Genomic DNA, 70,543 nt, shown 5'->3' with positions numbered 1-70,543 from the left:
GAATCTTACCCTGAGTGCTACTTAAGAAGTGATTAATGAGGTTAGATGTCCCAAGTGTTTGTCAGCCACTTGTGTTTCTTCTGTGATTGTCCACTGGCATCCTTAGCCCATCCTTCTATTGTGGCGTTTGTCTTTCCTTATGATTTGCAAGACCCCTTTGTGTGTTACGGAAACAGTCTTTCCCATGGTGTATGTTTTGCAAATATTTCCTTGTGTCTTTGTTTTTGGTGTGTCACTGTACGTATGCATGTTCTCGAGTTTCATGTGGTCAAATCTAATTGTTCTTTTATGGTTTCTGAGTTTCAGGTCTTAGGAGAACGTCCTCCACCCTTATCTGAGGAAAACAGTCTCTGTATTTTCTTCGAATATTGTTACAGATTTGGCCACCACATTCAGGTATCCAGTCCACCTGGAGTTCATTATGTGGCAGAAGGCAGGGACCTCTTCCAAACACGTGGCCAGTTTTTCTCAATGCCATTTGTTAAACGACCCGTCTTTCCCTGGTGACTTAAGCACCACCTTGATAACAGGAGGCATTTCTACACAGGTGTGTGTGATTCAGGCCTGCCACCCTTGGGGACACCCTCCCTGCTTTGGGTCTCACCCAGCTGCTTGACTCCAGCCAAATTTCAGCAGCTGATGAGGTGAGAGCCCGTCTTGCTCTTCTTTCAATTTTTAAAATTTTTTTTTAAATTATTTATTTATTTATTTTGGGCTGTGTTAGGTCTTTGTTGCTGCGTGTGGGCTTTCTCTAGCTGCAGTGAGCGGGGGCTACTCTTCGCTGTGGTGTGCAGGCTTCTCATTGCAGTGGCATCTCTTCTTGTGGAGCACGGGCTCTAGGCGCACGGGCTTCAGTAGTTGCAGCACACAAGCTCAGTAGTTGTGGTGCACGGGCTTAGTTGCTCCGCGGCATGGGGGATCCTCCGGGACCAGGGATCGAACCCGTGTCCCCTGCAATGGCAGGTGGATTCTCAACCACTGCGCCACCAGGGAAGCCCTGCTCTTCTTTTTAAAAGACTCTTGTCACTTCTCACAGCTTTTTCTTACCTATGAATTTTAGAACCCACTTGTCTAGTTCCAGAACAACACTCCCAGAGTTTTGACTGGACTTTTACTCATTTGGGTACGAAGTTGGGGAAGGAAGAGGTCTTCACTGTTGGAAGTCTTCCCACTCAGAAACTCCATGGATCTCACCGTTCGTTCGGTCCCTCCATACAAGTTCATCATTTTCTTCGTGTGGCTCTTGTATCTTCCTTGATATATTTATTGCTAAGTAATCTATAGTTTCTGTGGCGTCGTAAGTGGGATTGATCCCCTCCCCTTTTCATTTACGGTCATTTTTGGTGTGGTGAGCTGATGTTTTTCATTTTCTTTGTGACGTTCGTTCCAGAAGTACCTGCCCCCACTGGGCCCCCATTTCAGTAGGATGACGAGGGAAGGGGTTGCGGGGTCCACAGGGGCTCTCAGATGGTTGGCCTCCATGTTTCCAAACTCCTCAACCCCCTGTGCCACGGGCCTCTCTGAGACAGATGTCAAGACGGAGCGAGTCTAAGGAGAAGCCCTTCAAGACACTTCCAGATGCAGTGTTGGGGGAAACTCCCGAAGGTGAGGAAGTGGTGCCCCTGGGCGGAGGGGCTTGGAAGGAGTGGAGGGTGGGGTGGGTCCCAGAGAGAAGCTCCTGAAGGGTGATGCTCCAGAGCGGGATGGGCGAGAATGGCTGCAGGTGGGCCACAGACAGCCCCACGCCTGCCAGGTGGGCGAGTGCTGGGACTGAAGCCTGGAGACAAGGTGGGGGTGATTTGTGCAGCCGTGTGCCTTGGTGGGTACGTGAGGACCAGATGGGCTGAGGGGCATTGTAGCAGATGCATCTGCCACTCCTGACTGGACACAGCCCTGGGAAAGAAGACGTGGCCAAGACAGTTGGGTCTCTGCCACCTGGTAGAATGGATCTCAAGAGAGAAATCATTACAGAAAGATTAAAGTTATGCCCCTTGTTTGCCTGAGGTTGGGGCTGTGTTCACACACTCCAGTGTATCAGCAAGAGCCCCCCTGAGTCCGAGGGGCCTCAGACGGGACTCTGTTGGGAGGATGCGGGGAGCTGCTCCTGGCGGCAGAGCTGGCGGGCTGGGCATTGCCCCTCACCCCTATGGTGCTCTCTGGGGGTGTCGCCTGGATGCATCTCCCTGGCAGAACCAAGGTCATACAGCGACACCCTAGGGGCCTGGAGGCTGCAGAATGAGGTTTCTGAGTCCCAGCAAAGTGGGGTTCACAGTGCAGGGACTATCAACTTGGTGCAGAGGGTGTTGGGATGATTTGGGGCAGCCACGTACAGCACAGCAACTAGAGCAGGGGAGGCGACTCATTTTCCAATGCGTATGTCCCTAAGTTCTATTACCATCAGAATCCCTTAAATTTTCAAGGCATACTATCGGATTATCTGCAAGTGAAGATCATTTTGACTGTGCTTTCCCAATATTTTTATTGCTTATTTAATTTTGGTTTCTATTGCTTTAGGTGGGACCTGCAAAGCATGGTTGAATAACGACAGTGATCCAGGGCCTCTGTGTTAATGGAAGGTCTTTCCTGTTGTACCTTGAATTGAGGTTTGCTTTTGGATTTGAAAATCAGTCTTTATTCAGCTCAGATTCTTTTACTTATTTGTATTTCAGTTAGATTTTTTTATTAGGAATGGCTGATTAATTTAAAAGAAATACCCTTCACCATCTGTTGATGGAACCGCATGTTTCCTCATTTAATTAGTAGTTAATACGGTGGGTTCTCTCGTTGCATGTCCTGATGGTGCAGTAGGTCACGGCGTAGTGTTCTTTCAAACCACTGCCAGATTGAAGTCGCCAACATTTGCATCGTGTGACACTTGCATCAGATTCAGGATTGAGACTTTGTCACTGGTTTGCCTTTGAACCTCTTTGTCGGAGGTAAGCTCGGGATTTTGGCCGCCTCACAGAACAGACAGGCCATTTCCCACCACCCACGCTCTGCAGCAGTCTGCTACTGGGGGTCTGTGGGGTTCATCTTCTCCAGCGCCCCCTCGCTGGAGCTGGGGGGCCTCTGGCGCTGGCCCAGGGGAGTTGCAGGATGGCCGGTGCTCTGAGCCCCTCCCTCACTCCCTGCCTGCTGGGCCTGTCCCTCTCAGAGCATCTGTCCATCTCCTCCTCACTTGCACCTGATAGCGGTCTTATTATGCCCACTCCACACCTAGGAAGCAGACTTGGAAGAGGTTAAGATGCTGACATACCAAAATCTTCACTGGATCCACAGGAAATGCCTGGATTCAGGTGTCTCTTCTGGCACCTACTTGCTGTGTGATTTTGGCCAAGTTCTGCTTGCCCTCTGAGCCTGTTTCTGTGTCTGTGAGGTGGGGACACACCCAGCTCACAGGGGGGGTTGCACGCGGAGGAGGGGCTGAGCCTAGAAGCCAGGCCTCTGGCCCTTTTTGTTCCGGCTGGCAGAACGCCAGTGGTGGAAGTGTGGGGATGTGGGAGGATGAGCACCCCCCCTCAGTTCCCTCCTTACGGCTGGAGACTTCCCCGACCCCTCCCCTGTTCCGTCCAAGCCCCTTCCAGACTTCAGGGCTCTTAGGCAAGGCCCTCCTGGTACACCTTCCCTGACGGCATCTCCCCCACCCTCCCTCCTGGCCTGTTCTCCCAGTCCCCTGAGGATGCCCCTGATCCGGTTTCAATTTCGTCTCTCTCCCACCCCTCCTGCCCCCTGCCTGTGTCTCCTTCTCCTTCCTGGGGTCCCAGGGGACAGCTGGCAGTGCAGCCCTGCACACGGCACGTGTTGGTAAGTGTCGGCGAATAGCGTTGAGCTGGACAGAACCCCCAGCTCCCCCTGCTTCTTCATGCTCTACAGCAGACTTTTATGTGTGATGTTTCCAGGTACCTCTCACCTTCACCCCCCAGTGCAAAGGTCCAAAGGTCCTTGAGTTTTAGGTAGCTAGTGGGAGGAGAGTGGTAACTCCCCCTCCCCCCTCCCCCCAGGCAGGTAAGGAAGCAAGGTAGGTGCAGGAAACCCCTCTCCAACCTGTGAGCTTCCCAGACCGTGGCTCTGGGCACCAGTTCTGAAACCCCAGCAGAATTCCTTCAGGTGAGGGTTCCAATGCGGACGCCCAGACCCTGTGCACAGAAATCCCTATTTCAAGTGCCCCAGGAATGTGCACCATCCACACCCCCACGATAAGGAGCTGGCACCCACTGGAAGAGCTAAGAGGAGGAACTGAGCGTTTCATGTGCTTATTTATTCATTGCAGTACTTTTGGGGAGCCAGGTGCTGGGCTCTAGGCCTTGGGGAAAGAGCAGGGAGCAAGATAAGCGAGATGGCCCGGGGCCTGCCTCTGCGGAGGATGTCAGGGGCGTCCTGAGAGTGAGGCCCCAGGGCTTCCTTACCCTTCCTGGAGGGGCAGCATGGGGCAGGGAGGAGCGATGGGACCCCAGTCCTGGGATTAGGTGAGGGGCTCCTTCATAGCTAGTACATTCACGTCAGTAACACAGGTGAGAAATGTGCCCTCTCCCCCGCCTGCCTGCCCAGCGGTCCTCTGGGTCCATTCAAGGTGTCTTTATGCAAATACAGGGTCCTCTTCTCTTTGTGTTTTCACGCCTCTGATATGTCACCCCGAGGAGCCGTGCAGGTGTCTCTCGGGGAGAGGGAGCCCCCCGTTCCTTCTCACAATGCACTGCGTCCCGGACAGACCCCAGCTCCGTGCCGTGCCCTCGGCCTCCACTCACGCTCGTGGAGGCTGCCCCTCGTGTGCTCTTGTCCCAACGACATGATGCGTCACCAGCAGGCGTCTCTGGGGAACCAACCCCAGGGTTGGCCTTGCTGGGCCTTCGTCACTGACGGGTGTGGCCGTCCTTCCTGCCTGAGGGATAGTGCCAGCCCCAGTCCCACCAGCTGGACCTGTAGTCGAGGGCAGAGTTCATACTTCCAGGGTCTTCACTCATCCATTCTCTCTGCTGCTGGTTTACGCCTTTGTCCCCAAGACATACAAAGAGGACCAGTCACAGTGAAGTGATCCGAGTGAGGAGAGGGAGCCCCAGAGCTGGATCTGGATCTTTCTCGATTCACCACCAGCCGAGACCATCTTTGAGAGTTGGTAACTTTGCTGAATGAATGAGTAAAATAAAAAATGAGTGAATGAGGGATGAAGAGTGATAGTCGGATGAGTCAAGAATTGTGAACTGATGAGAAGAGGGCTTCTTGAATGTGCCTGTGGAGCGGCCGTGTGTGGCAGGGCGAGTGTCTCCTGGGGCTGCAGCCCCCAGACCCAGCCTCCCTACCAGTCCCGCTGCCCTGATCTCCCTGGGCTGAGAGGAAAACATGGGGGTCCCTGCTCCATCCCTCCAGAGCACGGGAGCCTCATCCCCTAACTTGGGACCCTGGGCTAGCATATGGCTCCAGCTAGGCAACAAGACAGACAGACTTCAAGATGGACAGAAGGACAGGCGTTTACCTTCCTGAGTTGACATGGGATCTTGATCCAGGGGAGGCCTCAAAGGGGAGGGCTGGTCCATCCGAGGGAACACAGCTGGGAAGAAGACTTAAAGATTAGCTAATCAGAAATCAAGTGATCCTCTGGTGACTGTCCCCCAGTGTTCCCTGCAGTAATCACCATGGTTACCATGCCTCCAAATCCCCCGAGTCTTTTTGCAGAGCCCTCCTGCTGAAGCCAAGCATTCCATTTCTACTTTGGGGAGGTTTGCCAGGGCCAAGGAGAGTCCTCAGACCTGCAAAGACATGCGCCAACATCAGGGAGCCTGCACACGGGGGAGAGGTCCAGCTTCCGCAGTTACCAGGGAGATGTGGATCTCAGACGCAGAGTTGTAGCCCTCAGGTTAGCAGAGGCTCAGTCTGACAACGTCCCTGAGGAAGCCCACGTTCACCGCCCGGGTCTCTTGCACCTCGCAGGTTGGAGACTCTCTAGAACAGCTGCCAGGAAAAACAGCCTGTCGTATTCTTGGAGTTGAATATTCTGCTTCCCATAACCAAGCCATCTCCTTCTGGCACATCACCCAGTGAAACATCTCGATCGTGTGTACCAGGAGTATGTGTATGGTCGCACTGTTCACAAGAGCAGAAATCCTGAAGCACCCCAGATGCCCACCAACAGGAAAGTGGGTTGATGAGGTGTGATGGGGTTTTATACAGCGGCTGCTACAAATGAGCGAGTGTCACAAAACGACATGCACCCACGTTAGCAACGTGAGTTCGAGTAGATAAGTCCCAGTAGATCACATAAAGCTGATATGCACACATACATTACTTTATACTGTTGTTTTATATAAATGTGATAGAAAATATTGCTTTATAGATAATAAAACTCTATATCATCTATCATTTATCCATCTTTATCATCATCATTATTTTCTATCTAACTATGTATCTATCCATCATCATCATTATCTATCTACCTATCATCTATCTATCTATCTATCTATCTATCTATCTATCTATCGATCTATCTATCTAATATCCATCTGGAGAGCATAAGAAGAGTCAACTCAAGATTCCAGAATCTGATGCTGCTGCCCTAGGATGGGGAGGTGGGGGCACATAGGGGGCCTTAGGGTATTGAGAAGGGTCCCACAGGGAGCAGTAAGTTATCATCAAAGTGTTAGTCTTCCAGTTGGTTGTTGAGTTCATGGAAGGTTGTTATATTATTAAGAAGAAAGGAACGAGGGCCGTGTAAGGGACCAACGATGAGTGGGTACCACAGACCAAAGACCATGAGTAAAATTCGATGTTATGCACCTGAAGTATCAGAAATACCCCCAAATGGGAGAAAACAGAGCATCCCCCTCAACACCTGTGTCTGTGCGCTGCACCTCACACTTTGAACACGTGAACCCGAGAACAGCTACAGGAAGGCTCTTCTGGCCTTGCCTGCTCTGGGCAGGAGGAGGGCAGGGTTTCAGGTGCCCTGGGCCTGCAGAGGTTCAGGGGTAGAGGCGGGGATGGGCGAAGGGACCCTGAACTGAGGCGGCAGGGACCACCGATACGAGGGCAGCTGGCCTCGGAGATGGGCTCTGGGGACATATATGCCCGCGTTCCCCCTGAGGTGATGCTTGCTTTAGGAGTTTCCAGGGGCTGCCGTAACAAAGCACCACAAATGAGGTGGCTTGAAGCAACAGAAATCCCCCCACAGTTCTGGAGGCCAGAATCTGAAATCAAGGTGTGCCAGGGCCGTGTTCCCTTTGAGGCTTTCAGGGAGGATCCTTCCTGCCTCTTCTAGCTTCTGGGGGGATCCTGGCTGTCCTTGGTTGGTGGCCACATCACTCTGATCTCTGCTTCATCTTCACATGGCCCTCCCTGTGTCTGTGCGCCCTTCCTCTGTCTCTTATAAAGACACTCTCATCAGATTTAGGATCTGCCCTAATCCAGTATGGGCCCACCTCAATCTTTACCTTAACTGCAAAGACCCTGTTTCCAACTTAGGTCACATTCTGAGGTTCCTTTTGGGGACCCCATGTGCCGGTTCTGAGCTGTGTCCTGTGCGCTCTGACTCAACCCTCGACTTCACATCTGGAATCAGGCTGCGTCTGCTCCTGCTAATCCAGGGGGCTGTGCACCTGCCTGTGGGGACCAGGAGGATGGGCAGCCAGGAGAGGGTGGCCCTCAGGAGTAGCCGAGGGCTCCCGGGAACTTCAGAAAGTTCAGATTTCTGTGGCTGTGAAGCACTTGGTGGTTGAAGGGAACGTGTCCTGGAGACATGCCTGGCGTTGAAGCCACAAAGCGAGTTTTACACTGTCCTGTGTTTCTGTGATGCGGACGGAGCGGCCTTTGTACAGTGAGTCCAGCGGGCTGCACCCGCAGGATGCTCCTTATTTGTGAAACTGACCTGTGACGAGTGTCCTGCTCTCCATCTTGTGCTCTCTGCCCTCCTACCGGGGTCCCATCAGAGAACTCAAACCAACGTTACTTATTGGTTGTAATAATTCTTGTTTTGTAAATTTAAAAGCCATCTCTATCACCCCTATAACTCCCAACCTCAAAGTTATCCTTAATCCCTTTCTTTCTCATACCTTACTTTCAGCTGTGCCCAATCCCAGATATTCCCTCTTTTTTTTTTTTTTTTTTTCATGGCACACGGGCCTCTCACTTTTGTGGCCTCTCCCGTTGCGGAGCACAGGCTCCGGACGCGCAGGCCCAGCGACCGTGGCTCACGGGCCCAGCCGCTCCGCGGCATGTGGGATCTTCCCGGACCGGGGCACGAACCCGTGTCCCCTGCATCGGCAGGCAGACTCTCAACCACTGCACCACCAGGGAAGCCCCCATCTTCTATTTTAACCACTTTTTCTCTGACCCATTTTTACTTCTTTTGTTGTCTCAAGTTATCAGGCTGTTTCTGTCTCCTTTTTTATATTTCCTGCACCAAACCTAGAATCAACCATTTCTCTGAGGAGTTCTGGCTTCTTTTAGTTTGAAGTGGTATTTCTGGACCACAGTCTGAGTTCTAGAGATGTTAAAACTTCATGATTTTACACTGATTCCTCCAATGCAAATTCAGGACTAAACAGTTTTCTTTTCTTATATTTTAAAATATTTCGTCCTCCACAGTGAGAATTCTGGGACACAGGGGAAAATAAAATTGTTTGAGATTTTTAGAATTAATATATTTCATAATTACTCATTAATTTTATCCCATATCACCACACAACAGGCTCAGAATAACAATACTGAAACCATCACCAGCAACTTAATTACTGGGAACATTTGAAATTCATTTTCGCAATCCCTTTACATTTTTTATGGTGTGCTATATCCACATTGTCCGAGCACATAATCATTAAGTATTTCACAAACTCCCTCTGACGATCACTTGGCTGCAGGTCTATGTGTGTTTTATGTTTAATCACCCACAGTCTTCACCTCACTGTCTCTGTAGTTGATCTGATTGTCTGTAGCTTTCTTCTGGTAGATTCCTCAGCAACGGCTCATGAAAACAAGATTCCCTGAGTTCTTCGAGGTTGCTGTATATAAAACCCTTGAACCACATGTTCTCTCCTTGAGTTTTCCAAGTACGTCCTTCCACCTTCCTGTGGCTCAAGGCACTGCCCTACTAATAATGTGTCACTCGCCTTGGAGAGAGGTGGGCAGGTGTCCCTGACTGTCTCCAAACCCCCTCCCCATCCTGGCTGGCCCTCCATCACCCCAGAATCTCTCCTTTGGCTTGAGAAAACCCCGCCTTACAAGATTGCTTACACCTTTGCTCTGCTGACAGTCCCTAAAAGCAACTACTTTAAAGAACTGGGACATAAATGGATGGGAAAAGAGAGGCCGAACTTGGATCCCCAGGATGCACCCTTCAGGGGCAAATGGGAGGAAAGGTAGATGAAGGGGGAGCAGACAAGACTCTGAAATGAGGGCATGGGGACCCCTCTGAGCCCACCAGGTGCTGTGTGTGTGTTTGTGTGTTGGTGATGGGGCGGAGAGCCTGGGGGGGGCAGTGTGGTGTGGCCTTCATCCTGCGGTCTGTGCCTGAGGTCCATGGCCTGCATCCATCTGCTCTAGAGGCAGCCTCTTCTCCCACCTTCCCAGCCCTGCTCAGAGCCTTACCCCTCGTCTATCTGTGGAAAGCACACTTCAGCCCGGGCCCCCAAACCCTGCTCAATCTTGAGAGTGGAGGGTCTCTTGGTGCAATAAGGAGAGGGGGCTCGAGAGCACCTGTGTCACACGTGGGACATGCCACTCCCTAAGGGTGATAAACGGCCTCACGTGTCCTATGATGCCTACATGACATGCAGGCTGAGCTTGTGCTGCACCTCCATGCACATGGCACCTGCAGGTCGGCAGTAGCTCTCAGCGGGCTGCTTCCCGGGCCTGCTCAGCCCTCAGCCTCCTGTGTCCTGCCCACCCTGCTCCGTGGCCTCACCTGGTTCCAGGCACCTGGGACAGCCGCAGGGTCAGAACACAGCCCTTCTCATGGGAGTGGGGGACACAGGCACCCAGCCCTCCTGCCCCTCCCTCCCTGGACCCCTGTTCTCCTCCCACTCAGTCTCCTCTGCCTGCTCACCCATCGGGGGTTTTGACACCACCTGACCCTCTCCCACTGCCTCCCTCTTGGACCAACCCACTCAGGATCTGGAATAGAGGGTGCAGTGGAGGGGCAAACACGGTGGAAGAGAGCTCCCTGGGAGCCAATGCCAGCGTCCAGGTGGGAGCAGGTGCTGACTGGGGCGGGGGGTGGCAGGGGTGACCTGGGGGAGGGTGTGAGAAGCACTTTGGAGCTGGACATGAAGATAAAAGGTTGGTATCTTGATTCAGGAAAAGTCTCAGCTGGGGACAGATGGTGTTACTGAGTGCTTACGACTAGACCAGAAAGAAGGGTTACATATGAAATGATCAAGAATTAGGATTTTAATTTTGGTATTTGTTCCTAATCTTTTCCTAGATTTTGATTATTCCAAATATCAATTCTCTTAGCTCCTTTGGCGTCTGGTGCTTGGTTTTCGTGGAGAGCACTTTGGGTACCGAGGGACCCCCGTTCGTGCCCACTGAGATTTACTTACAGCCGATGCTCATTATTCAGATTCCGTATTTGTGAGTTTGCCTACTGGCTAACATCTATTTGTAACCCGAATCAACACCCGTGGCACTTTCTCAGCTGTTTGAGGAGGCGAGCAGAGTGGCAAAAGATTTGAGTCACCAACACGCCTGTTCCCAGCTGAATCTGAACAAGCGGAGGCTCTGCCTTCCTGTTTCTTGGTTTATCTGATGGCAAGTTGTTTTGCACTTTTGTGCCTTTTGTTGGTCATCATATGCTGTTTAAAATGGCCCCCAGGGATGAGGCTGAAGTGCTATCTAGTGTCCTGAGCACGAGAAGCCTGGGACGTGCCTTACAGAGAAAGCACGTGTGTTAGACGGGCTTTGCTCAGGCATGATGAGTCCCAGTGCTGCTGGCCATGAGTCAGTGCTCATGAATCAATGTTATGTGTTAAATATGGTGTCTTTAAACAGGAACACACGTAAAACAAGGCTATAATAAATACCCAGAAGTGGAATTTCTGGATCATAGGGTAGCCCTATTTTTAATTTTTTGAGGAACCTCCATACTGTTTTCCATAGTGGCTGCACCAATTTACATTCCCTCTAACGGTGCACCAGAGTTCCCTTTTCTCCACATCCTTGTCAACACTTGTTATTTTCTGTCTTTTTGATGATGGGCATTCTGACAGGTGAGAGGTGATATCTCATTGTGTTTTTTTTTCTTAAGAACCCTTAAATTTTTTTTTATTTATTTGGCTGCACCAGGTCTTGGTTGTGGATCTTTTATTATTTTTAATATTTATTTATTTATTTGGTTGCACCAGGTCTCCGTTTCAGTTCCAGGCCTCCTTATTTGCAGCTCACCAGATCCTTAGTTGTGGCATGCACGTGGGATCTAGTTCCCTGACCAGGGATCGAACTCCGGGCCCCCTGCATTGGGAGTGTGGGATCTTTTTTAAAAATAAATTTATTTATTTATTTTTGGCTGCCTTGGGTCTCCGTTGCTGCGCGCGGGCTTTCTCTAGTTGCGGTGAGCGGGGGCTACTCTTCATTGCGGTGAGCGGGGGCTACTCTTCATTGCGGTGCGCAGCCTTCTCCTTGTGGTGGCTTCTCTTGTTGCGGAGCACTGGCTCTACATGCTCGGGCTTCAGTAGCTGTGGCACACGGGCTCGGTAGTTGTGGCTCCTGGGCTCTAGAGCACAGGCTCAGTACTCGTGGCACACAGGCTTAGTTGCTCCACGGCATGTGGGATCGTCCTGGACCAGGGCTCAAACCCATATCCCCTGCACTGGCCTATGGATTCTTAACTGCTGCACCACCAGGGGAGTCCCGAGAATGCGGAGTCTTAGCCACTGGACCACCAGGGACGTCCCTCTTATTATGGTTTGGATTTGCATTTCCCTGATGGTTAGTGATGTTGAGCATCCTTTCATGTATCTGTTAGCCAACTGCATGTCTCCTTTGGAAAAATATCTGCTCATGTCCTCTGCTCATTTTTAAATTGGATTATTTGATTTTTGCTTTTGAATTGTATGAGTTCTCTCTCTATTCTGGATATTAACCCCTAATCAAATGTGTGGTTTGTAGATATTTAGGTGTTGATCGGCTGCTGGAAAGGTAGCCCTGCGTTTCCCTGGGAGCAGTGGCTCTGGACTCGCCAACTCTGTGTTCTCGCTCACTTCATAGAACAGAACCACTGTGAATAATGAGAATCACCATGTTTGCGGCCCAGGAGGGTCCTTTGAAATATTTGCCTCAAATGATGAGCTAGAGAACCGGGGTGGAGAGCTCCGTTAGTCCTTGGGGCCTCCCCTGCCAGCCCCTGCACTGGGGCATCGGGCAGCTGAATGGTTGGTTTCTTCTTGATCGCTCAGTTTTCTTAATAGTTGCCCAGAGATGATCAAAACTTCCAGTGAGAAATGGCGTGTTTAGTTGGGAAGAGTCCCAGCTCCCGGCGCTGATGGTCAGTGTGTGCACAGGGTCCCTTCCAGTCCGGGCTCCGTGGGATGTGCTTGATTCCCCAAGGGTAGAGTGAACTCACTCCTGCATGCACAGGGGAGGGAGTGCTGCCAGGACTCAGGCCAGCCTGTCCTCCAGCTTCATTACACTTTTATCCTCAGCCCCAATGATTTTTTGAAGATTTTATGTGTGTCAATGGGAGCATTTAATTCTGTGTGATTTTCAAAGGCCATATACACTTCTTTTCCTGTCCAATCAGTTTTCAAAGGTAGTCAACCCGGGTTTCAAATCAGCCTCCCCAGGTATTTTCTCATCCTGGGGTCATTGTCAGTATCAGCCTGTTTTTTTTTTTCTCATTTAATTCTATTAATAAATTTATAAACACTTTGTTACACCATGCAACTGTGGCAGAGAGATGAAAATAACGTTTGTTACATGACTCTTAAAATGACAGCCTCATTTCCTTCCTTTGCAGCTGAAATGACCGTCACGTACGTTCCCCACGATCCCAGTAGCTTGGTGCTCACCTCATTCTGCACTCCTTCTGGCCTGTGGACGTAACCGTTTCCCAGGTGGCAGCACAGATATTTGCAGATTCGGGCTCCAGATGTCCTTACGTAACGCTGGCCATTGACACCTGCCCTCCCACAGGTGGGAATGTTCAGCCCGGCCGGTCCAGCGAGAGCCGAGTAGAGGTTCCTTTATACGTGGTTCTCAGGTCATCAGAGAACAGCAGTAGAGCTCACACTGACCAGTGACGTCCAGTAAATACTCCCACCCAACCCTGCCTGGCCACTGACCTTTAAAGCCACAAGATGCCACGGTGACAAGAATGCCAAGAGCCCTCCTGGGTGAGGGGAGGCGGCCCTCCCCTGTGTTGTTGGCAGTGTGACCTCTTGACTACATCATTCATTGGCTTTTGTTGGCCTTCCAAGCTAATTTCCAGCCGAGGCCAGTCTCCTGGAAGGGATCTCCCTCTGGTGTCTCTACTGGGGACAGCAAGTCCTTTTCTTCATGATGCTGAGCCTCCAGGAGCATTACTTCCACCTGACTCAGTACCCCCAAGACCAAATCCTAAAGTACCCTGAACTTATGGCAGTGTAGGGCCAGTCCTATCCAGGCCAGTGCACCTGTTCCCGTCACTGAGTATGGGTGGGGTTAGTTCACTTTGGGAAGACATACTTCCAAAAATGTGGTGTGAGGGCCTCCCTGGTGGCGCAGTGGTTGAGAGTCCGCCTGCCGATGCAGGGGATACGGGTTCGTGCCCCGGTCTGGGAGGATCCCATATGCCGCGGAGCGGCTGGGCCCGTGAGCCATGGCCGCTGGGCCTGCGCATCCGGAGCCTGTGCTCCGCAACGGGAGAGGCCACAAGAGTGAGAGGCCCGCATACCGCAAAAAGAAAAAAAAAAAAAAAAAAAAAATGTGGTGTGTCCCTGAGGGTAGACTCCCTAGGCACTTTACCCTGACTTCCGCTCAGCCTGGCTGTGTCGGAGCCTCCTATGAACCTGCCGGCTGGGCTTGCGGGAGGGGAGGGCGTCCATGCTCTCAGGCCATTTAGTCACCCACGCTCTGAGTCCCCTCCCATCCACACCTGTCATGTTTGGAGGAGCAAATCAAGCTCTGACACTCCAGGGAGGCAGCCACCTGCCCCCACCTCCCACAGGCAGGGGCTCAGCTGACTCCCAGCCACACAGAGAGTGAGGTTGTGCCGCTTGGCATTCCCCGGCCTCCGGCTTCATTGGTATTATTTCCTGCAGGTCGTCGGGAAGTAAGCAGATGGCAAATGCAGCTGCGGATGGTGCACTGAACAGCTACAGCCGGTGCCAGTTACCAGAGGACCAAGGGATGCTGTTTCACTTATGCGTTCAGATTGTCCAGGTGATGCTTTGAGGCAAGTGCATAAGTCAGCAGGAATCCCAGTCGGATTCCTGTCCTGGTGACCCAAGCAAGCACTCAGCTTGGTGCCGTGAAGGGTTTTGCAGACATGGTGCTCACCCCAAGATGCACAGGTGTAGGTGAGCCTGTTGAATCTCATGCGCCCTGCAGAAGGGGAAGTCAGGGAGATAGACACATGAGGACCACTCGGGGGAAGGAATGGGTCTCAAGGGGCAGAGCAGGTCTGCAGACCCCCAACAAGGGAAAGGGGGCCTCAGCCCCACAAGGAAAAGAGTTCTGCCACCAATCTGATGAGGAAGAAGAGCCCAGCTTGGCTGATACCTTGATTTCAGTCTGTGAGAACTGAGCAGAGATCCCAGCCAAATCCACCCAATCTCGGATGCAGGAGACCCCTGGGGCACAGGACCTCTGGGCCAAGGACTGTGAGGTGACCGAGCGGCTGAGCTGTGGCTGTTGGCAATGCAGTGATGGATGCCGTTCTGAAGTCCCCAGGGTCCAGCTCCAGGGCTCTCCCAGGTGGGCTCCGGAGGAGCATATCAGGCAACCCAGTCTTAGTTTTGATTTCGGCAAAGGCCCCCCCACCCCGCTCCGGTCCTCGACGCAGACCCTCTAATGCTGCCTGAGCGCTGTGTGGTTTGGTTGAGACAGCTGCCCGCCATGTCCCCTGAGAGTCCTGATGTCTGATTCGGCTTAGGGCCCTTTTCACATTCAGATTGTTTTCCCTGGTGACTTTGTGATCAGACGTCACAGGATTCCTGGATGAGGAATGTGATTTTTCCCAAAACTCAAGCAACCCTACAAGTCTTGTGTTTAGTAGCTGGGTTGGTGCCAGTGGGTCGCCTCTCTTGGTTAGCGTGCATCTTATCCCCACCATGCCTTGTGGCCCACGAGGAGTCAGGTTGCATAAGTTCCTGAGATGAGGAAACCGCCTTTATCACAGCACCCCTCACGTCCCATCAATGGCATTAAGTAGGTGTGTCTCCCTGTTCATCGTGAAGCCCGTCATGTGTGGTTGTGGGGGGTGGGGCAGCAGGCAGGGTAACCCCACCCCCATCCCCTGCCCGTCACCCACTGCAGCACCTTAGTAGTTAAACCACCTGGAAGTGTTGCTCACAAAAGTTTGTAGCCCTGTGGAGATTGGTTGTCAACCAAAATAATCACTTCCGTTCACCGGCGTCTAGAATTAGTGATGTACTCACCCCTCCCACTGTTAAAGCGCCAATAATGAGTCATCAGACTTCTGCTGTTACTTCTCCCCAAAGCATCCTCCTCTTTCGTGGAACACCTGTGGGATTCCATGGTTACCTGGCACGGTCGTCGACCACAGCATGGGTTTTTGAGTAATCAGTGGTCTTAATTGAGTTACTCTTCACCAGAGTATGGCATCTGTTTAATTGGTCACAAGAGAAAAGACTTTCCGTTGACTAGAAAACTGGTCGGCTTCTTTCTGATTATCCCAGTTCCTCTAAAGGTCTAGCTTTTTTTTTTTTTTTTTTTTTTTTTTTTTTTTTTTGCGGTATGCGGGCCTCTCCACTGTCGTGGCCTCTCCCGCCGCGGAGCACAGGCTCCGGACACGCAGGCCCAGCGGCCATGGCTCACGGGCCCAGCCGCTTCGCGGCATATGGGATCCTCCCAGACCGGGGCACGAACCCGCATCCCCTGCATCGGCAGGCGGACTCTCAACCTCTGCGCCACCAGGGAAGCCCTAAAGGTCTAGCTTTTAACAGCAGCCAGAGAATAAACTCTTCTTCCTAATGTCCCTCTGTCTGTCCCCTGGGGAGCTCCATGGGATCCAGGTCTATCTCCTCCATTTGCCATTGGTAGTACCTGTTCTCTGTAGCTGCCTCAAGACTTCCACTGTTCTGTATCAAGGATGAGTTTTCAGGAATCCTGGCTCCCAGTGCCTTGGTTTTCCCAATCTTTTTTCTTGTCATCATAAAAAAACCAATCCTGCTCACAGCACCAGCCAGAGGTAGCCCAGGAGTTGGATTGTCCAGTTCACAGTGAGGTGCAGGGCAGCACGAGGACCTAGCCATCCTCCCCGCGACGCCTCCCTCGCTGGGGTCCAGGTTGAGGAGTGCTTGGCGGTGTGTGAGGCCGACACCAACACTGGTGTTTCCATTGTGAAACATTGCCCTTCAAATGCCAATAACCTCAGGGGAGAATCTGACACTTCCCAGGGCCGTGCCCCACAGATCCAGATGTGTTTATCATAAGCGGAGGCAGGGCGAGCTAAGGATACTCCTTTGTCTGCTAGTAAGAACGCCAGGAGCTCTGAGCAGCAAGCCCACAAGGAAATTTGCCTGGTGGTTTCCTTTTCTTCTCTTTATATTTTTCTCCTTCTCCAAGGCATCCCCAGGGGAGGGAGGGAGGGTTGCAACCAGCTGTTAACCCTTCCTTTCCATGTATATACGAGTGTGTGTTACAATTATGCATAGCTGTGTGTGTGCATGTATGTGTGAATGTGTATGTGTGTATATATTTGTATGTATATGTGTGTGTATTTATGTGAGTGTGTATATGTGTATGAGTGTATGCTCGTGTGTAGGTGTGTGTATATGTGTGTATTCACGTGAGTGTGAGGATGTGTGTGTGTGTGTGTGTGTGTGTGTGTGTGTGTGTGTGTGTAGACTCACATGCCATGTTTCTGGATATGGGTCATGGTCAGAAAAGTTCCATGGCCAACTGGCTTAAAGGACTGAACGCCACCTGTTTCCTGAGTTACCCCTGATTCAATCCGGATCATGGGAGGGGCCGTACCATGACCCCACTGTTTCCTAGTGCCAGCCCGCAGCGTAGCCGTGCAAAGAACAGTGGGCACTGCTTCCCTGAATTGACTCCAGTATGATGTCAAGAGGTCTGTCCCACATGGAGTTACAAGGGAGCCCCTGGTTCCCCTTGTCTCCTCTGAGGGGACATAGATTGTGATTTGACATCTAGGGCACTAGCTCTGCTTGGGCTCCTGGACACAAGGAGGTGCACCTGTCCCGTTTCCTTCACATGGGATTCCAGCCTTGGTGCTGCCCGCCTCACGCCCTGCACTTTCCACAGGCGGTGGCTTGGCCTTCGTGACTGCCCCAGGCCCAGCTTTGCTTCTGGTCCTTCCCCTCTCCCTCCCATTCTTGGAGTCTCTGATCATCGGCTTCTGTGGTCCTTTACTCTTTGGCTATAAATGGGGGCAGTTGGGCTCCTCTGACCCTCCTCCTATTTTCTGGTCCCTGCACAGAGCAACGCCCACAAAGTCCACCCTTGCTCTGCCTTCTATTCCAACTCCACTGTACAAGCTGAGGTGTCTCACTCAGACTCCCTCCAGTGGTCTGGGGACAAAGTAAAGCGTACAGTTAAGTACATATGGACCTCGGGGTTCATGCGAGTTGGGCAGGGGTGAGTTGCTCAGATGCTGCAGGAGCATCACAAGTGCTCCATGACCACAGGCCACACCCTGAACATTTAACCAGATCTCGGGGCTCCAGGGCTGCCAGCCATCTCCTCTTGACTCATGAAGGACACAGTTTAGTATTTCAATTTCCCATCTAACAAAAAGACAGGATCGGTGGTCTTCCTCAGGCCATTTCTCCTCCTGCTTCCCCACCTCCACCCCTACTCTGCAAAATTAATGAATCTCACACCAAGAACAGGTGAGTATTTGCTATGGAATCTTGAATAGTACATTCAAGAACTTTAATTTCATTCTAAAGTTCCAAATTTCTCCTAAATGAATTGTTTATTATGATGGCCACACTCTCTGATCATCACCCATTTAATTTAAATGTTGATACAAATAGATAAATAAAAATTAACTTATACCAGTAAATTAAAATATTCTTCTGGTATATCTAAGGATGAAAAATGAAATCACAATGGAAATGGGGAATTTCCTGGTGGTCCAGTGGTTAAGACTCTGCACCTCCACTGCAGGGGGCATGGATTCGACCTGTGGTCGGGGAACTAAGACCCTGCATGCTGCATGTGGCGTGGCCAAAAAAAAAAAAAATCACAACGGAAATGTAAAACTATCTCTAACTGAATAATAAGGAAAAAACAACTTACCAAAATTATTGGGATGCATGAAATTGGGGATTTTTATCCTTAACTACTTATATTAGGAAATAAGAGAAGCTGAAAGTGTCCAATTTTGAACTTAAAAAATGAACAACAGATTAGATCCAAAAAAAGAGATAATAAAGGAAAAAGTGGAAATAAATGAAAAATAAAAAAGAGATGATAGGATGATCAAGCAAGCCAAAATTATTTCAAGACCAGCAGAAGAAATTCCTGACATGATTGAACACTGAAATTAAAAAGAGGTAAGGCATATATAGATAATATAAGAGAAAAAGAGAGCACATCCACAGACAAAGCACAGCTGATATGGCAATTTGAAAAACCAGATGAAACAGAAAAATTCATAGAAAAGAATACCTTGAAAAATGGACTCACAATTAGATAGCATGAACTGTGCTATAGCTGACATAAATTAAAGCAAAAATCTCCCTAAGGGAAACATTAGGCCCAGATGATTTTACAAGTGGGTTTAATAGCCCTTCAGATCCCCTCAACCTCATGCACTTTCCCGAGAATAGGAGGAGAGAATACTCCCCAGCTCATCCAAAAGGCACTGCAGTACAATGTGAAGGCCTGAAAATCATGGCAAGAACATTTCTGGCCCATTTACTCAAAAACCTAGAAACAAAACTACAAGCAAAATTTTAACAAATTAAATCCAAAAAAATGTAATAAAAAGATAATTCAAGATGACCAAGGTAGATTTAATCCAGGAATTCAAGGAAGGCTTGAAATTAGAAAATCTATAAATGAATTTTAACCACAGAAGCAGACTAAATGATAGAAGTCACCTGGTCATTCAATGAAAAAGGTTTTGGAAAAAACTTAACACAAATTCATGAAAAACTTCTTATAAATAGGACCAGAAGAGTATTACCCTAGCTTGGTAATGGCTATCTGTAAAAAATTGACCGCCAGTTGTAAACAGGGAAACATTATTAGCATTTTTGGTAACGTCATGAATGATACATAAATATTCACTCTCACCATTTCTATTCAATGATAGAATAAGATAGTGTAACAAAATAAGAAAATAAAAATAAAGGCATAAAGATTGGAAAGGAAGAAACTAAACTGTCATTATTTATAGATTATAGAAGGGGTTGGCAAACTACAGCCTGCAGGAAAAATCTGACCCACCATGTCAGATCTGGCCATGCCTGTTTGTCTCTGACTACATTCTCTCTGAGTGACCAAAACCAGGCAGATACCAAAGGGCAGTCAACACTTGGGACAGGGGAGCCACTGGTAAGTTTACTATTGTTATGGATTTTAGCCTGAGGACATCTTCCAGTCTGTGCCAGATGGGGAGACTAAAAATCAGGTGGAAAATCCACATTTTTGCTGACTTGAAGAACCAGAGGGCAAAGTGCATGACCACAACAGCAGCCGGAATATGAGGGAGCAAATCCAAAAAAGATTGATCTAGAGAAGGGGAGTCCAAAATTCCATGTAGAAAGTCTCCTCAGATCATTGGTTGACCTCTGAACCATGCATGGGCAGGGAAGACTCCAAGTAGCCCAGTTAAAAGTAATAGAATGGAACTGAAGCTTTAGTTGTCAGCCTCTGCAGAGGAGACAGTTGAGTTCAGCCAAGTTAATGGCCTGATTTTAAAAATTAATACCCTTCAGAGGAACATAACAAATTCAGACTTTCTATGCATATCATTCTCAATGTCCAGGAAGCAATCTAAAATTACTTACACATGATGAAACAGGGAAATATGACCCACACGCTGAAGAAGGGATAATGAATGGAGATCAAATCTGAGGTAACCCAGATTTTGTAATTACCACATAAAGGCTTTAGAGCAGACATTATAACTATGTACAAGGGTGTAAAGGAAAATATGCTTGTAATGAATGAAGGGATAGGAAACCTGAACAGAGAAATAGAAACTATAACAGGATTGAAAGAACTTAAAAGAGAAAAATATTTGAACTAAAATTTCACAAGCTGGGCTTACCAGAAGATCGGAAGTGATAGAAGAAAGAGTTAGTAACTTGAAGAGAAAACAATACATATTAACCTATATGAAGAATACACAGAAGAAGATAGACAGGAAAAAATGTACAAAGTCTCAAGGAACTGTGGAACAATATTTAAAAAGCTCACATAAATGTAACAGGAGTTCTTGAAAAAGAAGAAGAGAGAGAATTGTTTGAAGAAATAATGGTGAAAATTTTTCCGTATTTGATGTAAGGCGTAAAATTACAGATTTAAGAATCTCAACAAATCCCAAGTAGTATAAATATGAAAAAACTACATTTAGGCACAGCACAGTCAAACTGTTGACAACGAAAGATAAGAGAATTTTGAAAGCAGGCAGAGGAGAACACCCTTGACTAAGCAGAGAGACAACAATGCAATAATCAGTTGACTTCCCATCAAAAAAATTGAGGCTGGAAGACAGTGGAACAATATCTTTAAAGTACTGAGGTAAAAATTGATTTGCCCAGAATTCCATATCCATTGAAAGTATTCTTCAAGAAGGAAGGTGAAATAAATACTTTTTTTGATACAATAAAAGTATGAGAATTCATTGCCAGCATATCTGCACTGCAAGAAATGAAAAATTTAAACTATGAGCCTCTCGACAGAATAGTTTTATTGTTCTTTCATATAAGTACAGAAGGATATAAACTTTGCCCAAACTATCACCCTTCACTGCATCCCAAACATTTTGGGGAGTGGTATTTTCCTCATTCGTCTGTTCCGGGTATTAAAAAAATATATATTTCAGATGCTCTCTTTTTAAAGTCTGTGTTAATTTGAAATGTGTTCTTTAGATTTTTACTTGCGTTAAAATTGTATTTATCTTTTATTCATTTCTAACTTCATTTTCCCTAAGTTGGAGACTATGATCCTGAGATATGAGATAAAGAAGACTTTTGAGAAATGATAAAATCTGGACACTGAACAAAACCAAAGCACTGGAAGATCTTGTTCAAGTCTCAGTTCCAGCATCTGAGTGCCAGGGACAGGGGTGTTTAATTACTGCCACAGAGAGAGTGCCTGAGGGAGCCCGCTGGGCCATTCGTTTTATGGAACATGAACTTAATACAATGAACTGTCCTCTCTTATTTCAATGAATTGACAATAGCAAACTCTCCTACAACACGAGATATTGCACTCGGGGCAGCCCTAAATTCTAGACGATTTGGTCAGTTTCTCAGGGCATGAGAAGTGGGCAAGGAATATTTTTGATGCCCCAATTGTTTGCCATCTAATTCTAGTTCCACTCATACCCTTTGGTTGATTTTTACCTTTTCAGCAAGTGGCAGGGGAAAGTCAGAGATGGGCTGCGCATCGCAGGCTGTGGCGTCTACCTGGGGAGGAACTAGAATAGGCCCTCTTTCCAGACTGAGCTTTACACAGAGAACTAAGCAGGGCCAGGAGGGGACGAAGACATCACAGATCTGAGAACAAGAGACTTGGAGAGTCTTAGAAGGAGGGGGAAAAAGAAAGTTGACAGGGGGCCTTCCCTCGTGGCGCAGTGGTTAAGACTCTGGCTCCCAGTGCAGGGGCCGGGGTTTGATCCCTGGTTCGGGAACTAGATCCCACATGCATGCTGCAACTAAGAGTTTGCATGCCACAACTAAGGAGCCCACCTAAAAAAAAAGAAAAAGAAAGAAAGTTAACTGGTGTGTGACAATGAAACATGCTAACATGAATAGCCTAGAGATTTACATGCTTGCTGGGGGTGGTGCAAATAGGGATCTGAGCTTCCTGGCACTCGAAGTGAAAAAGAAAGATAAGCACGTATGTAGTCATATATACAGACAGACAGGAAAACACCCCATCCCCTGCCAACATGAACATAAACACAACGTTTATAGATGAAAAACCAAAATACACACATTCAATACCCTTTCATATATGTGTTTGTGCAGGACATTCATAAACAACGCTCATGTGATATTTTTATGTGCATGCGTGTTGTTTTCTGAAGTGGTTGCTACCTCTAAACCGGCTTCATGACCCACACAGCCTTTCTCAAACAGGGCTCCCTCCTGAGCCCCAGACCCCAGACAGTGCTTTCCGGCTATTTTCTTGGTTCTCGCAAGGACCGCACATGACTCACCATGAGGGTGCCTCAGGATGCAAGGGTCACCTTCTGGGAAGCGGACAGACCAAAGCTGATGGGGCTCAGGCACGCCTGGGGGACAAATGTGACCTGTAACCTTGCAGACGCCCCTGTAGCTCTGGGAACCAGCTCTTTTGTCTGTGAGAATCTTCCACCTGGTGTAAGCCAATTCTGGGCTCTGGCTGTGTCCTGCTGGGACTCAGCCATGGAGACTTGGCCAGTGCCCAGCTGTGGCCCTCGTGGTGGGGGAAGGGCTGCAGTGCCCAGGAGAGACCCCAGGTTCTCCTCTCAGCGTGTGTGGCAGGTGAGGAGGCAGGGAGTGCCCAGGGCCTTCTGTGGCCGAGAGGGGGAGGGGAGAGGTCTGGCCGCAGTGGATGGGGGAGGGGAGGGCCTCAGCACCTGCAGGAACGGGGACTGGAGGGTCACTCCCCTCCCCCACACTCGTCTGTGACTCATCTGAACCCAGAGCTTCACATGGGACACAGGAGGCCCCGGGAGGACAACCCGGACCGCGGGCACCAATAGATCTGGGGCCACCACACGAGGGTGACCGGGGGCTTCATCGGCTGGGAGGTAACCCGGGACACCCCGGGGCTGGGAGCAGCTGTGGTGTGAGGGAGTGGTCGCCACGCGCAGGACTCTCTGCTGGACCGAGAGGTGAATGTGAGAGTAGTTGGAGGAATGCGGGGCGGTGGCTCCATGGTCTCCGGTGCCTGGATCTCGAAAGGTTCTGACCTTACCAAGAATCAGACACTTGGCCTTACAGATCATGCTTACACACACAGACACACACAGACACACACACACACACGAGCAAATGCCTCACACAGCCCTTCCCTCACTGAAGAACCCATCAGGCCTTCCCTCCTGCCGCTGTTGGCCTCACCTCTATCTGCACACACCAGGGCCCACGGCAGGATGAGGAGGACCCCTCTCATGGTGCGGTCAGTCAGGCCTGGGTTGGGGGAGGCAGAGAAAGAGCCTGATCCACAGCCCTGCCCCCCAAACCTGGCCTGGGCACCTCTGATTCCCGCTCTCCTCCCCTCTCCCTCGGCCTCACACCCCGGCACACACCCTTGATTCCCGTTTGCATATGTCCTCCTAGCTTCTCCGGTCCTCTGTCCCGACGTGGGTCCTGATCCCGGGACCCTCACCTGACCCCCGTCTCCTGCACCTTCCAAGTCAGAATCAACCCTGCCTTTGGGAAGGCTTCCTGGAGTTCTTAAGTCGGCAGCCCCTGAGGCCCAGGAAGGGGGAGGAAGCTGAGTCACAGCTGGGTGTTGGGGGAGAAGGGGCTGGGGATCTGGTCTCCCCACCTGTGGGTCCACCCACCTGGGCCAGCCTCAGACTGAGCCGGCAGCTCTGATGCAACTTTTTTGGAGTAACAGACCCCGTGGAGCAGGGAGGGAGTTCCACACTGTGTAGGATATGGGGGAAAGACTTGTAGGGTCCACAGATGGCTGAGGGGGAGACCCAGAAATCCCTGAGCGCCTGGAAGAGGGCGGCCAAGGGATGGGGTGAGAAAGGACAGTTCATCGTATTAAGTTCATGTTCCATAAAACAAATGGCCCAACGGGCTCCCTCAGGCACTCTCTCTGTGGCAGTAATTAAACACCCCTGCCCCTGGCACTCAGATGTTGGAACTGAGACTTGAACAAGACCTTCCAGTACTTTGAATTTGTTTGAAGTGTCCAGATTTTATCATTTCTTAAAACTCTTTATGTCATATCTCAGGACTGTATTCTCTTAGATGCAATTAAGTTAGAAGTCAATAACAAAAAAGATAAATACAATCTTTTCACATGTAGAAATGAAGAAGAAACACATTTCAAATTAGCACAGTTTTTTTTTTTAATCTGTTTATTTATTTATTTATTGGCTGCGTCAGGTCTTAGCTGCGGCACCCGGGATCTTCACTGAGGCATGTGGGATTCATTGGGACGTGCCAATTTTCTGTCCTCTCGTTGAGGTGCACAAGCTTGAGGGCTTAGTTGCCCCGAGGCATGTGGGATCTTAGTTCCCCAATGAGGGACGAACCCATGTGCCCTGCATTGGAAGGTGGATTCTTTACCACTGGGCCACCAGGGAAGTTCCTAGCACAGTTTTTGAGAAGAGGATGTCTTAAATATTTTTTTAAAGACCCAGAATTGATGAATGAGGAAAATACTACTTCTCAAAATGTTTGGGATGCAGTGAAGGGTGATAGTTTGGGCAAAATTTATATCCTTCTCTACTTATATGAAAGAACAATAAAGACTAATATTCTGTGAAGAGGCTCATAGCTTAAACTTTTCATTTGGGAATAATTTCAGATTTATTAAAAAGTCGCAAACAACTTTGCAACTTTTTAAAGAATTATACAAAGTATAGAATTATACTAAGTATAGAATTATACTATACAACCCTTTACACAGATTTTCCAAATTTTAACATCACACATAACCATAGTACAACCATCAAAATGACAAAGTTAACGCTGATGCAAAACTATTATCTAGTCCACAGACCTTATGTGATTCTGCCCGGTGCCCCTCGCCCTTCTCCTGCCCACCGTCAACCCAACCTCAAGCCCCACCTGCTGGTCTTGTCTCCTGAGGTCCCTTTGATTTGGAACAGGCCTCCGTCTTGATTTCCTTCAGGACCTCGACACTTTTGAAGAGTGCTGGCCAACTGTTTTGTGGAAAGTCTGTTCACTTGGGCTTGTTTATTCATGATTAAATTCAGCTGAAGCATTTTAGCAAAAGTATCTTGGAAATGTGGTTGTGTCCTTCTCAATACATCGTATGAGGAGGGCATGGGATGCTGACTCACTGGTGATGTTGGCTTTGGTCCCTTGTAACCAAGGTGGTACCTGCCAGGTGTTTGCCCTGTAGTTACACACACTCACACTGCAAGTCACACACATGCTCCCTGACACACGCATTCACTCTCTCTCTCACACACAGAGCCTGCTCTGGTGCCTAAAACACCCCCCAGGACCCCCATAGTCATGGCCAGGCCTTTTGGGAAGGACCACCAGAGACCCCACCCCAGGGCCATGTCCCCACTGTGGACTCCTGACAGGAGCTCAAAGTTCAGGAGGGGCGTTGATGGCTGCAGCCTCCATCCCCTGCCAATCCTCTGGCTCAGGACCCTGTAGGCCCCCCTTTTCCAGATTGAGGACCCCCACAAACAATGATTACGGTGGCTTTTTGCCAGATGGTGATTATGTATTTCCATCATTCTCTCTACATTGATTAGTTGGAATTCTACTGCATTTTACTTTCTTCCTCCTGTCCACACTCTGGGATTTCCTATTTATTAAAAAGGTTCAGACTCCATTGAGAAGGAAATGTCAGTTTATTGTATTTAAAAACCAAGATCTGGACCAATGTATGCTTATTCCTACTAGGATGTTTCACGTAGATGATATATATTCACGCTAATACCTCTCCTGTCACCACTGTATTTCCTATTTCCTCCTGCTCCCCGTACTTTTTGTTTCTCCCACAGAGAGAATGCTGACTTGTGACAACATCAATGTATTAAGCAGTTCATTATGATAGGTCCAAGTGTGTATTTCTTTGGATTCTTCCTGTTTGGAATTCACTGGGCTTCTTGAGTCTATAGTTTTATGTCTTTCTTCAGAACTAGAAAATTAGTGGTCGTTATTTCTTCAAGTATTTTTCCTGTACTCCAGTCTTTGTCCTCTCCTTCTAGGGCAACAGTTACACAGATATTGGATTTTTTGGTATTTCCCCTAGGCTCCGTTCATTTAAAAAAAAATCTCTTATTTATGTTGTTCAGATTCTATGATGTATCCTCAAGTTGGATCTTTCTTTTTTCATCTCCATTCTGCTATTGAACCCAGTGGAAAGTATTTTATTTTTGTTATTGTATTTTTCAGTTCTACAATTCCCATTTTGTTATTCTTTATATGTTTTACTTCCTTGCTGAGACTTATCTTTCCATTTATCCCAAGACTGTTTGCCCTTAGTTCTTGGAGCATTTTTAAAATAAGTGCTTTAAAGACTCTGTGTGATAATTCCTAGTTGAGTTTTTCCCTGATCTTCTGTACAAAGAGTAATTTCGGATTATATCCTGAATATTTTGAATTTTGCCTTATGAGAGGCTGAATCTTATTTCCATCTTATGGAGAATGTTAATCTTTTTGTTTTAGCAGGCAATCTACCTGGTTGGGTTTATGCTTCAAGTGAAGATCAAGCTTACGTGGGTTGTGGCTTCTATGTCAGTTCAGTTTTCAAAGGCTTTGCAGTGGACACAGTGGCCAATCTGATATCTTGGTGGAGGTCAGTCCCATAGATCAGTTCTTATAGTTTATGTTTTTCAGGGCCAACTCTATGTATGCACAGCTCAGAATGAGCCTGGGTTTTCATAAACATCTTCATGGGATTTCTTTCCCAAGCTTTTCACTCCCTGCAGTCTCTCTGGCACTTTTAGTAACTTACAGTTCCTCTTTTCGGTCATCTAGTCAGAAAGCTGGAGCTTAGTTATTCCATAGTGCTGCACAGTTCCCTCCCCTATAACCACATCTGGGAAGACGTAGAGAGAAGAAGGTCAATGGGTTTTACCCCAACATCCTGGGATCACAGATCCTCTGACTGGAGGGGCCAGTTTCCTTCTCTCAGAACTTTAGGTACCTGCAGGCTCTGTTGGGAGCTACTGAAGTTGCTGCTTTTCCCACTCATTAAGTGAGACCAAGAGGGGTTCTAATGGACCTCTTCTGTCCATGTTCTGGTATTCACTTTCAGAATATGGGCTGTTTTGGGAATTCTCTGGTAGTCCAGTGGTTAGTACCCGGGTGATTTCACTGCCAGGGCCAGGTTCAACCCCTGGTCAGGGAACTAAGATCCTGCAAGCTGTGCAGTGTGGTTAAAAAAAAAAATGTGGGCTGTCTTGAGTCAAATCTAGAGAATACCAGAGGAAATGAAAAGGGGAAACTTACCACACATTTGGTGGCACTTCAAAGTTTTGTCTTATTCCCCAATCATTCTGCTACTATTTTCTGTTTGGAGTCCTCATATAGCTTCTCCTTGTATTTCATTCTGGGTTTATAGCTGCATTCAGTGAGAGAGGTGGCTGGGCAAAGGACAACGTCTAGCCATCTCACTCTGAGCCAGGACTGGCCCTGACGGTGTAGCCCCCTACACTCTGCACAGCACACTCTACAGCAGGGGCTGCACCATCTTCCCTGTTTCATTTGAATTTCCTTCACAAGTGAAGGCAAACATATTTTCTTATGTTTAAGTGGTATTTCGTATCATTTTTGTTAATTTTTTTCATGTATCACACATATTTGCTTTAGCCCTGTTCCCCCACCCTCAGTGTTTACAGAGTTATTTATATCCCCTGGGGAGTGTGTGTGTGGAAAATCTTTATATTTGTATAGAGTCAAATTAGTCTATCGTTTTTTTCTTGCATTTGGATTTTGAATTATACATAGGAAAATGTTTTCCACACCCAGGTTATAAAGATATTCACATGTGATTTCTCTGGGTATTTGTATAGTTTTGGTTGTTTACTATTTAGTTTATTCTCATGTATGATGTATGGGTGCATGTGTATAGCTCCAATTTTGACTTTTTCTAAGTAGTCATTTATTTGTTCACAAACCAATTATTTATTTATTTATTTATTTATTTTTACTGAGTAAAATTGCTTTACAATGTTCTGTTAGTTTCTGCTGTACAATGAAGTGAGTCAGCTATATGTATACCTATATCCCCTCCCTCTTGGACCTCCCTCCCACCCACCCCCCATCCCATCTAGCTCATCACAGAGCACCGAGCTGAGCTCCCTGTGCTATACAGCAGGTTCCCACTAGCTATCTATTTTACACATGGTAGTGTATTTATGTCAAACTTAATCTCCCAATTCGTCCCACCCTCCCCTTCCCCCACTGTGTCCACATGTCCATTCTCTACATCTACATCTCTATACCTGCCCTACAAATAGGTTCTTCTGTACCATTTTTCTAGATTCTACATATATGCATTAATACACGATAGTTGTTTTTCTCTTTCTGTCTTACTTCACTCTGTATGACAGTCTCTACGTCTATCCACATCTCTACAAATGACCCAGTTTCATTCCTTTTTATGGCTGAGTAATATTCCATTGTATATATGTACCACATCTTCTTTATCTATTCAACTATCATTGGGCATTTAGGTTGTTGCCATGTCCTGGTTATTGTAAATAGTGCTGCAATGAACATTAGGGTACATGTGTCCTTTTGAATTATGGTTTTCTCAGAGTATATGCCCCGTAGTGGGATTCCTGGGTCATATGGTAGTTCTATTTTTAGTTTTTTAAGGAACCTCCATACTGTTCCCCATAGTGGCTGTATCAATTTACATTCCCACCAACAGTGTAGGAGAGTCCCCTTTTCTCCACATCCTCTCCAGCATTTATTGTTTGTAGATTTTTTGATGATGGCCATTCTGACCGGTGTGAGGTGATACCTCATTTTGATTTGCATTTCTCTAATAAGTAGTCATGTTGAGCATCTTTTCATGTGCCTCTTGGCCATCCATGTGCCTTCTTTGGTGAAATGTCTGTTTAGGTTTCTGCCCACTTTTTTTTTTTTTTTTTTTTTTTTTTTTTTTTTTTTTTGCGGTATGTGGGCCTCTCACTGTTGTGGCCTCTCCCGTTGCGGAGCACAGGCTCCGGACGCACAGGCCCAGCGGCCATGGCTCACGGGCCCAGCCGCTCCGCGGCATGTGGGATCCTCCCGGACCGGGGCACGAACCCGTGTCCCCTGCATCGGCAGGCGGACTCTCAACCACTGCGCCACCAGGGAAGCCCTCTGCCCACTTTTTAATAGCATTGTTTCTTTTTTTGATGTTGAGCTCCATGAACTGTGTGTATATTTTGGAGATTAATCCTTTGCCTGTTGCTTCATTTGCAAATATTTTCTCCCATTCTGAGGGTTGTCTTTTCGTCTTGTTGATGGTTTCCTTTGCTGTGCAAATGCTTTTAAGTTTAATTAGGTTCCATTTGTTTATTTTTAGTTTAAGTTTAATTATGTTGCATTTGGTTATTTTATTTTTTAAGTTTGTTTTTATTTTCATTACTCTAGGAGGTGGGTCAAATAAGATCTTGCTGTGGTTTATGTCAAAGAGTGTTTTTCCTACGTTTTCTTCTAAGACTTTTATAGCATCCAGTATTACATTTAGGTCTTTAATCCATTTGGTTCATCTTTGCTCCAGTGATTTGAGATTCCTCCTTTATCATACCCTAAATTTCCACATGTTCTTCGGTATATTTCTGGTCTTTCTAGTCTACATCACTTAATTGTCCATTCACATGACAATAACATGCTGCTTATTTATTTATTTATTTATTTATTTATTTATTTATGGCTGCATTGGGTTTTCATTGCTGCGTGCGGGCTTTCTCTAGTTGCAGCAAGCAGGGGTTACTCTTGGTTGTCGTGCATGGGCTTCTCATTGCGGTGGCTTCTCTTGTTGCAGAGCACGGGCTCCAGGCATGTGGGCTTCAGTAATTGCAGCACATGGACTCAGTAGTTGTGGCATGCAGGCTCAGAGCACAGGCTCAGGAGTTGTGGCACACAGGCTTAATTGCTCCACGACATGTGGGATCTTCCCGGACCAGGGCTTGAACCTGTGTCCCCTGCATTGGCAGGTGGATTCTTAACCACTCTGCCACCAGGGAAGCCCCTAAACTTTTTTAAAATTATGTTTTAACCTGTGCTAGTACTTATTACTCCCACAACTTAATTTTTTCCTAACTGATCTTGAATGTTTTTGTTTACATGTCTTTCAACTTGCCCATTTCAAGAAAAAAAAGCCAGTTATTTTTATGGTAATCACATTAAATTAAAAATCTTATAAATTAGAGAGAACTGACATTTATTTATTTGTTTGTTTGTTTATTTAGGCTGTGCTGGGTCTTCGTTGCAGCATGCAGGCTTCTCTAGTTATGGTGTGAGGGCTTAGTTGCAGCATGTGGGATCTTAGTGCCCCGACCAGGGATCGAACCCAGGCCCCCTGCATTGGGAGTGCAGAGTCTTCCACTGGGCCACCAGGGAAGTCCTGGGAGAACTGCCATTCTAATGATATTTAGAGTCATCCAAGAACAAGGAGTGTCTTTACAATTGTTTGAGGCTACTGTTGCATCTCTTGGAAGTTGGTTGAATTTTCCTCCTTTAGATTTTGCATATTTTTAGTCAGATTTATATTTTTATTTTATTTTTCTAAATTTTATTTATTTATTTGGCTGCACTGGGTCTTTGTTGCTGTGCATGGGCTTTCTCTAGCTGTGGCGAGCAGGGGCTACTCTTCGCTGCCGTGTGCAGGCTTCTCACTGCGGTGGCTTCACTTGTTGTGGAGCACGGGCTCTAGGCGCCCAGGCTTCAGTAGTTGTGGCACGTGGGCTCAGTAGTTGTGGCTCACAGGCTCTAGAGCACAGGCTCAGTAGTTGTGGCACACAGGCTTATTTGCTCTGCGGCATGTGGGATCTTCCCGGACCAGGGCTCGAACCTGTGTTTCCTGCATTGGCAGGCGGATTCTTAACCACTGCGCCACCAGGGAAGCCCAGTCAGATTTATTTTTAAGCATTAGCTCTCTATTCCCCAATTGTAAATGAAAACTTGTCTTCCGCTATAGCCTCTAGGTGGCTATTGCTCATGTATAAAAAGGCTATTAATTTTTATTTTAGTTTCATATTCTACTACCTTATTGAATGATTTTATTGACTTTGCTAGTTTTATCATTGATCTTTTAGGGTCTTTGAAACATACTATTAAGTTAGTTACAAACAGAGATTGTACTTTCCCCAACTCTCATGCCTCTAATTGTTTTCTCGTTTACTTTTGCTTATGTCTCAAATACAATGTTAGAAAGTACTGATCCTTCTGCTCAGCACCATCATAAGACTGCATCCAGCACTTCCTCGTACAGATAAGTTCCTGACTTCAGGGCTGATACATACACACAATCATGTTATTGTATAATATGCTATTGAATTTGGTTTGTTAATATTTTATTTTATTTAAGATTGTTGCATTGATCCACAAAAATGCTATAATTTCCTTTTTAGTATCATCCTTTTAGTATCATCATCAGGTTTAGTTATCAGTATTATGCTTCCTTTGTAAAAGGAACTTGGAAATTTTACTTCTTGGGTCGATTTTGGTAATCTGTATTTTTCACTAGGAAATACTTCATTGCATCTAAATTTTCAAACCTATCCCACAGAGGTAGGCAATGACTCTCTTGTGATAGTTCAGTCAACTTTCCTAAAGTGTGATTTACACACAGTAAAAAGCACCCCTTTGAAGTGGACAGTTCGGTGAGTTTGACAAATGTAAACACTTATAGAACCACCAACACAGTCAAGACATAGAGCATTTACCTTAACCCTGGAATGCCCAGCTACCTCCTTGTGTGGTGTGCAAGACTGTTTTCATTGTTAACATGTCCCTTTGCTAGAATTTTGTGCGAATGGGTGATTAGCATTATGTGGCCCTTTCATCCATTTTTGTCATTTATTTGTATTTCCTGTTTATTCACATTTTCAATCTTGCCAATGTCACCTTCTTGTTAGTCTGTTGGCTTTGTAGATCTTCTCTATTTTATTTTGGTTTCCTATTTCACTAAATCACATTTTTGGCTTAATTTTGTTTTTTGTTTTTTTGGGGGGTTTAATTTGTTTTTCTTTCTCCAGCTTCTAGATTTAAACACATGGTTTATTGATGTTTCAGCCCCTCTTCTTTTGTGACATAAGGATCTAACCCATTTTCCTCACAGTGCCATTTTCTTTTTAAAATAAATGTTTGTCCTGATTTTATTACTGATCAGATCAAGGAATTAAAAAAATTCCTATTATAATTCCTTGTCCAACAGATGAACTAATCAAAATGTAATAATTTAGTTTAAAAATATTTGGGATTCAAAAGTTTATCTTCTTTGTTATAGGTGTTTAATTTAAATGCTTATGGACAGAGAACATTGTCTATGGGGTAATTTATTGTTCAATGATAAAAATCTGGACATTTGGAACAAAATGAGAGAACCAGACTGCTCCATTCAAGGTTGAGCAGACCTTGGGCGGGGGTACTTGTACCCTCGGGGGTGAGGGGGGAGGAGTGGGGAACAGAACCTGTGGGAGAACACAGGCCGTTCTGGACTCTGCTGCGTGTGGAGTTCACACACGACCTGACTCACGACTCTGTACCACAGACGTGGCAGACTTGGGTCTCTTTTTTAGGGCAAGGGGAGTGGAAGTAGCATCTGGTATGCCCTCACTGCTGGCTTTCCCTTCTAGGTCTTCACAATCCCAACACACGCTGCCATCGGGCTGTCCTGCGGTGCCTCCTGAGTGCCCCATCCTCACGTGGGCCGTCTGGGGAGACACCCAGGCTCCATCAGTGGAATCAGGACCCACAGCAGGACGAGGACAGGGAGCACCCTGCAGGCAGAACCAGTGAACAGAGGTCAAGGGATGGGGAAATTATGAACATTGACTCACCAAATCCATTTTATAGTTAAAAGAGTTAAGGTAGTACAAACTAGGAGAATCGGAAACTCAAATAATTTTGAGGGAGGTGGGGTAGAAGAAAGGCAAGGCAAGACGTGGCCAGGATGGAGACGGGATTGGATACATCTGAGCGTCAGCACGAAGCTGGAAGCCTGCTGGAGCGCAGGTTGTAGCCGGATCTGAGCTTCCCAGCAGAGACTGTGAAAAAGAACCTAGTCCCCAAAGAATCCACAGCAAAAATCCTGAAACTAATGACGGCTATAGCAGTGCCCGCACGTTGGCGGTCCTGAGGCCGGCTCAGACCAGCTTTGGGTTGCTCCGTGGCGGCCACGTGTTGCTCAGGGCCCTGGGGAAAGGGGGAGGGCCGTGGTGCCCAGGAAGGATGTGACCCGCCGTTGTCTTAGGTCAGAGGGACTTGGGGGAGCTGAATGGCTGAGGGCAGGCTCCATCTTCTTCTCACCTCCCGTGCTCAGCCCTCATGAAGCATCCATTCCCTGCTCAAGAATACCTTTCTCATTCGGTTGTCAACCATCTTCATCTTTCCTTCACTCTTTCTTTACTCATTTCTCCATTCATTCAGCAAAGTTTCTGATTTCTAGCCGAGAGGTTTCCCAGAAGGGCCTACAATCCTGGGTCCCCTGTCCAGAGGAGGGACCAGCTCCAAAGGTGGTCATCTTCATGGAGAGGGAAGCAGAGAGTGGCTGGTACAGCAGTCGTGGGGAGACAGGGTGTGGTGGCCCCTGACCCAGATCACATACACGTAGTTCCTAGGAGAATGCAGCTTGGAGAGAAGACCATGGCCCTACTGGGTGATTGTTTCCCCTCTGCACTGGCCTTGTGGACTGGCCTCGACTCAGGAAGTCAGAGATTCCTGATGCCTCAATGGGCCAGGAACCTTGTGTGGGGAGTTGGAAGCAGTAGACGGTGACCAGCCTGCTTGGCCAGCCTAGGGGTGTAAATTCAGCATGAAAATTCACAACTGCATTGAAGGGGCGTGAGGTCCCACTTTAAGCTGGGCGTTCTGGGGCTCTCATCCAGAGAGATCCTGGCCACTCCATCGGTCACCTTGGCACAGAGTGGAGCCTAGCCCAGGACTGGGAATGCATGAAGGCCGCAGAGCACGAGGGGCGGCCAGGCCCATCTTGGTCCACAGGGGAAATAACCAGGAGTTGGAGATTGGGGTCAGGTGTGCAATGGGGGAGGCAGGTGTAAGGCCCCAGAGCTGGGCAGACCCTGGGGGGCATGCAGATCCTGGGTGGGGGGTGTGCAGACCTTGGTGGGGGGAGGTGTGCAGACTCCGGGGTGGGGGGAGGTGTGCAGACTCCGGGGTGGGGTAAGCCTGAGGAACCAGGACTGGGGAACAGGTGTGTGGACCCAGCATCCTTCTGGGCTCTGGGGACCTGCTGCCTGGTGACGCTGCCCCCACCCACAGATTCTTGGCTGCTGTCCTCTATCTCCCCGTCCTCCAGGATGTCTCCCTGGACGTTCCCCTGGATGTCTCTATGAGCTTGTCATGAGTTCCACTTGTCCCAACCTGCTCCTCCCCTGTGCCCCTCTCCTGGGTGACCCTCCCCCAAGCCAGGTGTGGGGCCATCCTGGGCACCTCCAGGCCTTCCATCAGCCCCTACTCTATCCAGCCCCCCTGTGCACCAGACATGGATCCCAGCCACCCCACCGCCCAGCCGTCACCTCCCAGCATCTCTCCACCCCACTCTCCTAGGCAGGCACCACTGACCCCTGTCATGTGCCCCAGACTTCGACCCTCCACCCCACCATTGGCCAGCTGGCCCTCCCGAGGACCCGACCCTGAGCCTGTGACTCCTGCTTGCCCAGCGCTGGTCCTGTCCCCAGCTTGGTTGGCTGTAGCCCAGAGGGACAGTTTTGTCCACCATTCCAACCATGGACAGCACACAACCACAGAGTCTGCTGAGAGCAGGCCAGAGGGCTGTAGTCTGGGCCAATGGGTAGAGATGAGGAAGAAGCAAGAGGGGGTGTGGTCAAGCAACAACTTTATTGTCTCTGGAAGGAGTGAAGGTCATGGTCCCACTGCAGGACTCTGCCTGGGCCAGGGACAGAGGTGGCCAGAACAGCGGACGTGGAGGGGCCGAGACCACAGAGCCAGTCAGAGCCAGAGCCAGGGCTGAGCCACCCTCTGGCCTTGCCAGGCTCTTCTTGCCCGACACAGGGGCCTGGAGCTTCTGTTCAGGGCAGGGGCTGTTACCCCAAACTGAGAAATGCCCATTGCATGCCTCCATCCCTGACCCCCACGGAGTGCTGCTATAATCCCAGGCTGTGTGAGCGAAGGGCCCCTGCTGGGGACAGGAGAGGCGCCGGGCCCAGGGCAAGGTGACGGCACCGCCTACCATCTCAGGGGTGAATGTCCCACCCACGGTCTTGAGAGCCATGGGGGCAGGATAGAGGTGGGAGGACAGCGTGGGCTTTGGGGCCGAGGGGAAGGTGCTCACAGCAGGACCCAGAGGAGGCCAAGGCCCACCTGGAGCAGGAACCCCCTTGGGAGGGCCCAGGGCCCCTCCTGCAGGGCGGCTGCCCTGTTGCAGAGAGATCTGGAGCAGCACTGCCTGGTGATCTTGCCGAGCATCCCGGGGCCCGACGACCATTCAGACTTCATGTTGGTGTTGGGACACCTGGGAGCACAGCGCTTGCTGAGCAAAATTCCCACCCGTAATCCTGCAGAAAAGAAGAGCCAGTGCTCAGGAAGAGAGGAGGAGCCTGGGGAGGGGCGCTTTCCCGTGGGCAGGGAAGGCCAGAACCAAACCTCGGGTCAGAGAATTGTTGGTCCTGAAACATCTACAGATACCTTCTCCTGACCCTTTCACAGGCCAGGCCCTGCACAGCTGTGGGAGCACAGCTGCCCAGGGTCACCTTCAAGGTCACAGCAAAGACAGGGTTCAGGACTGCTGGCCCTGGTCGGGGCTCTTCCCTGAAACCACACGTGGCCTGGACACCCGGGTAGCCAGGGGCCTGGGCGTCCCGGGGAGACGGGGGAAGCACGGCAGAGAGAAAAGTGATGGCGACCAGAGGACCCGCTGCACCCGGCCTGGGCTCCCGTCCACCCCTCCCTCCTTCACGTAGAGACGCGCAGAGACCTCTGAACGCAGCACCGGAGGGAAGCAGGACACTCAAAACAACCCAAGCTATAGAAGACAAGATATCCTTGGGCGGAGTCCGCCTTCCTTGCGTCGTGCTGTGCTGTGTTGTGTTTGTTCTGCTGTATTTGTTGTGTGCATGGTATCTCACTACATTGAACTTTATTATATTGTATTATATGACAATTGTATGCATTGCGTTACATCATATCATAGGCTGCTCAGTGGCACTTGGTTTAGGAAAACCGAAAAGAAGGAAAGAGACCAGCCAGCCCCCTCCGGAAGCCCCCAGGGCTCAACCTTGAGCCGCTGCCTCCTTCCCCGCGCTCAGGACCGGGATCAGGCAAAGGTCGGCGCAGGCGAGGGGGCCCCTGAAGGGAGCCTTCCTCAACTCCCCACAGAGACCCCAAAGGATCCAGCGCAGAGTCCCCGACAGGCCCCTTCCGCACTGGCCAGGGACTCACTCAGGGTGATGATCACCGCGTGGGAGACGCAGACCCGGTCGGTGGAGGCGCACGCGGCGGGCTTGCAAAACTCCCGGCTCGTGGCTTTGAAGCACTGGTAGCAGCTCAGGTTCTCACCTGTGGGCAGCACCAGGCCGCGGTGGAGCGCGCTGCGCACCTGCCCGGCGGCGCAAAGGGCTTACGCTGCCTAGAGATGCGCCCGCCGCGCCCCGGAGCTCCCGGAGCACCCCGCAGCCCAGAGGGCTGCCCTTACCTGGCTCTGTGGCTCCGCCAGCACAGCCCAAAGACACCAGCAGAGCCCACAGGACTAGAACCGGCATCCCCATGACGCCAGACGGCTCAGCCTGCAGGGGGCGGGAGGGGGGCGGTGGAGCAGAGACGGAGGCTTTGTCCGGACCTCCCCCCCTCGCACCGCCCATCCCCTCGGTCTCTCCGCCCTGGACCCTCCTCATTCGAGGCCACTCAGACCCTGGTTCTTGCGGCGCCCCTCTCGCAGCCCGACGACTCCTCCTGAGCCTTCCCTCCCCTGCTTCAGGGAGCGGGGCCCTCTGAGGAGAGTCAGCTGAAGGAGGGCCGGCTGTGGAGGCCTGTCAGCCCCTGCTCACAGCTCAGGCTCTTGGGAGCGTCTCGTGGGGTCCGTGAGGATGGCCGCTTCCTGCTGGAGCAGAAGGCGGGTAGGGGGCGCGCGCGTCTCCCCTGTGGGTTCATCCCCTCCGCCAGCCTCCACTCCGCGCCAGCTCTGATGCATCCTTCTCTTCCTGTAACAGACCCCTGCGGAACAGGGCCCGGTTCACACCTTGGGGACACAGGACCACACTGAGTCCCTGCCTCAGAGGCTCAGGAGAGCTGAAACTTCCCGCAGGTGTGGTGGCAAGTGGTCTGGTGTTGGAGGTGGAGGAGAGAGATGGAGGGCTTCAAGGGGGAGGAGGGATCATTGGGGCTGGAGAACAGGAGGCCCGTAGGGCAATCAGAGATGAAGTGAAGGGCCGTCCAGAGGGGAAGCATCAAGAGCCAGGCCGGGAGCAGGAAGCAGGGAAACTAAGTGTCAAGGGCAAGTGCGGGAGGGAGGGGAAAGGGGAGAAAGGGGACGAGGGGAGGAGGGGGAGGAGGAGAGGAGGGGGAGGAGGGGGAGGGGAGGAGGGGGAGGGGAAGAACAGTGAAGGGAGGGGAGGAGGGGGAGAAGGGGGAGGGAGAGAAAGGAGAGGAGGAGGAGAAGGTGGGGGGGGGAAGGAGGGGAAGGATCGGCAGTCCGGAGAGCAGCAAGAAGGGGTCAGATAACAGGCTTGAATCTTTTCTTTCTTTCTCTCGTGACTCCCTGTGTGAGGCGGGGTCTGGGACCCCAGGAGAAGGGAGGGTGTCAGGAGCTCCCGAAACAAGGCTGCAGAGATGCTGTTCCCGCAGGTCCCCCAGCTCTGTCCCACCTCGTCAGCGCTCCACAGGGCTGGAGCCTGAGTCAGCCTGAGCGGCAGGCAGGGCCTTCAGCCAGGCGCGCCCTCAGCTCCTTTCCTCTCGCCAGGCGAGACGCGTGTCCTCAGCAACATCCTCAGCTCCGGCCAGGGCATCCTTCTCCCGCACCTGAGTCTCTTGGGCCCCTTGGCTGTCCCTGTGATGGGTCCACTGGGTCTATCAGGTAGTTTAGTTGTGCTTGGGCCCTATCAAGCTTCTTTTCCAAACTCTCCCCCTGCCTGGCGGAGACCTGGGCACAGAGTGTGGAGGGCATTTCTTCCTGTTATGGTGCGGACCAGACCCCACCTGCTTCCCACCCAGGTCACCTTCGCAGAGTCCCCTGCAAATTCTTCCCTTTGTCCTGTCCTTTCTTCTTGTTTTTCAGCCTAGTGAACTGAACCACTCTCCATCGGCCCCGGGGTTCCCAGGAACCTGTCCTCACCAGAACCAGTGTTAAAGAAAGAAAATTCCATGACACTTGTTAAAGCTCAGTAAGACTGAATAATCTTAGCGGGGCTCTCGAGACCGGCGCAGGGACCACTGTGAAGGGGTTGTGCGGGGAGAGACTGGGGGCAACTCCAAATACAGCAGAGGCCGTGGGGATTTACAGCCAGGGAGCAGGTGTGGTCAGTGCATGGAAAAACACTAAGCGGAGACCTCAGGGGTAGGGGGATTCTGGCTAAACAAACCTACCAGGATCTCCCTGAAGGCAGGGCAGGTGCTCAGTCCTCACCTGGGGGGTGGGAGGGGATGGAACCCCATCGGATACTGAGTTGGGGGAGGTTCTTATTAAAACTGGATTTTACAAGGAAGTGCCCAGATGGGCCCAGGAGAAGGTTTGGGAGCCTGACTAAAGTTTGGTCAAGCAAAGAATCTTTGTCACCAAACAACACGGCACAGATAAAGCAGCAGAGTCCACTGAGGGCAGGGGCGATGGTCCGGAGTGGGACTCCGTTCTCTCTGGAGGCATCATCACCCCAGCCACAACCTCACCTGGAGACCGGGCAGGTCTAAGGGCCCTGCGTGAGTCCAGGTGTGGGCAGGAAAGGCTACCCTCTTTTCTGACCCCCAGGGACCCCTGCCTCCCAAGGCTGCCCCCTAAAGGCAGCGCCCATGCCTAGGTGCCCGCACCTGCGTGTCAGGTGGCTTCACAGTTTTCCACGCCATGTCCTGCCAGCATCTTTCCCCAGGTTCTTTCTTTGTTTTTCCTTCCTGCCTTTATTTCCTTGACCACACCCATTTGAGCTCCTCTGAGGAGCAGGCAGGGTGTTGGCCCTGGATCTGGATTTGCAGTGGGTGACCCTGCCCCCAGGGGTCTCGCAGGAGGAGAGTGGGCCGAAGGATAGAAGGGGCGACTAGCAGGCAAAGGGGGACTGGACGGGCTGCCTCTGGCCCCCAAGCGACTGCTGCCGGCCACCTCCACTCGCAGCCACTGGGCCTCTGGAGGCCTCGGCATCCTCTGCAGGCCCAGCTTCCCGTGGCCACAGGGAGAGGATGTGCTGGCTATGAATGAGGGTGTGCAGCTGGTTGGGGTCATTTCCCCTCCAGTCCACCTAGTGGTCCAACCAGCAGGACTGTCCCCCACCCCCTCTTGCCTGGCACGTCCTAGGGACCATGCCTGGCCAGGTGCAGCTTCCGCCTTGGTGCTGGTGCACCCAAAGCCTCCCTTCATTGGGTGCCACTCCAGCCCTCCCTGCTGTCCAACCTCTGCCCGGGCATGGGCCCGGCTTGGAGGTGGGCACAGAACAGGTGGAACTGGAGATGCCTGGGGGGAGGATCTGGGCTTACGTTGTGCGTTTATTCATTTGTCATTTCATGCCGTAACGGAGTTGAACGTGAATCTGTGAAAAATTCGAAAACCCCAAATTGCATGGTGCTGTTGGATGTGGGTGTGATGAAGCAACCCGGGTGGGCATGGGGCAGCTGGCGGGAGGACTCTGTAGGAGAGAAGCCCTACCTGGAGCAGGGCCGAAGGCACGTGGTCCCGGCCACGGCGGGTCTCCCTGATGTCAGCCCCTGTGGGCAGGAATGGGCCCTCCTCAAAGGTGACCCTGTTTCTCTGGCACTGGACTAGGGGTGTCAGAGGGCACAGTGGACAGTGGTCGCTAAATGTCCAGATGCCTTCTTGGCCTCACTTCTGATCTCATTCAGGGTCCTGGGTGCTGGGAGAGGCTGGGAGGAGAGGCAGGGGGAGAGGCTGGGAGGAGAGGCAGGAGGAGAGGTGGGAGGAGGCTGAGAGGCAGACAGGGAGGGCCCTGGGGTCAGCCTGAGGGGGGCAGGAGGGGTGGGGATAGGGGGTGTTCTCCGAATCCTCTGTAGGATCATAAATTACCTTGGTCACTAGTCACCCCAGCTCCCCCAGCAGACAAAGCCTGCTGTTTTCACAAGGAGCTGTGGGCTGCGGACAGGCAGGGGGCCCTGATGGTCCTCTGGGCTTCCAGAAACAGATACGACTGGGGGCGAGGGGAACCCATGCCCCTCGGTGACCACAAGCCTGTGCCTGAAATCTGCAGCACAAAGACCAGGCCACCACGACCCAGACACTTACCCGAGCCTGGCGGTTGGTGGGTCCCTTCCATCCCTGTGAATCCCCGCTGTCATGGCGCTGACACAACGGCTGCAGTTAGGGTCATTCTGGGGATGGGGGTGTCTTGGGGAGGAAAGCAAGCCTTCCTGACTCCTGGGCTGTGACTGGCCCCCTGCGAGGACGGGGCCTTTGGGTAAAATCAGTTCTGCTCTTGATAATCATGTTTTTGTCACCCACGTGACTGCCCACTTGCCCACTGTACTCTGCCCTCCATCCCAGAGCAAGCAGGTGCACTGCCTGTCACCTCCTGATCCCCTGCCCCCAAGGATGGCCCCTGGAAATCCAGACCCCACCCCTGCCTGGGCCTGTGAGTGGACAGCCTGTCGTCCGGAAGTGCGGAAGCAGCAGGACAAAGCTGGCCTGCTAGGCGCTGCCACTGCCAGCCACTGCTGGACAGGCTGCAGAGCTGGGGGAGGCCGATCCTGAGGGGCTTCTTGCCCGGTCCAGTGGGTCTGCTGGGTCCCGGCTGCATTGACAGGCTCCCCCAGGCTCCCCAGGGGTGGCCCTGTGTGTCCCACTGACCCAGGCCATGCCATCCGGGCCCTACACGCCCTCGGGGTTCCCGAGCTCAGTTGCCTGATAACAGCACTGGGTTTGCAGCCCAGGCTACACAGCGTGGCCTCAGCCTGGGGCGCGAGGAGCCCCCAGGCCCCGTGTCACCTCCCGCCACAGGGCAACTGAGCGCAACTGTGCTCGGAGGCCTCCCTCCCTGGCTTGGAACCAGCTGAGACCCCCAGTTCCCCCGCTCCAGGCCCCATCATCCATCGCGCTGGGAGTGACCTTGATGGTGGCCTCGGTCCACCACGGCCTCAGACCCCTTACCTGGCTCTGGGCCCCACCCCTCAGACTCCCACCGGTTCGGGTCCAGACAGGAGCCTGTGCTTCTCACTCAGATCCTGAGAAATCGGGGTGCCGCTGAGGTGTGGGGCCCCTGCCAGCCTCGTGGGAGAAGTGCCCCCCACATCCAACTCAGGGAGCTGCCAGCAAGGATTCACGCCCTCTGGCTGTGCTCTTGGCCCACCTGCAGGCCAGCCCAGGGGCCCTCCGGATGCTTCCCCCTGCTCAGCCTTCAGCACTCTCCCACGCCTCGCCCTCCGCCCCAAACCCTGCTCTCTCCCCACCTCTGGGTCGGAAAAATGCAGGTGCCTCAGCAGTGAGATCAGGTAGGAGGTGAAAAGTGTTGTGTTGGCGTTTCCTTCTGCTTTGGCTCCTGTCACACTGTCGCAGGAAGTGATGAGCAGGAGCCCCAGTGCCTCCGTGGTGGCTCTTGTTTCATCCCCTCTTCTGACTCCGTCCACAGCTCCTGGAGCTCCTGGAGCCCCCGCTCTGCTGCTCTAACGGGGACGTCGGGGATGATGCTCAGGTCTCTGGGCGTGACCGTCCACCCACATCCTGCATCTCACAGCTCTTGAAATGTCCCGGGGCCCAGTGCCTAGGGTACGGTCCCGAGTTAAAGCTGTGGGCACCTTTCAGGAAGGGTGGGGTCACCAACTGTAATGTGTGTGTGGCAGAAGCTTTCTTCTGGGGTCCCAGGGTTCCAGGTCTGAAAACTGGTGGCAGGTCTCTGCTTGCTGCCCACTGATTTGCCCCAGGGGTTTTGCTCCCCCCAGCTGCCACCTCCACAGCCCCGTCGCAGGTTCCCCGGTACTGCAGGCTGACGTGGTGATTACCACACCACGGCCTGGTTGTGGACCCGTGCCATTTGGGGGCCAGCCCTGCCCGGTGGGCTCATGAGTGGAGCAGTCACGGTGGCAGGGGTGGGGGCTGCGCATGGGTCTGGGAGCACGGATGCCCTGCCAAGCCATATCTGGCTGCTGCTGCTGCTGAAGCCTCTGCATCTCAGCAGGAGGGATGGAGCCCTGGCTCCATCCCTCCTGAGACCAGCCAGCCTCTTGGGGGTAGCTGACCCTTTTGTGCCATTTCTACACTGCAGGGTGTGATTTTTCACCCTGCTGGGATTGTTACAGAGATCAGGAATGGGTTTGGTGTTTTTGCCCCAAGCGCCTCGATCAGCAACATTATCTGAGAACTCACAGGGTGATTTACTCCATGGAGCCTTGGATGAATCACCACAGACAGAGGGACATACTTTACCCCAACAGAGGTATATGTTTCCTAGGCCTGCTGTAACAAAGTTCCACAAATTCGGATGACTTAAAACAAAAGAAATTTATGATTTCACCGTTCTGGATGCTAGAGGTCCAATACTAAACAGCTGACAGGGCTGTGTTCTCTCTGAGGGCTCTAGGGAAGCTCGGTGGGGATTACATGGAATATATGGATCAGTTTGGGGAGAATAATAAACCCCCAGAGTACTGAGTCTTCCAATCCATTTGCAAACGGTAACTATTAGTACACACTGGGTAAAGTGTACACAGATCTCTCCATGACTTCTTAAAGCTCTATGTGAATCTACCTTATCTCAATTAAAAAATTTTTAATTACAGAAAAATGAAAAATCAATGTCCTTTATAGTATCATCAAAAATGTGTCATACTGGGACTTCCCTGGTGGTCCAGTGGTAGAGAATCTGCCTTCCAATGCAGGGGACACGGGTTCGATCCTGAATCCGGGAAGATCTCACATGCCGCGGAGCAACTAAGCCTGTGTGCTACAGCTACTGAGCCCGCATGCCACAACTAGAGAGAGAAAACCTGCATGCCGCAACTAGAGAGAAGCCCGAGCTCCACAACAAAGAGACTGAGTGCCGTAACTAAAGATCCCACATGCCTCAACGAAGATCCCATGTGCCACAACTAAGACCCAGCACAGCCAACATTAAATAAATAAATAAATATTTTAAAAAAATGTGCCAAAGGAATTAAAGAAGACTTGAATGTATGGAGAGATACAGCATGTTCATGGATTGGAAGACAATATTGTTTATAGTCTCCCCAAACTGACCTATATATTCCATGTAATCTCAATCAACCCACCAGCTGGCGTTTGTGAGAGGTTAGTAAGGTCACTCAAAACTTATATGAAAAAAAAAGTGAAAAAAAAAACTTATATGAAAATGCAAAGCAGTTAAAACGGCCAAAACAGTTTTTCAAAACTCATAACTATACTTAATATTCATAAATTTTACTTTTTACAAATTATACCTCAAAAAGCTGATTTAAAAGAAACTTTCTGCAAATGAAAATTCTAGATTTAGATGCTCTCACTGGTTAATTCTTCCGAACATTCAAAGAAAAGATAATATCAATCTTCCAAGCTTCTTTCAGAGGAAAGAAAGAAATGAACACTTCCTAATTAATTTTAAGAAGCTAGCATAGTGATGATTTTTTAACAAAAATGGATAAGGTATTACAAAAAATGGACATTCCAGAGCAATATCCCATGAAAATTAATGAAACATATCCTAAACATAATATTGGAAAATCACCAATGGCCCACAAAAAGGAAAACATATTATACAATCCAATATATACAGAAAATTATTTGTTAAATTCAACACAATTTGTGATTACAGCTCTCTCAGCAAACTAAGAATAGAGGGGATCTTTCTAATCTGATAAAGGTCACTATAAAACCGGCTCTAACTTGCATCATCTTTATGGTGAACTCTTGAACACTCCCCCCTTGTTAACACCCCTTCTACTCACTCTGTCCTGGATAGAGAAACAGGGGATCATCATTTTAGATGAGAAATCAGGGACTTCCTGGTGGTCCAGTGGTTAAGAATCCGCCTTCCAATGCAGGGTACGTGGATTCGATTTCTGGTCGGGGAACTAAGATCCCACCTGCCGCAGGGCAACTAAGCCCGCGTGTGCAACTACAGAGCACGCAAGCCACAACTAAAGAGAAGCCTGTGTGCCCCAATGAAAAGATCCTGCGTGCCGCAGCAAAGATCCCACGCAACTAAGACCCGATGCAGCCAAAAATATAAATAAATAAAGATTTTTTAAAAAGATGAGAAATCAACTTCTTATCATTTGGACATCATGTGATTTTGAGTTTCGAACATAATGTACAGAGCAAATATTGGAATTAATCCATGAATTTAGAAGGGTCATTGGCTATAAGGTAAAAACCAATTGTATTTCTATACATTTGCAATAATAAATTTGGAATCTTAAGTTTTAAAAATCCCACTGAATTCTGGCGCTAGGATCATTTCAGCTGCCTACATCCAACTCTATTTACTCTTTCTAGCAAGAAAAGGAATTCAGATCAACACAGCAAGGGAACAAGACCCCACGCTCCTCATGACCTCAGCTTGCATAGGAGATAGAGAGACCACAGATGTCATTTACTTTCATGTAGAAAAACGAACACAAACTTCTGGCAGAGCCGTCTTTGGACCTGGGGCACCTGCTGTGCAGCGTGGCTATCGCTGGAGGAAGCGGATGGAAACGGGAGAAAGAAACTAAGGGTCTGAGAGTGATGGGCTGGACAAAAGCCATCCTCAGAAAGAGAAGGTCCAGCTCCCCTCGTGGGGATGCTGGGAGCCAGACTGAGAGCTGCTGGCCAGCGGCCTGGCTACAGGTGATGGGCTTGAGAAGATAGATGCAGGGACGCAGGGGCAGTGGGAGATGCATCCGTTCTTGGGGAGCAGACCAGTAGGAGGGGCGAAACCCCTGCAGACTTGGTGGCCAATGGAAAGAAGGAAGGAAGAAGGGGAAATTAAGTGCGGCAGCAACCAGAGAGACTCCTGATGTCGGCAGTCACCCACCCCTCCCATCACCAGACCACGGACGCAAGAACAGCTGCACTTCATCGCGCAGCCGGAAGAGGGCGGCCTCGCGCCAGGAGGCCGCGTCCTACTGCGCGGTCATCTGTGGGAAGACACTGCAGGGAGAAGAATTAAAACGAGAATAAAACTTTTCTCTTGAAAAATGTCCCAGAAAACGAACCAGGAAGCAGAATAAATCTCTCATGCCTGAGTCAAAACATTTGAAAATATGAAGGAACACCTCGCATCAGAAGTTCAGAACCTCAAAACAACAGTAGGCAATAAAAAGAAGACATGAGATGAAAAACGATGAAAGTGAGGAAACAAATGGAGGAAAACGTAAAGACCAGCTTAGAAATAAAGTCTCACAAAGTTCCAAGGGAGCAGGCATTTGATATTGTTAAATCGGAAGCTGTATCAGAGGCACTGAAGCAGGAAGGCAGGCAAACAAGAGGACAAAGCGACCTAAACCCGAACTAAAAGGGCTCACCTGTTCCTGGAAAAACGACCTAGAATGGTGAGCGCTAAGACTACACTAGTAGAAAATGCAAACGACACAGGGCTTCCCTGCTGGCACAGGGGTTGAGAATCTGCCTGCCAATGCAGAGGACATGGTTTCGAGCCCTGGTCCGGGAAGATCCCACATGCCACGGAGCAACTAAGCCCGTGCGCCACAACTACTGAGCCTGTGCTCTAGGGCCCGCGAGCCACAGCTACCGAGCCCGCGTGCCACAACTACTGAAGCCCGCGTGCCTAGAGACCGTGCTCCGCAACAAGAGAAGCCACCGTAATGAGAAGCCCGCGCACCGCAACGAAGAGTAGCCCCCGCTTGTCGCAACTAGAGAAAGCCCGTGTGCAGCAACGAAGACCCAACGCAGCCAAAAATAAATAAATAAAATAAAAATGATATTAAAAAATGTAAAAGATACGGAAGTGCCCCTTAGTGCCTACAGCCCACAACATATATGTAGGTTAAAAAATAGTTTGGTATCAGACTTCTCAAGACGCTGTGAAGCAGAAATGATAAAAAAAAAAAAAAAACCACCCTCAAGTTTGGGGGCTTCCCTGGTGGTCCAGTGGTTAAGACTCCGCGCTCCCAATGCAGGGGACCCGGGTTCAATCCCTGGTCAGGGAACTAAGATCCCACATGCTGCAACTAAGACCCAGCACAGCCAAAAATAAATAAATAAATAAACAAAATAAAATGTAACTTCTTAAAAAAATAAATTTTATTTATTTATTTTTGGCTGTGTTGCGTCTTCATCGCTGCTCACGGGCTTTCTCTAATTGTGGCGAGTGGAGGCTACTCTTCATTGCAGTGCGCGGGCTTCTCATTGTCGTGGCTTTTCTTGTTGCGGAGCACGGGCTCCAGGCACATGGGCTTCAGTAGTTGCAGCACGCAGGCTCAGTAGTTGTGGCTCGCGGGCTCAGTAGTTGTGGCTTGCAGGCTCTAGAGCACAGGCTCAGTAGTTGCGGCACACGGGCTTAGTTGCTCCGCAGCATGTGGGATCTTCCAGGACCAGGGCTCGAACCCGTGTCCCCTGCATTGGCAGGAGGATTCTCAACCACTGTGCCAACAGGGAAGCCCTGTATCATGTATCTTTTTTAAAAAGTTATCATCTTACATTAGAAGAAAAATACCCATTATAAGAAAAGCATTCCCATCACTATTTGAAATTCAGTCAGAAGTATTCACTGATACAGTTAGAAAACAATAAACAATTACAGGCTTTAGAATGGAAAAAGAAGTAAAGCCAGGTCCATTTGTAGATGATACGGCAGTATACCTGGAAATCCTAGAGAATAAAGAATAAAAGTAACATATTTGGAAAACAATCAGTAATGAATCAGGATGCAAAGTAAGCATATAAAATTCAGTAGCCATCAGAGGGCGTCCGGGATTTGCGAGGTTGAAGTAGACTGGCGGTCACATGCTCCCACTGGACCAAGAAGAAAAAAACAGGCAGGTTGCAGGTGTCGTAAGTAAACGTGTTGGGGAGCTGAGAGGGACAAGGACCAAGTGGACTGGCTTCCAGAGGTGGAGAAGTCCCCCGAGCTGAGCCGACGCTGCCAGCCTGCCCTGTCTTTTCTTCCTGGGGATTTGCCAACCACCAGCGAGACTGTATCCACAAACCAGGGAGGAGGGGCGAGAACACTCAGCTCCGGGAAAGCGAAACCTACGAGAAACCGGAATGCGCGCTGAGTCCCGGATGCAGGCTGTGGTACCCAGGGCGGGACGTGTATAAGGAAGAGTGACATCCGCGGCAGCCCCACGGCTCTCAGGAGCCAAGTTCCCACCCGAGGAAAGAGGTCTGCTCCAAACACACATTTGACCTTGCTCTGAAGAGACTTGCCAGAGTCTAAAGCGGCCGCAGGAGTTGGGAGTGGGAGGCTTAAAAGCAGGGTGCAAAGACGTGAAGGGCATATGCCACGCTTTCCAGGACCAGGAGACACGCCTGCCCGAGTCTCCACCGGAAGCTTGGGAGGAGAGGGACAGGAGGGCGTATGAGTTTCCTAAAGCTGCGGTCCAGCCCAACCCAGCTCAACTTGTGATGGAGTTGACCTGGTGAATACCTCATGCACTTTGATCTGGTAAAAGAGGAAACGAGGGACCCGCTACTACAGAGGTATGCGTGGTCTCTGGCTCTTATTTATACAAGGCTCCAAGGTGACCAATAGCAATAGGGGAGAAGAGCCGTAGACACAGACCAATGGATGATCCAGATAACGGAGTTAGCAGAAAAGGACTTTAAAATAACGTGACAAGTATGTTCAATAATAGACTTTAAAAACAGAGTTTTGACAGAGAATAGGACTTTATGAAACAAATCAAATAAATATTCTCTGCATTGGCCAGGATTCACCAGAGAAGCAGAACCAATAGAATGTGTATAGAAGCAAAAAGAGATTTATTTTAAGGAAGTGGCTGCAGGGCCAAACTCTTCAGGATGGGGTGTGCTGGGCGTGGGGGGAGAAGCCTTCCTGTACCCTTCTGGCTGGTCTAAGGGTGAAATGGACACGAAACAGGTTAACAGGAGAGAATCAGGCAGAAGTTTAACAACAGGTCTACATGGGAGAGACCCAGGAGAGCTGAGTAACTCACCAAAGGGGCCACAGCCCTCACCTTAAACACCATCCTCAGCTAAAGACAAAACAAGTTGTTGAAGGTGGGGAGAGTCAGTTATGGCAGGTGACCAGGATTGTGACGCAGATTTAAGTCATTGCCTTCTGCAATGATAAGAGTTTCTAGAGATTTGGTCATCCCAAATGGAGATTTCCCTTATAAACGTAAATGTTTCTTACAAAAGGTCAACTCCTACTTGGTTGTCAGGACCCTTCCCATGTCTGCTCTTTCTCAGAAAGTAACCAGCTGAAAACAATGAATGTGACAAAGAGACATATTTTAGGGTGGCAAATTCTGTTCCCTTACAGCCAGAAGGCCCGAGAGCTGATGCTGCAGTTAAAGTCCAAAGACTGTTTGCTGCAGAATTCCCTCTTGCTTGGAGGAGGTCAGTCTTTTGTTCTATTCAGGCCTTCAGCTGATTAGGTGAGACCCACCCATATTATGGAGAGCAATCTGCGTCACTCAAATGTCACCAATTTAAATGACAATCTCATCCAAAAACATCCTCACAGAAACATCCAGAATAGTGTTTGACCACATATTGGAGTACTGTGGCCCAGCCGAGTTAACACATACGATTAACCATCACATTCTGGAATTAAAAAATAAAATATCTGAAATTAAGAACTCGTTTGGATGAATTAGGAGCAGAAGACGATATGACCGTAGGTGGAGACAGGACAATATAAAACAGCCCAGGGGAAGCTTAGAGAGAATGAAAACAATAGAAAAAAATTAATCAGCATATCATAAGGACCTGTGAGACTCAGTCAAGTGGTCTAACTTTACATGAAATTGGAGTACCACAGGGAAGAAAGAGGGAATAAATAAATACTTGAAGAGATAACATTGTTCAAAATCCATGAAAGATAATTCACAGATCCATGGATCACAGAAAACTCTAAGCAGGATAAATGCAAAGAATGTCATCCCAGCTAGTGACACTGCAATCAAAATGCTGAAAACCAAAAAACAACACTCTTAGCAGCCAGGGGAAAGAGACACAGTACCTACAAAGCAACAACAATTAAGAGCTAAAGCTGACTTTTCACAAAAAAGCCAGAAGAAAATGAAATTGTATCTTGAAAGTGATGAACGACAAAGTCTGGCAACCCTGAATTCTATGCCAACCAAAAATATTATTCAGAGATATAGAAAACAAAAGAGTTTGATTTATACACAAGGTGCGATAATTCATTGCCAGTAGACTCGAACCACAAGAAATAAAAAAGGAAGCTCTTCAAGGTAAAGCGAAATGATTACAAATGGGAACGTGGAACTCCAGGAAGAAGGGCAAGGAAGCAGGAGTGATAACTCCGTGTAACTGAGCGGGACCCTCTGGGGTCTTCCTGGGACAGACCCTCCCCCACATCCTCTGCTGTAGGTCCTCTCTGAAGTACCCAGATAACAGTATCTGATGCACGTTTCCTGAGTTGTTTTATGGATGCTAAAACCACCGCCAAATGGAAGAAATAAACTACTTGATGATCATGAGGCCCCGGACCTACAAGCATCTCAGCATTGATCATGGTAACCGCCCTCTTACCTCACCATCAGCCGATCAGAGAATTGTACCTGAGCTGACCACAGACCCTGAGGCGTACCTGGAGGCCCAATGTGAGGTCTTGGGGAGAGAGTGCTAGCACTAGCCTGGGGTTCTGTTTTTATGGGGTCGAGGGTGGAGGTCTGGGGTTTGCTGGGCTCACTCTTTATTAGTGACTTTAAAACAGAAGAGTGGGGGCTTCCCTGGTGGCGCAGTGGTGGAGAGTCCGCCTGCCAATGCAGGGGACGCAGGTTCGTGCCCCGGTCCGGGAAGATCCCACATGCCGCGGAGCGGCTAGGCCCGTGAGCCATGGCCGCTGAGCCTGCGCGTCCGGAGCCTGTGCTCCGCCACGGGAGAGGCCACAACGGTGAGAGGCCCGCGTACTGCAAAAAAAACAAAAACAAAAAAAGCAAACAAAAAACCCCCCAGAAGAGTGGGGATTTAAAGCATGGGTAGAGGAGAAACTAGAGCGCAGGATGGTGAGTTATAGAAACCAACTAAGAGCTCTAGAACAAAGGAGCCTGGGGGTGGGCGTGTCTGGCTCGAACCTAGTCCTGTGGCTGGCAGTGTGTTTATTCCAGAGAGTCATTTGGGAGTGGATGCCTGGCGAGCAAAGCTGAGGTCAGGCCCTTGCATTAGAAGAAGAGAAACCGGGACTTCCCTGGTGGTGCAGTGGTTAAGAATCCACCTGCCAATGCAGGGGACACGGCTTCGAGCCCTGGGCGGGGAAGATCCCACATGCTGCAGAGCAACTAAGCCCATGCGCCACAACTACTGAGCCTGTGCTCCGGAGCCCACGAGCCACAACTACTGAAGCCCGCGTGCCTAGAGCCCGTGCTCCGCCACAAGGGAAGCCACCGTGATGAGAAGCCCGCGCACCTCAACGAAGAGTAGCCCCCGCTCGCCGCAACTAGAGAAAGCCCGCACGCAGCAATGAAGACCCAACGCGGCCAGAAATAAATAAATAAAATAAAACAAATTTATAAAAAAAAAAAGAAAAAGAGAAACCAAGTGTCAGGGCTGCACTACATTCACCCAACTATGTTAGTTCTCATGTTAAATGTAAATGGACTTAACATTCCAAAGTAAAAGCAAAATTTTTTAGACTGGATACAAAATAACACTAAACTGGTTACAACTCTGACTTTAAAAATCAGGACACAGAATAGCTGAAAAGAAAAAGAGTGGGAAAAACATCATGCTGACAGTAATCCAAAGAAATCTTGTTTCACCCTATTAATGCCATATAAAGTAAACTTTAAGGCAAGAAATATTACTAAAAGATATTTCATAATGATAAAAAGTCAATATAACACAAAGATATGTCAATCCTACCTCTGTATACAACTAGTAACAGCTTCAAAATGTTTAAGCAAGATATGGCAGAAGTGAAAGTTGAGGCAAATTTACAGTGACACAAATATTTTACCATAAATCCTTTAAGTAACCGATAGTGTTGCAGGAAGGGGGCCCCCTCCCAGGGCCCAAGAGCGGGCTCTTGTCTAACATTCAGAAATGAACTGTCCGAGGAGACACACGTGCTGACAGAGCAAGAGGCTTTATTGGGAAGGGGCGCCAGGCGGACGGCTCTGCTACGTGGCTCGCAGTCTCGGGTTTTATGGTGATGGGCTTAATTTCTGGGTTGTCTCTGGCCAATTATCCTACTTGTGCCCACATTTGGTCTGACTCAGGGTCCTTCCTGGTGGTGCATGCATCTCTGAGTTAAGATGGATTCCAGTCGGAGGGTTTCTGGGAGGTTGGCAGGACGTTTTATGGGCTGGCGTCTCCTCCCTCCTTTTGGCCCCTCCCAAATTCTCCTGGTGAGTTTTCTGCGGCAGTATCGGGTTCCTTACTGGAACCTCCTTTCGTGTGACAGCTCATGCAAGTGGCTATTATCATGCCTGGGCGATGCGGGCAGTTTTGGTCAATGGTTCCCTAACAATAGAACAAGCAGACAAGAACGTCACTTAGAATACATAAATTTGCACAAGATTGCAAAAAATTAACAAAATGGACATATATGGAACATCATACCAAACAAGTGAATCCATATTTAAGTGCATGTAGAACACTTACCAAATATGTCATATGCTCAATCGTGCAGTTAATCTAGGAAAACAAAATATATGACAGTTGGAGAGGAAGAAATCCAAACAAGAATAGCTAGTATGACAAGTACTGAAAATACCAAGAGCTGTGCAGGATGTGGACAGCTGGAGAGCTTACACTTTACTGGCCTCAGTATAAACTGGCACAATCTGCTAAGGCTCCTATGGATGGAAAATGTTGCTGCCATGTGAACAGCCAAAGGACGTTGCAGCCATCAACCACCACCGCCCCCCCGGAAGGTGAGCCTGAGGGAACGCAGGATGGAGACGAGGAGGATGCCCACTGCCAAGCCCTCAGCTGCCGCAGCTGCCCCACTTGTGCAACCCGAGGGGACTCATGATGGGAAAGAACGGGATACTGGCCCTAGAAGCTGAGATGCAGATCAAAGGAATGATTTCAACGAGCACAGCCTCTTACAACTTCCCATTCACAGAAAAGCGCTTCATTCCTTAACCTGAGATGTCTGGTTTTCTTTAATGAACAATAATCTTTTGGGAATTCCCTGGTGGTCCAGTGGTTAGGAGCCTGACTTCCACTGTAGGGGGCATGGGTTTGATCCCTGGTCAGGGAAGTAAGATCCTGCATGCTGTGTGGTGTGGCCAAAAATAAATAAATAAATAAAATCGGCCCTTAAAACAAAACGAACAAACAAAAAACTCCGATAGTCTTTTGATGCTCCAACTACCTGGTCTTTGTTGCAAAACTTCTGTATATCCTCACTCCTCCCTGACCTCTTCGGAGCAGAAACTCAGAGCTATTCTGAGAGGCTGCCTCCCAGGCTTGAAGTCCTCAGAAAGGCTGCCAAATAAAACATGATTCTCAACTTTTAGGTTGTGCTTTTTTTTTTTTTTTTCAGTAGACATTAAACATACACATACCCTGTGACCCAGCATTTCCACTCCCAGGTACATACTCAAGAGAAAAAAGTTCACCAAGATAAATGCCCACAAATGTTTAGAGCTGTATTATTCATGAGCATCAGACCTGTCGACAACCTCAACGCCCACTAAGGGCAGAATAAATACATGAATGCTGGCATGGGCTCACAATAGAATGCTACATGGAAATGAAAAAGAATCCTCTACTGCTACACTCAGCAACATAGGAATCTCACAAACAGAGTGATGAGCTTAAAAAACAGCAGAGTTCATTTCCTGGCAGCTCCACACCAGCAGAGAGCCTGTGCTGCTGGGGGGACTTCAGAGGACTCGTGAGGCCACCGAAGACAGCTCCCTTCTGAGTCACGGAAAGTCAGTTGATCAGGAACTTTAACTGTATCTGTACAGTCCCTTCCCTTTGCACTTTCTATGGTGAATACAAGTTACAGGTCTCACTCACACTCACAGAAAGATTTCAGAGAGGAGACACAGAGGTCAAGAAAGTAAAGTGAGGATTTATGAAGCAACAGCGCGCTCTCAATGCGAGGCCGGGCAGACTCACGTGAGGAGCTGTGCTGAGTTTTTTTGGCAAGCTGGTCATGTGGGGTGTAGAAGTGAAGGGGCGGGATATTCATTGGGGAGGGAGGGCTTTGGGGTCGTACTCCCCGATTTTCTTCCCAGCTCCACCTTCCCAAGAGGCGGAGGCATTTTTCCTATATTTAGCCTTGATCGTTAAGTGTCATGGCTTCCGTGCCCGATGCATATTTCTTATCTGTGAGGCTAATTTTATTGTAATCAGAGTATAATGAGCAAAAGGTTACTTTTGGACTCTGGAGATTGCAGCCTCTTCTCATCTTTTTTTGTCTGTCTCCAGGGCACTTGTCACCCCAAAATGTGTGGTTTCCTGTCAGTCCAGAGGTTCCTGCTTTTCTCTGTCCAAGGGCCACCGTAGTTTACAAGATGTATGGTTTCCTGCCATCTGGCCCGTGCCCCACTTCCTCTGCTCGTATCTAGCTACCTGCCTGCTGTAACACCCACTTAATGTAATGACCCACTACTCGCTTTGTACATGTAGATCTGGATTGTGTAAACTGTCAATAATACACCATCTGGCGTATAACCCTTTGTCTCAGAAACATGTAACCTTGCTTTGACCTTTAGCGAGTGGAAGAGTCCTCAGGGTTATCTGAAAGACTGTCTCCCGGCTTATAATCCTCAGGTTGGCGCCACTAAAATTCTCTTTTCTTAGAATGACTATTGACGAATTTTTTGTGGACAGGAGGATCCTCAGGGGTGGAGGCAGGGCTGGGGGCTTGCCCTCACATTGTGGCCCGGGTCATCCCTGTCCTTCCCTGGCCTGTCTACCCTCCTGGGGACCACAGCGTCCTTCCCACAGGGACCACAGCTCTCACCAGGGCCCGGGGGGAGGGGGCGGAGGGCTGGGGCCTGAGGACGAGTAGACCACTGAGGAAACCGAGTCACAAATCTGAGACACCACTGGAGGGAAAGTGAGGCCACCTTCCCAGGGCAGCTCGGGCACCAGCAAGTGAGGGGACCTGGGAGGTCTGTTCCCCAGCAGGGGGCTCAGCAAGGAGAGCCTCGGAGTGCAGAACGCTGCGGTCCCTTGGGGACAGGCCCGGAGCTGGGAGCTCCTCCAGCCCCTTCTCTGACAGGCGCTCTTGGTGATCCTGGGGGAAGGGACGCAAATTACAAGGACCTGCAGGAAAGGCCGGGGTCCCTGGGAGCCCGGGGTTGTGGGGTCTGACCCTCACCGTCTCCAGACCCCAGGCTATGAGGGAGTCAGGCCCAGTACAGCAGAAGCTGTGGGGAACGGGGAGGGGGACGGGGACGGAGCGGCGGGTGAACCGGTGTCTGTGACACCCTCAGGATGGCAAGACTCTGCTCACTCCTCTGGGCAGAACCGGCCAGGGGCACCCATGCGCGGCGAAGAGCTGCCTCCCTGCCCCCAGCGCCACCCCAGGCATTAATGTGACAAGGGAGCCAGACGCCCCTGGGTTCAGTAGGGTGAGAGCCACTGGAGCCCACCATTCCAGCCTCTGAGCCCCTCTCCTGCCCACCCCCAGCCCAGGCCTGGGGTGCTATCAGTGTCCCAAGTCCTGACCCTGGGATCTAGTGTGTGGGTGGGGGGGGGTGGACGGGGCATCTTGTGACAGCTGGGCCTGGGGGGCAGAGCTCAGGGACATCTCCTGGCTAATCCCAGACTCAGGTGAGCCGGGAGCAGGTGCCTCATCCTCTGGCTGCCTGTGTCTCCATAGGCTTCTCCAGTTCCCTGGGGGGGTCCTCAGGCTGGGGGAGCTGTCAACAGGGGGGCTGTCAGCAGAGGAGCTGAGGGTTGGGGGAGGGGCAAAGGGCGTGGTCCTGGGGGAGGGACGGGGGCTGGGGACCCTCAGCCTGGCGTCCCCTCTAGCCCTCAGGAGGAGGCCAGCTATTAGAAGAGGTGGACTTTCCTTCAATATTACAATGAAGCCTGGCGGGCTGTTCCAGGACAGTCTTCCTCGGCAAAAGCGGGATGGACGGACTGCCTGAAGGCTGGGTAGCTTAGTGTGACCTGTAGGAAGACGACCTCCGCAAGGGGTGGGGCTGGGGGGCGTGGTGGGGAGGCTCCGCCCAGCCTGGGCCCACCCCCTAGGGCCCGCGGAGAGCCCCGGCCTGCTCTGACCCGGAGGCTAAACGGAAGGGCTGAGGGCTGAGGGCAGACGCCCCCTCGAGCGGCCTCGGCGCTCCCGTCGGCCGCGTGCCGCTCGCGGCCGCCAGGGGACGGCGCCTCGCCCGCTAACTCAGAGTCTCCAGGTCCCAGCAGCTCGGGCGCCTGGAGCACCCCTCCTCCTGCGCTTTCCACCCCGACCTTAAACGCTTTCCTTCCCAGGACTGCATCGTGTCACTCAGATTTCTCCAGGGAGTCGTCCTCCCAGAATGCACCCTCTGCTGAGGTTATTAACCTTCCATTCAAGGGGTCCCAGAAAGCACCCGTGGGTGGGGCTCAGAGAGGGGAGTTCCAGCTGTGCTGTAGCTCCGTCGCCAGCCCTGGGGATGGTCTGGTGCCCCACCCCTCCCCACCCACCCCCCCCGCCAACGGCACCAGACCGAGGGGAGCCAGGCAGGGGACCAGAGGAACTCTGAAAGCTCCGGCAGGGCAAACCCAGGCCGGGCCATGAGGTAGACTTTGCGAGGGGCCCCTGCCAGCAGGTTGGGTCCTGGGTCACAGGAGGGCAGGAGCGGGGCAATGAAGGTGATGCTAAGGACTGGGGAGGAGGGGGCGCTGGGCCCTCCCGGGCCTGGGCCATGGGCATCATAGGAGTATTGTGGGAGAGGGCAGACCCTGGGCAGGACCCCCCTCGTCCCGGAGGCCAGCTGGGTCAGGCGGCAGACCGAGCAGCCTGGGAAGGGCAGGCGAGGGGGCAGGGGCAGGACCGGACGGAGCTGAATTTGCCTACAGAGAAATGGCAGGCATCACTCCAGCCCCTGGGCACTGAGACTAGAGAGCCCAGACTCCCGGCCAGAGTGTGCCCGGGCCAGACAGTGCTGCGCCTGGCACCTCCCTGCAGCCCGGGCAGATGCCAGGGGGAGCGAGAGCCCGAGAAAAGCTTTCCTTTCCCCTCCCCTCTGCCGCTTCGTTCCCCTTCCTGCCCTCTCCTGGGGTTTCCCCTCCCTCCCCACCCCCTGACCTCCCTCAGGCTGTAGGAAATGGAAACTCGGAGCTCTGGGCTCCTCCCCCGCTCAGCCCCACCCAGCCTCCCTCTGCTCTAGCACAGCCTGTGCCTTCCAGCCTCCCCCCACCCCAGGCAGGGAGGCGTAGCCGGAACCAGGAGGACCATCAGCCACCCCCTGGAGGCCCAGCTGCCTCTGAACCCAGCCCTCAAGGGACTTTGCCCTGCAACCCAGAGCAGAGGAAATGCTGGGCACCCCCAGGGTCATAGACCCAGGAGGACAAGTGGCTTCAACCCTCTGAGCCTTGGTTTTCACTTCTGAAACCTGGAGGTAACCACATCCATCTCTCATTGTAGTTGTGGGAAGAGTGTAACAGATCAATATCACCTGCAAAATAGTCAGTACACAGAGATGGAAGCTGAGGTTAGCATTAGCAGGAACAGAGCCTTTGTTACATACCTGTCCTGCCACTGCCCCCCCCCCGCCCCCTGGCTCCCAGTGTTCCCAGAGTCAAATCCAAACTCCCGACTGTGATGGCCAAGTCCACCTGTGCCTCTTCCTCTGGCCTGGCCCCGCTGAAACGACAGAACGCGTTTTGGGACTCAGTAGAGCATAGGTTCTTCAGTGCAGAAAGAATTCAGCGGGAAGCAGTGACAGGTAAGGAAAGGTTTATTAGTATAGGGCACTTGTGAGAGATGCAAGTGGGCAGGCAAGGCAGCGCCGTGATGAAAGCTGGGTGGGCTCCATTTTTATAATGTAGAAAAGGTGAGGGGAAGAAGACCACCTTCTTCCTCATTCTTGAGTAGACGTCAAACTTCCATCATCAGCTCCTCCTCCACATCAGGCAGGGAAGTTTTCTTGTCCCTACATGGTCAAGCCAGGACTGTCATGGCGCTACGGAAATGGGCAAAAAGGTGGTAACATATACTAAAACGCGGTCAATCATCTCAGGTTTCAGTAGAACGTCACCTTTCCCTATATTTTTGTTTTTAGTGTGCACAGAGGAGCATGTTCTAGGAATCATTACCTTACGGACCTCACTGGGCAGGATGTGAGTCCTGCTCCACCATTGTTTTGGGGCACGTCTTGTGCTTCTGTTGCATGATTTTGTTGCTAGGCAAGCCTGCTTAATTTCGATGCTAAGCAAGCCTGCTTTCTTGCGTGATCATTAACTTACAGGGGTCTCCCATACTTTTTTCTTTACTTATGATCCCTTAGTGGGAGTAACTATTTAATCGCCTACTTTGTCCCTGCACTCTGTCCCTATCACCACCACTGCCCCACCCTGCTGGTCTCAGTCCTTTTAGCAAAGTCGCTTGTGATTTGTGTTGAGTGAGCACCACAGTGGATGTATTCTGTGTGGAGACTGTGAACAATAACCAGAGCAAACAAAATGCACCATGTGAAAGCAGTCATTACCTGAAAACTGGGTTCACCTCTTGGTAGGTGTGGAGCCAAAAGCCACAACCATGCCAAAAGAGCAGAAGGAAGCATGTATTACGGGCAGCAAGTAAGGAGAACACCAGGGATCTTACCCAAAGCAGAGCCTCCCCAACAGCGACATTGGGGAAGTTTTTTTTTTGTTTTTTTTTTTAAGATGTTGGGGGTAGGAGTTTATTAATTTATTTATTTTTGCTGTGTTGGGTCTTCGTTTCTGTGTGAGGGCTTTCTCTAGTTGTGGCAAGCAGGGGCCACTCTTCATCGCGGTGCACGGGCCTCTCACTATCACGGCCTCTCTTGTTGAGGAGCACAGGCTCCAGACGCGCAGGCTCAGTAGTTGTGGCTCGTGGGCTCTAGAGCGCAGGCTCAGTAGTTATGGCTCACGGGCCTAGTTGCTCCGCGGCATGTGGGATCTTCCCAGACCAGGGCTCGAACCCGTGTCCCCTGCATTAGCAGGCAGACTCTCAACCACTGCGCCACCAGGGAAGCCCCCACTGGGGAAGTTTTAAGCTAAGGGTACGTGCATATTCATGAAGGGGTTTGAGCAGAGGATTATTCAGTATAGAATTGGGGCAAAGGTTGACAGAGTCCAGGCTTGGGTTGACTGAAGTCAGAAGGGACACCATCATCCTCCACCCACCACCTGGGTGGGGGCCTTAGTTCCTTACAGAACTCAAAGATATATGATGTGGAACTAGTACTCTGCTTCATCACTGCACTATTGTTTGACTGCTTTTCCTCTGTTCCTGTATTCTTTTGTTCCCTTAAGATCACTGATCACCGAGACCTGTTCAAGGGCAAGCACTGCGGCCAGGCTTAGATCACAAAATGGCTTAGGCCAAAATGGCTTCTCTTATGTCAAGAAAGCCATTCCTGGTTCTCTTTCTCTGGGGACCCCCTAACCTATCTGCTTACACAGTTTCAGTTTTTTGTGGGGACTTTACTGAGGACTCTAGCCTGGGAGACAGCCTCTCAGTAGCTCCGGAGAGGTAGGGGAGCCAGGATATATATGAATTTTTTGACTGGGAAATACAGGTGGTCAAGCATACATCTTGGTAAAAATTACTACTAATCACAAAAGACAGACATCTCAAGTTAATGATTTTAGTGCTTTCTATGTATGGGAAGATGCAAGAATCGGGGGTCACTGAAATTCTCCCTTAGATCCACATCTTAACTAGGGGCCCACATCCGAAACACAGCATGCTCCCTGTTTCTCCCTATCATGACTTCGCCTCAGGGCGCACTGCTGGTGGGCAACTGCAGTGGGTTGTAATTTAATCCTCGTGGAACTGGAATGGTGGGCAGCATTTTTGTTGTTTTTTGTTTTTTGGCTGCACCGCACAGCAGACTAGGGATTGAACCCATGCCCCCTGCAGTGGAAGTGCAGATTCCTAACCACTGGACCGCCAGGGAAGTCCCTGCAACATTCTGTTTAGAGGACTCTGAACTTCAGAGGTAACCAGCATTCCTGGGGGACATTCTGATTTCATCCCCTTGAATTCTTTTTCTTGCTTTGGTTTTTAATGCTGGTCTGATCCACTCAAGTGAATCTCAACATTTCTACCACCCCGTGAGTCTCAACCAGACTGCTGTGATGTGCTTCTGGACCCTTCCACAAGATGTTGGCTGGGCCTGGGTCTCCTTCCCCTTGTCGTCCTGATTGCCTGGGGCAGACCGCTCCTCCCGTCCCTCCCTTGAGCTCTATCACCGCATCGGCGCTCAACCCCAAGTGCTGGCTGGCATCCCCCTTGGTGGCAATGACGCCGAGGATGCTGCATTCATGTGTGTCACAGGGCCCATTCTGTGCAGAGCTGTTCACCTGCTCCTGTGACCCGGGCCCGGGATATGGGCCACAACCCGAGCCCTTGCAGGGACAACTGTCCCGCCCTGCTGCACAGCGATGCTTGGACCCCGGACCCAGGCACCTCAGAGCTTCTGGCCAGCCTGGACCCAGGCACCTCAGAGCTTCTGGCCAGCCTGGACCCAGGCACCTCAGAGCTTCTGGCCAGCCTGGACCCAGGCACCTCAGAGCTTCTGGCCAGCCTGGACCCAGCCCTGCTCTGCGCCCTCCCACCACCCAGGAGACACGACAGCGTCCTGAAGGATAAGCTGTCACTCTCTGCAAGGCGCCCAGCTGCAGCCCTTGGTTCATTGCTCCTCGGCCACCAGCCCAATCAAAGAATCCCCTTGGCTTAGAACTCAGACACTCCCCCAGTGCAGACGCTGGGAACCCCTGGCTTAGCCACAGACCACAGTCGGGCTTGCCGGGGGAGTAGGCGTGTAGCAGCGAGGGCTGCCGGCTCGGGTAGCAGCACCCCTGCCCTCCAGCCAGGGTCCAGGCCTTCTCCAGGGGAGTCCCCCCCCAACTCCTCCCATAGGCCCTTGGGATGGACATCTCACTCACCCACTTACTGAGCTCCTGCCCCGTTCCTCACCACGCTTCGTGTCCTCCTCAGCCTGACTGGCCCAGGCACCCCGTACCCAAGTCCTGCAACCCCGGCTGGGGGGTCCCCTCCCCTCCCCTCCCGCCCAACCCCATCCCTCCCTCTTTAGGGTCCTGCCTTCCACCCAGAAGCAGGCTGGCCTCTGCTAGTTTCTCTGTCCAGTCCAGTCCTGTCCGGAGGATAAACTTCCCAACCTGCCCGGCAGAGGGCAGTAGCTGTGGTCTCCGGCGACCCCGTTCCCCACTGCCTCCCAGTGGGCCTCAGGGCGGGGCCCGGGCGCAGGGGACCCTCAGACCCTCTATTCCTGCGGCTCTGCCTCTCTGCTGTCCCGTCCCCCTCAGTAGGACCCTGATAGGAGGGGCAGTCTCAGGCTGTGGGCCACACCTAGAGCGGGAAAGGGTGGGAACATCTGTGTTTATTTGAGGCACCAAAGCAGCAGGAGGGATCCAGTGTGGCGGGGGAGGGAGGGGGCCCCCCGAGAGCAGCTGGATTTCGGGCTGGGAGCAGATTCCTGGGTCAGCAGCCTAGACCTGGGGACAGTGGAAGGCCTGTTTTCCTAGAGGCTGCCCTCGAAGTGAGTGAAATGAGGTGTGCAGAGATGCCAGGGGAAAGGGTTCCGTGCTGGCGCTGGGGCTGGGCTCCTGAGGCTTTACTCCCATCCTCCCCCCACACAGGCCGAGACCTGGCTACACACTCACCCGTGCCCGGCAGGGCGCACGGACCAGCGCCTGTCCACACAGCACATCTTCCACACCTGCGGGCCGACAGGGCCTGGACAGGGGCAGGCCTGGGATCAGGTGCCCCTCCCAGCATGTCCCTGGGACGTGGTTCCGACTCTGGGGCCCTCAGGCTCCGTTCCCAGGTTCCCCCTGGAAGGCTGACCGGGAAGGAAGGGTAGCCGGCAGGTGTGTGGGTGCAGGGGGCAGGCCTGCCTGTGGGGCCCCAGGGCCTAGAGGGTGGGCGCTGCGGGGGGAGGAGGCTAGGGGAGGAGGCTTCGAGATCCTCTCGGGTCTGGGAGGAGCTGGGCTTTCCTTCCTTCCTGAGCTTTGGGAGTCTGGGCCGGGCACAGGGTCCCAGGGTCCCAGGGGTCAGGGGCCAAATCGCAGCAGAGCCGACAGCAGGCTGAGCAGGAGCCCGAGGCCCAGCACAGCGGCGCTGGCCCGCAGCCCGCCGTCAGCCGCACTGATGTTGCACAGGAAGCTCTGGCAGCAGTAGGTGCCCACGGACGCCACGCCGAGATTGACGCTCGGGATGGGGCAGATCGCGGAGCAGCCCTTGTTCAGGCTGTAGCCCAAGTCCACCACGTTCCCTGCGCAGGAAAACGAGGCGGTGAGTGGAGGGGCAGAGAGGACAGGGCTGGGGCGGGGCCGCCTGGCCGCCCTGCGTCTGCACTCACCGATGCCAGCGGATGCAGAGATGGTCACACAGTAGTTGTCGGTGTCGGAGCAGACGGTGGGCTTCAGGCAGTACCAGTTGCTGTTCTTATTCACGCAAGAGAAGCACACCAGGGAGTGGGCTGCAGAAGGAGGGACGCCTGTCTCGTGCCCAGGAGTCTTCCTGTGTCCCCTCCCAGCCCGGACCCAGAGGCATGCGGACACCCCATCTCGTGCAGGCATTGACTGAGCAACTATGGTATCCTGGGCCCGGGCTGGAGACCCAGAAGACAATGACACCAGACCCTGGTTCTGGAGGAGCTCCAGTGATGCCCCAAGTGTCCAGGCAGGGCTGAGGCTGCCAGTGGGGGCGGGGGTAGGAGGGACCGCTTCGCCGTGGGAGAGAAGCCTGTTAGGTGGCACAGAGTAGGTGACATGGGCACCGCTCGGGAGAGGAAGGGGAGAGGGAGTCCAGGAGGAGGGCACAGCCCGCTCAGAGGCCTGGGGCCCCAGGGCACCTCACCTCGCTCCACACCCAGGAGGGCAGCCAGCAGCACCGGCAGGAAGACCTTCATTCTGGAGGGGACTGGCGTCCCGGCTGGGGTCTCACGAAGCCAAAGAAGTCAGCCCTGTGCTAAAGAGACAGCTCGCTGGAGGGCGGGGCTCACCACCCCTTGTGCCCCTGGGGCAGGGGCGGTGCCTTGCTCTTCCCAATGGGGTCAGGGACACTGGCCCTGGGGGCAGCCTGGTGTCCCCACTTCGTAGATGGGGGGAGCTGCCAGCTTCCAGCAGCAGGGCCAGAGCAGAAAGACCCTCTGTGCTCTGGTCTTTCTGCTCCACTCCCAACCTGCCCCTCACTCAGTGCAGACTCCTAGCTGAGACCCTTCCCCAAGTCTGTGGCACTTGCTGCTTGGGGGGAGGGAACTCATTAAGGTTCTCAGAATCACCCAGAAAGGGAGGTCAAGGGAGTGGCCCCTGCCCACAGTCCGGGGTGTGTGGATGAGATAGGCTGGGACCTGGGATCCTCTATCAGAGTGCTTGCACCTGGACAAATGTCCCCTAGAGCAACAAGATACAAAGAAACTATAAGTGACTAAAAATAACTGCCCATGCACCCTGGAGCGACAGGGTACAAGAAGCCACAAACTACGTTTTTGAGGTGCTGGGAGCAAAAGCAGGGTACTGCACATCATTCCTGCCCGGTACCCCCAAGGAGGGGACAGGTCACCTAAGCTATGCCTCCTGCCTGACCCGCAGATCCGCCCCCGCTGTCACCCCACTTAAGGACTCAAGTAGCTCCTCTCGGGAACTGTTCCTCGTTTTTGCTTCCTTGTACTGCAGCTTGAGCCCCAGTAAAGCCTTGCCTGGAATTCCCGTCTGGCCTCTTAGCAATTTCTCGAGTCCAGGGGCCCTGGGGGGAGGGGGGGATGGCGACCAGTAATATTAGCTGACCTGCGTCCAGAACTTTCCAGGGGCCAGCTCTGTGCCTGACATGGGGACCTAGAGCTGGGCTGGGGGCATGAGGCATATCTAGCTGAGTATCCACCTGGGCAGGGGGAGGGGCGAGGGGCTCTCCCATTCTGTGTTATTTAACGCTGAAGACGATGACTCCATACGTATCTGCTACTCCCCCCCCCCTTCGTGGCTGGGGAGGCTCAGGGAGACCCAGCAGTGTGCGACCAGTCACCCCAGCGGGAACAGGCACAGGCTCTGGCAGGTGGCTGTGAGTCCCTGGGGGCTGTCCTGCACCAGGACCCTCCCTTGGGCAGAGGTCCTTGGCAGTGGATGGAGAAAGCACTTTGAATACGACCAGCTGGGGTTCTGGTTCTCTGTTTTGCGGGAGGCGCAGTGTGGGAGGAGCAGTCTGGTACCTTCTGCTGGGGACAGCCGTGGGCGGGCGGGGGAAGGGCTAGTCCCCAGGCACCGGGAGGAAGGAGAATGCCAGGGAGAGAACCGATTTGGGGAGGGGCTGGCGGAGACCCTGAGAATGGGCTTCAGGGCTGGGCAGGGGCTGACGTCTTGGGGCTGGCAGCAGGAGCTGCAGAGGTCCAAGAACAGCGCCAAGCCCAACGGGGGCCTCTTCCGGGATCCCGGCATTTAGGGAGGAAGGAGCCTCGGTTTCCTCCTCCACAAAGTGAAGTTCCGGCGGGAGGAGCTCTGAGCTGTCCTGAAGGAAGCTCTGGGGCGCACCTCCGCGGTCGCGGCCAGCATCCCCACCCTGCTGCCAGGCACCCCACCAAGTGCGCCCTGCTGGGCTGAGTCCAGGCACTGGATACTAATGTGTCCACATTAGCAGGGCCAGGCGGAAGGGAGCCCGGGGGGGGAGCCCGTGGGTTTGCGCGCAGGGCCATTCGGGACCCAGACTGTGCACTCTTCCCCCAGGCTCACAGGGCTGATCTCCGGGAGAGCCTGGCACTCAGTGACGCTGGGCCAGCAAGAGAGGTAGGAGCACGTCCTGGACCCGAGGGATGGAAGGGGCTGGGCTCCTAGGCACCTCATATACTTGCGTAACCTATGCCAAACAAGGTGCTTCTTCACCTCTTCCCAAGGCAGGCTCCCGTCCCCATGGTGACCCACCAGGGCAGTTAACTCTCTCCTTCCTGCCAGCGTGCCAAGATCCCAGCCCCTTCAAGTCAGGAAGGCTGGCCCCTCCCCAGTCCCCATGTGAGGGGTCAGGGGATGGGCCTTAGAGTTGGGCGATGGGCCCCCGGCGCCTGCGCAGCCCTAGGCTACCCACCCCGGGAGGGTGCCCGGCTGCAGTCTCCGCCCGCTCACGCCCTCGTCCTTTGGAAATACTGGGGAGGCCCGGGAGGCTGGGGGGCCGGGAGTGGAGGCGAGGCGCCCAGGGGCCGGGGCCGCTCGCAACCCCGACCCCCAGTCTCCCGCAGGCCTCTCCCGCCTCCCTGGCGCCCCACTCGCCCGCTCCCCCACCTCGCTGGGCAGGGCCCCGTCCCCGCATCCCCGCCCGCCCGGCCCGGGCCCTGACTTACCGCCGGCGGACGCAGGTCCCCGGCCCGGCCACGCAGTCAAGCCAACCCCCGAGCCCGAGCCCGCGGCAGCCCGCTCTCCCGGGAGGCCAGGCAGCGCACGAGCGCAGGGGGCGTGCGGGAGGCGGGACTTGGCGCCCAGGCCCCGCCCACCAGCCCGTCACCCCTGCGCAGGGCCCGTCGCAACCGGTCCGTCTGGTCCGCTTGGGCGGGGACGTATCGCGACAGCCCGGCCAGGCTGGGCAGGGGTGGGGGAGGCCCCCAGGTGGCCGGACACTTTTGAGGTGGAGCTCGGGGGAGGGGATGCGTACGAGGAGGCCGAGGGGGCAGTACTCGGAACCCCTTCCGCAGAGTGGGATGGGGTCCGCGAAGAGGCCTTCAGCACGCCACGCCCGGGCCAGGTGACAGGACGAGGATGAGAGAGTGGAGGAGGGGGCTTCCGGGGCAGTGATTGCGGGCAACAGTGCCGCCCAGCAGGAGATCCGGGCCGCACCAGCGTCTTGACCCTCAGCCCAGGAGAACTCAAGAGCCCCCTGGGTGCTCCCCTGCAGCCGGGGCTGGGTGCGGGTCTTGTCCTCACACAGCCAGCCTGACCTGACCCTCTCAGCGCGGAACCTAGCGGCCCCTGTTAGAGTGAAGCGGGCCGTCCTTAGTCTGACCCGGTCAGCCAGCGTTCACAGAGCACCCACTGTGTGCGGCCTTGCGTCCCCGACCCCGGGCTTGTGAGCCAGGCTCAGGGGCCAGGCTCTGCAGCACCCCAGGCCTTGCTCCTGCTTCTCCCTGGCGGGGATGGAAGAGCCTCGCAGCCTGCGGGAGCTGGGGGTGCCAAGGCCTGCCCGTGGGCGGGGGCTGCCAGGCAGAGCGCCCTTCCTGTACCTGTCACCGTCTGCTGGTTCCCTTCTCTTCGTGCAGAGTCCTCTCAGCGCCTGATGGGTCCCTGCAGATTCTCACTTCTTACTTTCACAGCACATTTCCTGTTGGAGCTGTTTTTCGCACCTGACCTTTTCTTGCAGTCTTTCTGGGTGGCATCTGCTGGTGGCATCTGCGGTGACAGTGGGGGAGGGCCCCAGGAGAAGTGGCCTCTTAACTATACAAGGGAGAGGGACTGAGGCAGGATGGCGGGGTGGCCAGGATGAGCAGGGTGGGAAGAGGGATCCTGTAACAGGAGACCAGTCCCATGGGCAAGGTAGGGGTACACTAGGCACCATGTGATTATGCATGGATACGAGTGATTGTGTGATTGTCTGCCGAGTGGGTTTGTGTGTTCAGAGTTCTGGGTTGGGTCACCTTCTCCTATGGTCTTCTTTGATGACCAGATGACAGGAGAGTGGGATAGATCAACTCGGAGGGGCTTTGGGGGCTTTTTCCTTGGAGGCTGAAGGTGGGACTCTGTGTGTCATGAGATGTCCCAGCTGAGAAGTGATGACATCCTCGGGGTCACACAGCCCTGGGGCCCAGGACACGCAGTAGGCTGTGGCCTTTGGTTAGCCCCCTTCTGGGTCTCACCTCTGGCGAGAGGAACTGCCTCACCTCTGCCCCCTCCCCCTCAACATAATCTGAAAACTGTGGCCAGGAGGACGGCTGGTTCCCTTGACCTTGATGCTTGCTCTCGGCATACAGTCCAGTCAGATTTGTCTGATGGGGGTGAGGGTGGGGTGTGTGTTGGGGGGGTGGCCAGATTAGCCTGCTGCACTCAGAAGGCCACGGCCTTGAACACATGGCAGCCCTGGGAGGTGTGACTTCCTGGTCTATATCCATGAGCTTGACATAGCCAGGCTCATCAGCCAGAGGCGTTTCCTGGGACCAAAGTGATGCCAGGGGGGCTTTCCTAAAAGGCCCACCCACTTTTGGGGGGGCCCACTCAGTCTCCCTCCTTCAACCTTGGGCTCTGGGAACTTGCCTCTCCCCCACTGGACACCTGCTGGAATGGCCAGGTGTGTGTCTCCCCACTTCCGGGTCCAGTCGTTCTGCAGGTACCTCCGCCTCTGTCTCTGCTTCCCTTCCTTCCAGCCTGCCCCACCCCCCCAGAGCTGCCCACGTCCCCTGTGACCCTGCGGCTTCTCCTTTCCACACAGACCTTAAAATCTGACCTTGTGCTGCCAGTCCCACGTGTCACAAATCCCAGGAGGCCCAAATGCCCAGGCCAGCCCCCTGCAGTGCACTTGGGGCTTGTGATGGGGCAGTTCAGGGGAAGCGTGGTGGGCAGGGGAGCAGGCACACAGTGCGTCCCATGAGATATCGCTAACTAAGCCTCCCTGTGCTGGGGAGGCAGGTCCGAACTCTCCAGGTGTGTCATCTCTGCCACCTGGGCCTCGCATACATATCCTTCCAGGGCAAACATGACGTAGGACTGCCAACAGGGGAAACTCGGTTACCTGGATCTCTCTGTCATCTGGCCGCGTGATGACAGTGGCCATCCACAGTGTGCCTGGGGCGGGAGCCACTCGTCTTGTCATGGCCCAGAGTTCCGTAGCCACCGTGAGGTGGGTGCCTTTGGGTCACTCTGAACCTCTCCTCTCAGAAGCACCTCAGATATGTGGCAGTGGGTGGGATTTCTGGGCGAGCTTGGCTCAGAGCTGCAACTTTCTATCTCCCCTGGGCACGGAATCCCCCACCTCATAGGGTCTCAGGGGACCTGGCAGGCAATGACCTGGAGGGGCACAGGCACTCTGGGGCCCCCGGGGTGGACAGGAAGACCTGCTGGACACTTTGGCCAGGACTGGGGCATCCTGGCCAACCACCTTGCTCTCTGCTCCATTTTACTGATTTTCCCTGCCTTGAGGTTGGGATTAGGTTTATACGGCCCCTCAGCATCCAGTGTTTTTAGTCTTTTAAAAAATATTTATTTATTTGGCTGCGCCAGGTCTTAGTTGCAGCACATAGGACATTGTGGCATGCGGGATCTTTAGTTGTGGCATGTGGGATCTAGTTCCCTGACCAGGGATCGAACCTGGGCCCCCTGCATTGGGAGCACAGAGTCTTAGCCACTGGGCCACCAAGGAAATCCCCAGCGCTTTTATTTATTTATTTATTTATTGTTGTACGCGGGCCTCTCACTGTTGTGGCCTCTCCCATTGCGGAGCACAGGCTCCGGACGCGCAGGCTCAGCGGCCATGGCTCACGGGGCCCAGCTGCTCCGCGGCATGTGGGATCTTCCCGGACCGGGGCACGAACCCGTGTCCCCTGCATCGGCAGGCGGACTCTCAACCACTGCGCCACCAAGGAAACCCCCCAGCGCTTTTAGTTTTTTCTCATCTGGGCCAGTTCCTGTCCACGGATATGCCCTCTAAGGACTTCTTGTCCCCAAGAGTGACCTTTTACAGACAGAGTGTAATTTCCTCAGAATGTCCAGAAGGTGGCCGGCCCCCGTGATCTGTCCTGATTTCTGGATTCAAACAGTTCATTCTGACCAGGAGGAATTCTACATAAAGTTGCCTGCACCCGTGTGTCTGGCCGGGACCTCACCCCATGCACACCCAGGGTGGGGCTGGGCAGGTGGGGAAGGCCACAGGCTCCATCCCACTCTCAGAGGGCATGGTTGGAGTGAGGCCCCTGCAGTGGGGGCACATGGAGGCACATGGACCCTCCCCCCAAGTTCTGGAGCCCCTCCCAGCACTTCCCCAGTCTCTGGTGAGAAATGGAATATTTCCTGCTATATCAGTAAACAAAGGATGTCACAGTCATCAGCGATTGCAGTCCTCCCACAGGAGGCGGTGAGCCCTGAGGAAACTCAGGAAGGAAAGAATACCTGCCATCTAGCAGCCATCAGACTGCAGCCACTCCCTACGGTGAGCCCTGAGGAAACTCAGGATATGAAAACACAGGACACTGGCCCCAGGTAGCTGAGGTGCAGATCAAAGGAATGATTTCAGTGAGCCCAGACTCTTGCATCCTCCCATACACAGAAAAGGGCTAAATTCCTTAACTTGGGATATCTGGTTTTCTTTAATTAACAGTAATCTTTTGACATCCAAACTACCTGCCCTGTGTTGCAAAACTTCTACATAACCTGGCTTCCCCCTCGCCTCCTCAGAGCAGTTCTCTCGGGGTTACTTGAGGTGCTGCTTCCCAGGCTTGAAGTCCTAAAACGTCCCACTGAGTAAAACATAACTCTCAACTTTTAGGTTGTGAAAAAATTTTTAAGTCCTCACTGGGGTCACTCTGTACACCCTCCGTGTTGCCTTGCTCACTCTTCTAAGGCTGCCTGAAAAGCTCTGAGCTTGCCAAGTTCTTTGAGCTTTGCAAACTGCCGATTTCCAGGGCTGCTTGCTTTTCCGATCCAGTTTACCTCACAGCTTCTTGGGCAGCCCCTGTCCTGAGCACTGCCCAATGGGTAGAGGTGGATGCAGCCTTGGCCAAGTGTCCTCCTGCATGGCCCCTCACTGGCCTGCTTGCTCCCAGGTCCCCATGCTAGCCAGGCTGGTCCAGGAAACCAGGGAATGACCTCTTTGGCCCGTCAATCCTTATCCCCCCTTTCGAAGTCACTAGGCCTCCCTCCTGCTCGCCCCTCCCTTCTCCTGGCTGTCCTAAAGGAGGTCTGGGCACCCCTTGGGCCTGGAGTGCCCTCTGGTGCCAGGTGCTAGTGCCCCAGAGCCCTGCAAGGTTGGCAAGTGAGCCAGGAAGTGAAGAGGCCCAGATCTTCCAGCACGGAGACTGAGTAGCATCTGTGCCGGTGATCCAGCCCTCCCACCCTCAGTCACGCTTATTCCTCAAGGCTTTGTTCCAGCTGCCCCTTTAGTCCAGGGAGATATCAGATGGGTACAGGGCTCAGATGGGGGAAGCCTTCCATCTTGGTATGTGCCATGGGGTGGTGACACTTCCTCTAAAGAGAGAGAGCCTGGTGGGGGAGTGGGGGAGGGAAGCCCAGCAGGGCAGAGGCAGAAGGTGGCAGGTCCCCCCACCCCCCAGGATGTGTGTAAAATGTATCCGGGCTGTACTCCTAACTCATGATTCCTGGGGAACATTCTCCTGGCAGACTACTGAGGTTTGGGTGATGCACACTTTGAATTATGGGGGGCACATTTGCTGCTGGATGGCCCCTAGTCCTGTCCTGGGTCTGCATCAGGCGTCGCCGGGCTAGGCGGCGGTGTCCAAGCAGGGAGCCTGGAGCCACTGCCCTCGCGTCTGCAGAGGATGGGGGCTGACGGCGCCAAGGGGGAGCGGCGGCTGGGGTGCAGATGGGGCAATCGTCGCTGTCGGGCATTTTGGTTTCATCCTGCGAAGGGAGGGACATCCACCCGCGCCGGGTGTCAGCTGCTGTCTGCCTTTGCACGGTGCTCAGGCTCGGCCTGCGGTGGCGGCAGGGCCCAGGGCGGGGCCTCGGGAGGCGGAACGTGTCGCTGTCCCTGGTGCTCGCCGGGGCCGGGCTGGCACGCGGCAGAACGCACGGGTCAGGGCGCCGCCCGCTTCCCCAGTCGGCTCCACTGGCGTCATGCACCCCACCTCGCTCCTCCAGTCCCCAGTTCTGGCTCCCCCGCCCCTCTCCATCCAGTACCCAGTCCCCGCCCCCCGTCCCCAGTCTCCTCCCCCCGCCCCTCTCTATCCAGTCCCCTGTCCCCGCCCCTCGCGCGCCCCTCTCCCCTCGTTCGCCCTCTGGTGACCGGAGAGTGCAGTGCACCCTGCACAGGCTTCAAGGCCGCGGCCGGTTTCCCTCCCGAAGCTGTTCCCTGTTCTCTGTT

At 52.0% G+C, this 70,543-nt stretch overlaps 1 protein-coding gene across 5 annotated transcripts; it reads right to left on the bottom strand.

Moving 5' to 3' along the window:
• Nucleotides 1–57,269: 57,269 nt before the first annotated feature.
• On the bottom strand, nt 57,270–65,011 carry LY6E (lymphocyte antigen 6 family member E). 5 transcript variants are annotated; one of them, XR_014017784.1, is made up of 5 exons: nt 64,869–65,011; nt 62,402–62,512; nt 61,902–62,021; nt 61,204–61,814; nt 57,270–57,512 (listed from the first exon to the last, which is right to left on the bottom strand). XR_014017784.1 is itself a non-coding variant. In XM_081258694.1 (4 exons), exons 2-4 carry the CDS (start codon nt 62,451–62,453, stop codon nt 61,594–61,596), a joined length of 393 nt encoding a protein of 130 aa, XP_081114820.1. In that variant the 5' UTR covers nt 62,454–62,512; nt 64,869–65,011; the 3' UTR covers nt 60,901–61,593. The 5 variants fall into 5 exon arrangements, 2 of the variants coding, with proteins under 2 accessions (XP_081114820.1, XP_081114821.1); XR_014017785.1 differs by having other exon boundaries at nt 57,270–57,482; XR_014017786.1 differs by lacking the exon at nt 57,270–57,512 and adding an exon at nt 60,901–61,035.
• Nucleotides 65,012–70,543: the final 5,532 nt, after the last annotated feature.

Source organism: Mesoplodon bidens, assembly GCF_964165515.1.
Source record: "Mesoplodon bidens genome assembly, chromosome: 16".
Classification (NCBI taxonomy): domain Eukaryota; kingdom Metazoa; phylum Chordata; class Mammalia; order Artiodactyla; family Ziphiidae; genus Mesoplodon; species Mesoplodon bidens.
The sequence above is the reverse complement of the archived record's forward strand: the minus strand, read 5'-3'. Positions and strand labels throughout refer to the sequence as shown.

Bases quoted from the DNA above. Each gene is read 5' to 3' on its own strand.
- LY6E (XM_081258694.1), bottom strand. From the start codon at position 62,453: ATGAAGGTCTTCCTGCCGGTGCTGCTGGCTGCCCTCCTGGGTGTGGAG. The intron at 62,022-62,401 runs GTGAGGTGCCCT...CTCCTTCTGCAG, and splicing joins CCTCCTGGGTGTGGAGCGAG to CCCACTCCCTGGTGTGCTTC. The intron at 61,815-61,901 runs GTGAGTGCAGAC...TTTCCTGCGCAG, and splicing joins CTCTGCATCCGCTGGCATCG to GGAACGTGGTGGACTTGGGC.